Source organism: Nicotiana tabacum, chromosome 14 (assembly GCF_000715075.1).
Source record: "Nicotiana tabacum cultivar K326 chromosome 14, ASM71507v2, whole genome shotgun sequence".
Classification (NCBI taxonomy): Eukaryota; Viridiplantae; Streptophyta; class Magnoliopsida; order Solanales; family Solanaceae; genus Nicotiana; species Nicotiana tabacum.
The window spans coordinates 55,740,670-55,812,758 of NC_134093.1; the positions used below are offsets into that span (position 1 = coordinate 55,740,670).

Below are 72,089 nucleotides of genomic sequence, written 5' to 3' on the forward strand. Positions count from 1 at the left end.
GTCTTGTACTCAGTCACAGTCTTACTTGTGTGTTATATCTCTGTTTCCTCTCATTTCTTGTTGATACTTGTTGTATTCTCTGTTGGGCTGATTATTATGATATTCTGTGAGCCCGAGGGGCTGGAGAGGTTAGTGAATGAGATAGGGCCTGAGTGCCGAGCTGTGAACTATGTGAGGGTATATGCGGCGTGACAAGGCGGGATATATATATATATATATATATATATATATATATATATATATATATATATATATATATATATAATTGGATCGGGTTGCATGCCGCAACAATATTATGATCCGGTTGCATGCCACAACAATATTAGATCGGGCTGCGTGCCGCAGTAATATAGCGCTTGGGCTGAAAGAGCCCCTCCGGAGTCTGTACACCCCCAGTGAGCGCAGGTACCTATTGAGAGTGTGTATTGAAGGCTGAGAGCTGAGAGTATGAGTAGTTGAGATGAGTTGAGTGACTGCTGCCTTGAGAGGCTGTACTTGCTTTTATTTATTGTTGCACTTAGTTGCTATCTAATGTTGTTGCGAAATTTCTGGAAGATTCATATCTCTTTTACTTGAGCTTAAACTGATTTGACTTATACCACCGGATTTGAAAGCATGTTCACTCTTTACTGAAAACTTCTGAAATGATCTGTATTATTATAGTTCGTCACTGCTTCTCAGTTCCTTATTTAATTCCATTACTTGCTGAGTTGGTTGTACTTATGCTACACCTTGCACTTCATGTGCAGATCCAGGTGTGTACGATTCTGGCGGTCGCTGATCAAGTTCGTGCGCGAGCTGATTATCGAAGACTTACGAGGTAGCTGCAGGCGTCCGCGGTCCTTGTTTCTCCTTTCTTATTATCTTTTCTCTATTGTATTGGCATTTGGCACAGACTGTAGTAGACTCTGTTTCTAGATTGGTTATTAGATGGTCATGACTTAGTGACACCCCGATGTCGGGCTATCATTCCGCACTTGTGTTTTGGGTTTTTACCCCGTTATTATATAAACCTTCAGTTAGTTTAATTGCTTTAGCTCACTTCTGTTATATATTGAAAGCATATTGAGAATGTCGGCTTGCCTAGTTCCACGATAGGCGCCATCACGACTGGTTGGGTATTTGGGTCGTGACACTTTTATTTTTTAATTCCAACTTTCTTTTATTTTTTATTTTTTAAATTTTCACATTTTTTTACTTTTATGTTTTTTAATTTTTCACTTTCGTTTAAATTTTTTTTTAACAATTTTCACTTACTTTTATTTTTACTTTTTAATTCCATACTTCTACTTTTCCTTTTTTTTTATTCCCATCCGAATTTTTTTAAAAAAATATTTAATTTTTTTCGGTTTTTTATTTTATTTTATTTTAAAATAAAGATAAAAATAAAAATAAAAATAATATTAATAGTAATAATTGACCTTTTAAATTATTTTTAATTTTTATCCTATATAAAAAAATATAACAAAGCTAAAACATTATATATTAAATTTCTAAAAATATTTACATAATAGAAGATGATAAAAATTTAAATATAGTCAAAAATTAGGTGCTCACACGGTGGAAAGGTTTTGACAGTTTTCTAATAGTAATTCATGAAAGATCAAATCATGTTTCAAAAGTTGTTTTAAATGGACTGTGTTTGGATTAAAAAAGCCAAGATTAAATGGCAAAAACTAAGTGGTGTCTGAGATCTGTTCTTGTTCGTAAATACTCGAAGACATAGCGCATGAAATACATGAGCTATACATTTCTTCAAGTTGTGAATAACCCAAAAAAATAAAATCAACTTGTGTCAGCACATGCTCTTTCCACATGATTTATCCATGATGCACGGCACACTCCTCGCTGCCACGTTCTCTCTTCTATGTATGTGACGAAAATGAATAAACAAAAAAACTTATCGCTCAATTCACATTTAGTTTCACACTTACACAGCCATTTCAATACTCAAGGGTATTTGCAAGCGGAGAAGCTTCAGTGAAAATACATTAATCTTATTATTATTGATTTCTCATCCTTAGTCGGTGTGTTTCTACAGGATATTGATGGCAACAAGATCTGTTCAACTTGTCTGCTTACTTATTTGCTCTCAGGCCATCATCAAAACTGCATCTGCAAAAGTAAATGAATCATTTAAACAAGAGAAAGGCATAGATCATGCATACTTTGTCGATAGAACAATTGTTCAGAATGCTTTGTCAAAAGGAGCAGGTTAATTACACTACTTATTATATGCAGAAATTAATAACTTAAATTAGACAAATAAATGTATGTATTAGCATAAAAGAGTTATATTAATCCTTTTCACTTGCAGTGTGCTTGGACGGATCACCTCCTGCATATCATCTTGACCGAGGATTCGGACATGGAGTTAGAAACTGGATTATTCTACTCTCAGTAAGTTCAACGTAGCACAAGTTTGATTCTACCGTTTTATCTAGACACAGGGCTGTTATTATTTGTTTTTTCCAGAAATTACTTATAACATTGATAGTGCAAATAATTTATACTATCAGGATAATTTAACATGTCATAATAAGTTGTTTGCTTTATTTTCAGCTTACTAAATACACTTGCTATGAGCAGTTAACTTAAGTTATCTTTTAGGACCTAGTAATGCAAATATTCTTTTATATATTACCGGTATATAGAAGTTAAACTTTTTTTCTTCACAACATTGAGAAAAGCTATGATCTCTAATTCTTATGAAATCATGATTTTTTGAATCTTTTTAAATATTCGAAAATTTTTACTTTGTTTATAGGGAGGAGCATGGTGCAGAAACATCACAGATTGCCTGAACCGTTCGAAGACTGATTTGGGTTCTTCAAAACATATGACGCCATTCATATTTCTAGGCATTTTCAGCAAGAGCAAAAGTGAAAATCCAGGTTCTCTTGAATTAGGATACCCAACATCTCGTTTTGAATTATAAATAAAAAATTATTTCTTGAAAACAACTTGATGAAATGAAAATAATGAAAAGTTTGAATGACAAAGTTGGCTTATTAGATGTTGCGGTGGTGCAAATTACTCTGTCCAATTGTTTGATCGTACGGTTATTTATTGTAAAACATGCAGATTTTTACAATTGGAACAAAGTCTTTGTTAGATACTGTGATGGTGGAGGGTTCACCGGAGATATCGAAAGCATTGATCCCGTATGTTCTCTTTTAAGTTTCTGTTTTAAAATCTGTCTATGTTCATCTATATTAAAAGTGGAAAGTCATTAAGTTAAACGTTAAATTATTGAAATAACCTTCTTATCACCCAAATATCCTATTCCATTTTTTCAATTTAAATGACACATTTTACTTATTAGTCCGTTTCAAAAATAATGACACATTTCTATATTTGAAAATAATTTAACTTTAAACTTTTTATTTTACCCACTTACCCTTAATTAATAAGAAATTTTTATATCCACAAAAATATCATGCCCCATAAAGCTTTTGCCCGTTAAGCTTTTAGGACCACATATTTCAAAATTAAAGTCTTTATTTTTTCTCAAACTCTGTGTCAAGTCAAAGTATATCATCTAAATTGAAACGGATAAACGGATGGAATAGTTAATATTAAAAATATTAACGCTCAAATCCTAAGAGAAGCCAACGCTTGATACGCTACAACAGCCCCAACGTAAACGTACGACTTAACGACAACTTGAAATGGTGGCTTTTTTTCTTGCACTTTCACGTTTATGTAATTCCTATTTTACAGTATGCTAAATTCCTGTTTTACTGAGTATGTTGTGTTCTCTCTGGGATGAATTATCAGCATTGGTTAAAATACACTATAATCAGAAGTCTACTACAGATTTTCGTTTGGTGTCACTAATCACTATTTGTATGTGAAGAAGTCATCATGCTTAAAAGCTCATTCAATATATATTGTTTTTGCCGTCGAATTCATCACATGCCTAATACACGGGTTTTGATTACAAAGAAAGGGAAAGAAATGGACAAGTATAATATGCACAATCAGATTGTTAGTTCTTGCCCGGGAAGAAGATGGTTTTACCCAAGTACTACGCTAATAATCTATGTACTTATATATCATACTTTATACATGTTATCTTGATTTAAGTGTATGTCAATTCTTTCGTGCCATAATACAGTGCATGCCCTTTTGGAAGATTTTTTGGTCAATGATATTATTAAAGAGAAGAAACTTAATGATACTTTCTTTTACTATATTGCAACATGCAAATTCTTCTGTCAAGTCATACTCCCTTATCCGTTGTGCCATATTTCATTTATGTCTGAACATCTTTCTGATTATTCTGTTGTTCTTCCTCCTGATGATGTGGGAAAGATTAATTACTTACATTTCCTCCACCGGTTAATACCCTTTGAAGGTCTGTCATGACAACCCATTAAGCTTGAAATAATTTTTCACATGTTGTGTTATTTGCTCTTAATGTATCATTAAGCAAAGGCTTACATCCTCCGGTCATCATTTTTTTAATATTGCGTAGTGTTTCGAAGTTATTTATTTAGGAGCACTATACTAATCTTTGAACTATCGATGAAGTATCTCTCTTGATGTTGAGACTTTGACATGCATGAATTGGCCGGCGTGTATTATTAGTATAGTCATGTATTATTGTTTTTAAAAAGAGAAAAATAGACCAGTCCTCTTCTTGCTATCAGACTTAGGTCCAGAAATGCCAGTTGATGGTCCAAATAATGCTTATTTATTTTAGGGAAAAGGTCCAGATTTATCCATGTACTATTAAAAATAGTTTATATGTATCCTCGTTTATACTTTTCGTCTAAATTTACACCTACCGTTAGCATAGTAAATAAATTTGCCCTTATTCCTAACGGATATCCACAGTGGCCATATGACGCAGCAAATAAAATCCTTAGGTGGAGTCTATGTCACCATCCTTTTTTACTAATATCTTACTTTTTACATTTATTAAATTAGAAAATTTAAAGAGAAATTGTCTCTCATTTAACCTAGTTTTGTTTTATAACTTACTCCCTCTCTCCTTTAGAAGTTATCGGCGACGGCGAGATCAACCGGCCTGTTAACCTCCAAATCAGATCTTTGTGTACTTAATTCTATCCCTTTGTTTCCACCCTCATCTCTCTCTCTCTCTCTCTCTCTCTCTCTCTCTCTCTCTCTCTCTCTCATACTGTATCCGCCTGCATGCAACCTACACGAAAACACGCACCAGCACCAGAAACCAAATTTGTCCGAACATCATCGGAAGCCACCAGACCCAAAAACTCTTCGACCATGATTTACCTTTCTTGCTTACCCAAATTCAGATCCTAGTCGAAAAAAAAGAAACGTCGGTAAGTAGCATTGGCGTAAAAAATGGCAAGTCGGGGAAATACGCACAAACATAGATCTGTACAAAAATAAGAAAAAGGGGTAGAAGCAGCTCCACCACCTGTATTTTGTCGAAAATTGATTCGGCGTCTATCGCCGTTAGTAGCAACGTCTGACATTGCTGAAATCTACGTGATTTGCCATTGAAGAATGAGCAGTAAACTCGATGCTACTCTTTTGGAATTACAGAGCATGTGAGTGAATGGGCTAAAGAGAGGAATATCTTGAAATGATAACTGTTATTGGTATTCATTTACAATACAAGATATATACATGTGATATAGCTAGCTAACTCCAGTAATGCTTAGCTAACTAACAGGCTGGATCCGTTAATTTACAGTTGGCAACTAACTGTATAAATGCCTAACTAACATAACTACCTAACTAACAGTACTAACTAACAGTGTCACTTCATAATAGACATTTTCTTTCCCACTATTTTGCTGGTTTATTTCACCAAGCTTGCCTAAGAGGTGATTGTGTTGAGCCTGACTTAGTCCTTTGGTAAGCAGGTCAGCCAGCTGATCCTTAGTGTTCACATAGATTGTCTGCACAATTCCATCTTTAATATTGTCTCTAATAAAGTGGCAATCTATCTCGATATGCTTAGTAGATTCATGAAAAATAGGATTAGCTGCAATCTGCATAGCCGACTTGTTGTCACTCATAACTGCAACAGGTGTCTTAACATCCACTCCAAGCTCTTTAAACATGCCTAGCAACCAAGTAACCTCTGCTACAGCTGAAGCCATGCTTCTATACTCAGCTTCTGCTGAACTCCTAGACACTGTATGTTATTTTTTTTTATTTCCATGAGATTAAGGATTCACCAAATTTGATCACATAACTAGTGACAAATCTTCTTGTGTTAGGACAGACTGCCCAGTCTGAATCACACCAATAAGTTAACTCTGTAGTAGGGGCTTCTAATCTCAACCAAATACCTTGGCCAGGAGAGCCTTTCAGATACCTTACTACCCTTGGTGCAGCCTCCCAATGAGACCTTTTTGGCTGCTGCATAAATTTACTTAGTGTTTGGATGGCATAACTAATGTCTGGTCTGGTGGTAGTGACATACATCAGTTTGCCAATCAGTCTTTGATACAGACCAACATCGTGCAAAACTACATCACCTTTAACTCCAGTTGTAGCATCAAATTGCACTGTGGTGAGCTTTAGGTTTGTTTCTAAAGGAGTTACAGCTGTCTTGGCTGCACTGAGCCCCATACTGGATATGAGTTCTAGGACATACTTCCTTTGATTTAGGATCACTCCTTTATTGGACCTTAGTACTTCAATCACTAAGAAATACTTAAGCTCACCTAGGTACTTCAGCTTGAATCTTTGATGAAGAACATGTTTTGCCTCAGCTATCAGTGCCTCATCATTACCAGTTATAAGTAGATCATCAACATAAACCAGGATAATCACCAAACCTGCACCCTTTCTCAAAGTAAACAAGGAGTAATCATGGTTACTCTGCACAAAACCTCCCTCTGTTAAAGCATCAGATAGTTTGACATTCCATTGTCTTGAAGCTTGTTTAAGCCCATATAAGGACTTGAGTAGCTTGCATACCTTTGCTCCCCCTGTCTTCTGAAGTCTTCAGGCATATCCATATATACTTCTTCACAAAAATCACCTTGTAAAAAGGCATTATAAACATCCATTTGATATAGGTTCCAACCATCGGAAACTGCCAAGGCTATTACTGATCTGACTGTGACCATTTTCACTACTAGTAAAAATGTATCATGGTAATCAAGTCCTTTTTGTTGACTGTATCCTTTTGCAACAAGTCTAGCCTTGAACCTTTCAACATCACCATTAGCTTTATACTTAATTTTATACACTCACTTGGACCAAAGTATGTTTACCATGTGGTAAGTCAACTACTTCCCATGTTCCGTTATCTTCTAGTGCTTTGACCTCTTGTTTTATAGCTTCTACCCATCTTGTATCCTTCACAGCCTGCCTGAAGTTTTGAGGCTCTACCAGACTGAAAAAGTTTGCTAGGTAGGATTAATATGTAGGAGTAGTTCTTTCATACGACAAACAATTGGCTATAGGATATTTTCTGCTTGACTTCCCATGTGTTATGTAGTCCTTTATCTAGATGGGATCTCTAGATTCTCTAGTTGACTTTCTGATAGGAAGCTGAGGTCCTTCTGCTTGCATGCTCTCAAATTGTGGGTGAATCAGTTATAGTGGTCATGGGATTTGATATTGGAGCGGTTGGTTGAGACATCATATTCTCTTCTTCTGTGGCTATTTCCTGTGCACCTGCATTCCGATTTTGTTCCTCATTGGTATGATTAACCTCTGAGGTAGAAACATCATAGTTAGGTTGTTCCAAGAAACTATGATCCTCTGAATCAGATTTAACAGTATCTTGAGCAAAAGGAAACTCTGATTCCTTGAAGACCACATCTCTATTGACAAAGAATTATTTTATAGCTAGTTCTATTAGGATATATCCCTTTTGTCTCTTAGAATATCCCATGAGCACAACTACCTTTGCTCTTTCTGCAAATTTATCCCCTTTTGGAATGACTGTTGCATAGCATAGACATCCTATAACTCTTAGATGTGTTAGTGATAGTGGTTTGGTATGCATTACTTCATATGGACTCTTTCCTTGAAGTGCTGCTGAATGCAGCCTGTTTGTCAAGTATACATAAGCTATAACACACATGCCCCAGGACTTAATAGGCATTTTTGACTGAAACCTTATGGCCCTTGCCACATCCAGAATATGTCTGTGTTTTCTCTCCACAACACCATTCTGTTGTGGAGTGTAAACACAACTACTCTGATGCAGAATTCCCAAACTCTGCAGTATATCCTTGCACTGAGAGTTAAAAAACTCTGTGCCATTGTCTGATCTCAAGATTTTTACCATCTTTCCAAAGTGGTTCTTTGCCATCAGCAAAAAATTCTTAATGGCAACTATAGTTTCAGACTTAAGTTGTAGCAGATAGATCCAGACATATCTACTAAAATCATCAACAACAGTTAGAAAATAATACTTTTAGTCAAAAGTAGGAGTCTTATAAGGTCCCCAAAGATCCATATGAACAAGAGAGAAAGGAGCTTCAGCTCTATATGTACTATTATAAAACATCAGTCTAGTTTGTTTGGCTAATGGACAGACTGGACAATTATTCAATGACTCACTATTTATATTCTTGCTCAGTAAGGTGATATTCTTCATGGCTGGAAGAGATGGATATCCAAGTCTTTGATGCCACAGCCTGCAATCTTCCTTTCTTTGGCTAATGGTTCTTTAAACTTGAATCCTGGAACATAAAGGACATCATGTATTTCTTCATTGCCAAATATAGCAGCCCAACCAGTAAGTGCAATAGGAATCTTATCTCCATTAGGTAAGTGAACCACATTACTAGAAGTCCTAATGGTCTTATTGTCATTCATCAGTATATCACTGGAAGTTACTATGTGATGACTGGCACCAGAATCTACAATCCTCTCATCTAAATAGTCCTTAGACAAGAACTTACTTGTTATACCTGCCATGTTGACTTGACAATCAGAAGCTGTATCTTTGTTTAGCAGCTCAAGGATTTGTTTGTATTGTTCCTCAGTGAAGTATGGTGCCTTCCTAGTTATTCCTCCTAGTACATCACCAGCTGATGAAGATCCTTGAGAATGAGCATTAGTGTTCCCAAGTATATTGTTGGCTGCAGTGAAATGTTGGTGAGATCCACTCCCAAAACCAAACTGAACCCCAATTCCAACAACCATATTGACCTCCAATGTTGTTACCAGACTTCCTTCTTGCCTTAAAGTCCTCAGGATACCCAAAAATCTTATAGCAGTTCTTCTTAGTGTGACCTTTTAGACCATAGTGTTCACATTGCATAAAGGGCTTCTTGCCTTTGTACCTTTGGCTTCTACCTACCTGCATAGCCATTGGATCTTTTTTTCTCATTTGTTGAACCTAGCCCAGGGGATTTTTGGGATACATCTTCTATCACCATGGCATAAGCCTGGTTCAAGGAGGGCTCATTAGTCTTCAAAAAGATTTGTCGTCTAGCTTGATCATATGAATAATTCAAACCGCTGAGAAATTGCAGAAGTCTTTGCTGTTGAAGATGCTCTTTGTATTCTCTCGAGTTTGACGTTGGTACCAATTCATCATATTCATTCCATAAACTCTTCAGCTTAGTAAAGTAACTTGAGACTGAATTAGTTCCTTGTGTCAAATTGGCAATGGCTTTGTGCAATTGAAAGATACGCATTCGATTCACCTTATTAAACCTTTCCCTCAGATCTTCCCAAACGAGGTGTGCATTCGAAGCATATGCAATTCCACTTAAAAGTTCAGTGGAAACTGTATTCATGAGCCATGATAAGACAATGGCATTACAAGTTTCCCACTGCTCATGTAATTCAGCTGTGAATGACTCCTTTGTACAAGTGACAGTCACAAACCATAACTTCCTCTTTCCTTGAAGGGCAATTTTCATCGTCCTGCTCCATAAACCGTAATTTTCTGATCCTGTAAGCTTAACAGGGATCAGAACAGCACCAGGAGTATTCGATGGCCCAAGGTACAAAGGATGAGTATAAGGAATTGCAGTTTCCGCCATTGATGAGTAGAAAAATAAAATCGATCTAATTGAGAAGAAAAAACAGATCACCTAGATAGAGATAGCCAACCTCAGTGATTGACGAGCATCGATGGCTCTAACACCATGCTGAAATCTATGTGATCTGCCATTGAAGAATGAGCAGTGAACTCGATGCAACTTTTATGGAGTTACAGAGCATGTGAGTGAATGGGCTAAAGAGTGGAATATCTGGAAATGATAACTGCTATTGGTATTCATTTACAGTACAAGATATATACATATGATATAGCTAGCTAACTCCAGTAATGCTTAGCTAACTAACAGGCTGGATCCGTTAATTTACAGTTGGCAACTAACTGTATAAATGCCTAACTAACATAACTACCTAACTAACAGTACTAACTAACAGTGTCACTTCATAATAGACATTTTCTTTCCCACTATTTTGCTGGTTTATTTCTTTATTGGATATAGTTAATTTGAATAATACTACACTGTTAATTAACCTTGGCCAAGAAAACAAGACCTTTTCTTTTTAAAAATTAGTGAATACCTCGATTTTAGGTGATCATATGTGATCGATACAACGATAATGAAAGTATCTAAAGCTTCTTCTAACTTCATCGACGGTGCCACCTGACATGGCTCTTTGTTAGGGTTCTAATAACTTTGCTTTGAGGACGAAATTTGTAGAAAAAAAATATGTTAAATTATAGAGAATTTTTTCCTAGGGTTTCTCTTTTTCGGGACGATTTCTGTTTAAATTTTCTAATTTAATAAATGTAAAAAATAAAATATTTTTTTAAAAATGGTGACATGGACTCAACCTTAGCATTTTATTTGTTGCATCAGATGCCACTGTGGATATATGTTAGGGATAAGGGCAAATTTGTTTACTATGCTAGCGGTAGGTGTAAATTTAGACGAAAAAAGTAAAACGGATGGTACATATAAACTATTTTTAATAGTATAGGAATAAATGTGGACCTTTTCCCTTTATTTTATGCTACCCTTACTTCATAGTCTCAGTCTGTTGGGTGGTGTAGGTAGCTCATTATACTTTTTTTATAGTAATAAAGTAAGCTATGTCTACGTTGGTTAAAAATAAGAATAGAAAGGGAAAGAAGTGTAAGATCGAGTTTGGTCATGGATAGGCAGTATAAAACTTTTTTAATTGTATTGGATCTTATATCTATCCAAGAAGGTAAACAAAGTATAAAGTAAGATTGTGCAAGCTATACATTGACCATCATATTAGGAGATTTGATGGATATCTCTTCTTTCACGATCTAAAATCTCACATCAAAGTCGTAATGGCGCCTAACCAAACTTGTTAAGCAAGTCAACTTGAAGATAACAAATAAAGTCCATTTTTATTATTTAACAGAGATATATGACAATAAAAGTTGGAAATAGTCTCAAAAATAATGATAATATCTGCTAAAACCACAAGCAAGTTCTAAACAGGACCAATACAATACGCCCCCCAAAACTAGGTGGCATAAGTACACGAGCAAACTATGAAAATGAAATCTAGTTTGTATACATGTCATCAGACTGTCTGAAGTACAAATATACATAAATATAATAAGGGACAAGGACTCAGAAACTGCAAAGTAGATCCATGAAGTGCAACTCATCCCAAGTCTCTGTATGATCTCCTAGCCCAATCAAAAAGCTCTGCTTGGACCAACCTAAGGATCTGCACAAAAAATGTGCAGAAACATAGTATGTGTACACCACAGTCGGTACCAAGTAAGTAATCTAACCTCGAAGAAGTAGTGACGAGGCTAGATGCTTCCATATACTTACCACACAAGTAAAATAACAGAATTAAGAACTGGAGCAATAGGTAATATCATGAATAATAAGTGTCACAGATATCAACGGATAAGCATGATTTTCTAGCACAGAAATAATCCTATCGCTGCTCAGATATAATAATAAAAGATAACATGCTCAAATTACAAAGCCGGGACTCCCGATTAGCACATAAGGATGTCAAGTAACAATTTTCAATGAAATAAATACTTCAAAACGAGTCAATAATAAGAATGCATGCTCAACCGGTACAAAGTCCATGTACCTCGATACACAATCCATGTATCACATAATACAGAATTCATGTATTGTTACGGTACAAAATCCATGTACCGACCACACTCACTGGGCCTAAAGTAATATGGGTTATTACCTGACTTTGGAGGGACAGATCCAAATTCAAGCGCAAGAGGGGTATAATAGCATCCCTCATAAATCAATATTTGATCATCATGTCCAATGTGCCATAACTGTATTTTACCCGCATGCTTACCCTTCATACCAAACCTTACTCTAAATCACATATCCATTATTAAAAATATATGTATATGCTCAAGAATTATTGGTAGAGGGTGCACAAGGATATAATAAATATTAATACAGATATGTACTCATGAAATCTCTATGACTGCAGATGATTATGCAAATTTCACATATCCATAATACATTCTCATGCCTTCACATTTAATAATAAGCTTGGGCATGATTTCTAACATGAATAACAAAGCAAACGTAATCACATAAGCCAAATAAATCATGAATCAAACGAGCACATAGTCAAACAAAGCATGAAATATTTCAATTTCTATCCCTGGTCATGATATAAACAAAGCGAATACATATACGCTACCCACCACGTATATACACTACCACCAATACCTCAAACACATAGCAAACAAGTCAGATCCTAGGGGTTTCCCTCTAACAAGGTTAGCCAAGAGACTTACCTCCACCCGGTAGCCTCTAATATCCCAAAATAGCCTTTCCTCTCAAATCAACCTCTGAGCCAGCCGAATCTAGCCAAATACAACTCAATAGCGACAAACAAGGCCATAGAAATCGAAAACAAACAATAAAGATTGAGTCTTTATTCAATTATACAAAGTCAACCAAAAAGTCAACTCAGATTCGCCTCCCAGAACCCAATAAAATTTACAAATCTCGAACACCCATTCTAATACAAGTCCAAATACATAAGTTTCATCCAAAATCGACTCCAAATCGGGGTTCAAATCTCAGTAATTCGTTTTTCAAAAATTTCTTACAAAAATCCCAATTTCATTCTTAGATTTCTTCAACCAAAGGCCAAAATCAAAGATAGAATCATGAAATAAATTCAAATCTAAGTCAAGAACACTTACCCTAATCCAAGTGATGAAATCACCTAAAAAATCGCTCCAATCCGAGTTCCCAATCTCAAAATATGATAAAATAAGTTAAACCATCGAGAAATATACTCTAACCAGCTATTTTGCTTTTGCAGACAAAAAGCACGCATCTGCAACACCGCATCTGCAAAAAGTACCTCGCAGATACAAAAACCCATTAAGTTCTGCCCTTCCGCTTTTGTGGTCCAAGGAGCGCACCTGCGCATTCTCTTATGCTATCAAGCCTTTGGATCTGCGGACTCCTGCTGCCCGAGCCTTCCTCCACACCTGCGACCTTATTGTCCGCATCCGCGGACTCACATCTGTGGACCCAACTTCGCAAGTGCAAAAACACCATAACAGAAATGCCTATAAGGCACCAATCAATCTGAAACACATTCGAGGCCCTGGGATCCCGTCCAATTATACCTACCAGTCCAAAACATAACACGGATCTACTCGAGGTCCCAAAGCACACAAAATAACACCCACACCATATATCACATCTCAATCCAAGCCTAATGAACTAACCGAACTTCCAACCTTCAAAAGTCATGCTGAATGCCGCCTAACCAACTCGAAATCACCTTAAATTTTGCACACAAGTTTCGAATGATATAACGAATCTATTCCAACTCTCGGAACAACAATCCAAACCCGATAATACCAAAGTCAACTCTCGGTCAAACCTATGAACCTTCCAAACCTTCAAATTTTCAACTTTCGCCAAATAGAGCAAATAAACCTAAGAACCTCCAAAATTAAATTTGGACGTGCGTCTAAGTCCAAAATCACCATACAAACCCATTAGAACTATCAAAACACCACTCCGGGGTCGTTTACAAAAAAGTCAAACATCGGTCAACTCGTATAACTTAAGCTTCCATAAATGACACTAAGTGGATTGAAGTTGTGGCTTTTCTCCGACTCGTAAGTTCCTTGCCGTAATTAATCACTACAATCACTTTGTAAGATTTTGGTAGTAACGGACGGGCAAGACAATTTTATCTATGTTTGGCCTTCTCTCTCCTTTTTGTGGATTTTTTAGATGGAGGTATCGAGATATTAGAAATTTCATATAATTGAATTGTGGTAACTCGTAATTAGAGCCAAATTTTCAAAACGCACTCTAGGTAAGTGATTACATTTTCTTTAATTTGACATCGAGTTTCTTAAAGAAAAAAATACAATTTTTTTATTCTTTTAATCCAATTTTATATTGTTGGGTTATAGGTTTTTAAATATTTTAATTTATGTGTATCCTTTTATGATTCAATCGTTATGTTACTTCTTAAATTTTGGCTTTCCTTTTGTTTTAATACTATTTATATAAGTGGATTCTCTAAAGTGCTAATTTAAATATTTAATGAATGTGTTTACTTTCTCTTCTTCCATGAATTATTCCTCCATAATGTTGGCTTATTTCGACTTGAATTGTTTACGTTGTTTGATAACCTTTATGAATCGATCATCTTATGTCGGACTAGAATGAAAATGAAATTGATTTTTAATAGTAGGCTTGCATTTGGAACATGTAGAAGAACTATCACGACAAAATAAATGTGTGAAATGTATTGCTACTTCTACTGTTTGAATTTGTATCACTTTTATAAGTAAAATATTTTCTCTACGTGTGACGTTGCTTAGTACTTCTAATTTATTAAAGTGATATAGCATTAGGCGCAACTGAAGCGCACATTTTAGTGAAGAAAGGCACATTAATGGGAAAATAAAACTTAGAATATGTGAAGTTCAAAATAAAGCCAAAATAACAACTGAATAGACAAAAAAATATTTAAAAAATTACAAATAGGTAAAATATTAAATCTAGCTTTTTTTAGTGTTAGTACATGGGCTATTGATTGTTTGTCGTATATTACATGACTCAGGATACACGATGCAACGCACGTGCCGAAAAACTAGTTTACACATAAATGTGAATATTGAGTTTGAGACATTTCTTTATTGGTGAAAACAACATGGAACTCTACTCACTTCCTACATTGTTTAGGCTACCAATCTTTATTTCAGAGGTGCAAGGATATTTGATGCAGTAATTGAGGATTTGTTAGCAAAAGGATTAAAGGATGCAAAGAATGTATGTAAATCTAAATTATAACTGAAATTTTATTTTCAGTATATTAGGTTTCATACTGAAATTATGCAATATTATTTAGTAATTGATTCATCTCACATACTGAGAGAGATTAATAATGCAGGCCATTCTTTCTGGTGGTTCTGCTAATGGATATCCAGCCGTGCTATACTGTGATCGCTTCCACAATTTATTGCATAAAGCTCATAGAGTGAAATGTTTGGTTGATGCTGGTTACTTTATCCATGTGTAAGATATATAAGGATTTTAAATTTCCTATATAGAAAATGACTGTAAATGCTATCTAACTTTGAGCATCTTATTTTTAATAGGAAAAATCCACGTCTAGCAAATGTGTTTGAGTCACTCTTTAGAGATGTGGTTACTTTACATGTATATTAATCCTATATCTCTTCTTATTGATTTTTGTTTTTACCACTATATATCTGTTGATTTAAGGTTAGATCTGATATCTAAACCTATTTACTTGAGTTGCAGGGATCTACCAAAGTGTTACCAAAATCATGCACTTCAAAAATGAAACCAGAATTGGTACGTCCTGCTAGCTTCCTAGCTTGATTCAATTGTCATTTATGTGTCCTTTTTTGCCCTTGGAATAATTATACAAACTACCAATACACTGCAGTGTTTCTTCCCAGAAAACATACAACAAGATATCAAGACGCCTTTTTTTACCGTGATGTCAGCATTTGATAGTTATCAGGTAGTTAGACAGTTATGCATTTGTTTCCAGTTAGTAGTTACTTTTTCCTCCACCATGTATGGTTTTGAAGGTCACTGGAATGATTTGAAAATGTGCACATACTAGGTGTAAGTTTAATCGTTAATTAATGAGCTGCTCTCGAATTACTCATAGGCCACCTAATTTAATAGAATAGTAAGTTATTTAAACTAGTTTGGATTTACTTTATATGCTAATTTTCTTTTACACATGAGTACTTTTTGGGAAAACGGGTGAAACACAATTTGTTTATTAGATACAGAAAGAAGTACTTCTCAAAAATTGATCAAATCCAACCGCTTCTATCGTAAATTACTTAGGTGAAACACTACTTCTACTTCTCAAAATAAATAGTTTTTAGAAGTTTGACCAAATATACTCTCAGTGTATTTAAGCTTTAGTTTTTCCAGGTTATAATTTATCTCACTTTTAATGGACGGTCATGTCCTATTGTATTAGGTGACTAAGGCTTCTTTTAAAGTATCAATGGATATTAAACTCAATTATTTTTCCATGCGTTTACCGAGAGACATAGTTATCTGCTAGCCTTCCTTTTTCCATTTAAAGTTTCAAAATGAAATGTTTTTCAGGTGGACAATATTATAGGCTCAAATATAGGCGACTGCATTCGAGCCCGAAACTGCACTGAAAGTCAGAACAATGACTTCAAAGGTCTGTATATGTACCTGGGTTAAATAGTTATAATTCTAGTTCGTTTGTTATTCAACGGACCTGCAGGGTCGAAGTTTCACTACTACTGAAACAGAAATATTCGTTTTATGAGTTGGTGAATGTGACAAACATTTTTCAATGGAAAATTTCATAAAACAACGGAAATTTATGTTTGGTTTGGGAAAAAGGTTAAGGGTTGCAACAAAGGGAATGAAATAGGAAGGGTAAGAGCATTCTTCATGTTTAATTTTATCAAGTAGAAATACATAAAGGGAGATGCAATTGAAACATATATTTAAGGAAAGTTGCCTCCTAAAACTTGTCTCGAAAAGTCATTTACATATTTTAACTTTAAGAGTGACCTATCTAAAAGTACAAGAGGGGATGAATTGTAATCCCTTTTGACATATGTGTCCTTTAGTTAGCTACTTTACCCGTATAGTCGACTATGGTATTAATAATACCTATGAGTGTGATGCAGAATGATAAATTGCAGAAAATAAATTGCACAACGATATTTTATGCTGGTTCGGATTCAATATGAATCCTAGTCTAGTCCCCTTGGGTTGCATGAGGGTTCTCTATGATTGCTCCTTATCAAACTTTGTTACAAGAGGGTTTTGTGACTTCTTCACACTTCACTATCCTTTCTCTCTCAGATTTTGATACAATGCTTCACCTATTTCTCTCTCTCTCTCTCTCTCTCTCTCTCTCTCTCTCTCTCTCTCTCTCTCTCTCTCTCTCTCTCTCTCTCTCTCTCTCTCTCTCTCTCTCTCTCCTTCTTTACCCAGTATATCAATGAAATTACAATGCTTGCTAAGAGAAGAACAAAGAGCTTGATATTTGGAAAAGGAAGACGGTGGATCATACGGAAAGAGATTGAAATTACAATGATTGTTAGCCTCATGCGATCCTGCAATTTTACAAGTGATGCCATCATTAAAATAAGGCTAACAATCTCCCTTTTTTTTATGATAATAATTTGAACATTAATTAAGGATCAACATATGGCACTTCCCTGACAGGAGCGTGTGGATCTTCTCCCCCTGAGTATGTGCTCCCCCTGAATTGATGTTTCTCCTGATGTAATTCTTCTCCCTCTTTTGCATCAGCAAAAAGAAAAGTACAAAAGAGATAATGATATATGCAGATAAGTAGTCGACTTAACCATGGAAGTAGTCGACTTAAGTAATTATCTAAGAGCATACAAAACATAAGTCTAAGCAGCATGTAGTCAACTAGGCTACTGTGTCTAGAACATCCACAAAACATACCAAAAAATATAAATTGTTAAAACAACTATACAAAATCAACAAAAGAAGTAAGTGAGGGTGTTGTAGAACACATCTTTCAGCCTGTTGAAGTTTGCTGTCATGGTGATTGAGATTCCATCAATCCTGTCATGCACTTCCCTTAATGCACCAACTGTCTCTTGTGCCATTCATTCCAACTTGACTCGAATTTTTGAGGCATCAGATTCTGTTTCCTTTTATGTTTCTGTGATGTCTTCCACCACTGTCTCGTAGCAGCAATAAGTTCCTTGACAACTTTAAAAATTTTATCTGTCCACCAATCTTGCAGCAAGTTCTAGATCAAATGAGTGAGAGGTTGATGCTTCTGCCTTGGAGTGGGTTGGTATGGCCTTGCCTTCGTTCTCATGCTTCTTCACCCATATTCCTTCTGTAGATATGTACCCCATGTTAGTAATGTCTATAGAGATATAACACTTAGACATGGGAACGAGCAGAAGGGTTTGAGAGAGGGATATGATGTGCTTCCAACATATGGGTGATGATCATGCAGTATGGGAGACGAGTTGGGTCATCGACACTTTCGAGCATAAAGTAAATCACCCAAGACAAGAGTTTGACCTTGTGTTTAGTAAGTAAGAAGTAGGCTAGGAATGTATCTCGCTGAGACGGAGTAGAAAAGGAACTTGTTTTGGGAAGAATAGTGGTAGCAACAATCTTAGCAAGAATTAATGGTTATATTGCCGGGCCTACTTGATTTCGAAGAGGTTCAGTTGATGCTTCAGCAATGCATTTCTTTGCTTGTTCAATCGAAACTTCAAAATCATCTGGCCAAGAGTTCTTAAACAGAGTGGCATATCCGGAGCACTTGGTCAACTCTTCCAACTTAAAGCTTCCAAATTAAAAATTATTCTTCCAAATCAAATCCCGAACCACTCGAAAACAAGAACCGATTGCACACGCAAGTCATAATATATCATATGAAGCTACTCAAGACCCCAAACCATTGAAAGAAAATTCTAATGCTCAAAACGACCGATCGAGTTGTTAAATTCACCCCCACTTAAACATATGTTCGTCCTCGAACGTTCCAAGAGTCATTTCAAAGCCATTAGATCACTGTGTAAACTCACCATACACATACCCATGGGTGATCCCACGCCACCCTAATCCATATAAGCCTGACAACACAACCTAACTGAAGTTCCTTACTTCAACCTTAGTCCATAAAGCTTAGAACCCAATCTCCAGCATCCGGAACTGTATAGGTCTGCACAAGCTGTATCAAGCCATAACCATATACCATGATATAATCACATGATATACCACAAAACTCAGATACTCATAGTAACACCTTCTGACCAAAATAGCTGCTCATTACTACACCCGGTACTAGCGACATACCTCATATCAAATAAAATCTTGTTCTAAACCTTAGTACACTGCCAAGGATGAAAGAAACATGTAGAAACTCATAACCACTCGTCAGATCAACAAGTCTTGGAGCTCTATCGCCTGTCAAGAACCATAGTCAAATTCTTAGTTGACTAGTGACCTTACTCTTCCAAACATACTTTAACAAAATCTAATGGCACAAATTCCAAGTCCAAAAATCTCATTTGCACATTGCAAGTAGCTTACTTGCACTGACAGGCCACACCAATGACACCTAGAGCCACATACGATGCAATCTGTGCGCCCTCAAGCAATGACTCAAATATAACAAAAGATGGAAGGAGAACGAAATGAGAGAACTGTACGACAAGTCCAACAGGTACAACCCCAACGACACCATACTATGAATCCATCCCACATGGGAGAAACAAAACACACAAAATAACCATGAAGAATTTCATCCTAAAATAACCCCGTTGCGGCACACAGTCCGCTCCAAACTTTCCAATCCACATAGAACACCCATCGAGCTACAATGCTCACAATCGACAACTACACGTGTATCAACAGTAAACACACGAAGCGCATGACCATAACCATGACGAAACGAATAGCACCATATACCATAAACAGGAAAAACACGACAACGTGTAATAAGCAACTCGACATCTTAAGAGATGCCTCGCTCAAACTTCGCCACAAATCCCAAGCAAAATCACATTATGTGTGTAAATATCAACAGTCTCACACCCCATCGTAGCATAAGAGAGTAACACATGAAGCATAATAGGACATGAATAAGATCAACTCTAGATGATGACACACCCTAACAATAGCTGTGCTGAGTAAACAAACATGATCCAATATAGAAAACAAATTCTAATTAGGCCTCCCAATGGCCCCTAAATAAATTTCGATCCTCCTGAAATACGTAAATAACCTTCAAAAAATCCATAGTAACCTATCGCACCGCATGTGTTTCAACCCCAAAATCTTATACCATCTCATGCGTATCAATATCAAAACGTATCACAAATCGCACCTCAATTGCCCAATATCATAATTTTCCAAAGAAATCAACAATAACAGTGTTTTCACAATAAATATCACATGGCTCAACCACAATGTGCACCGGAGTCTCAACAATAACAACCGGAAGTAAATAACTCAACAAGAGTAGTATTTCACAACTTCACAACTTTACAACTTTGCCTCAATGCGAATCACGACCTTTATAACTCAAAACCTGTTTCAACAACAAGGTGTTCCAAGACTAACAACTTCAACTAAAGAACTCAACAGTTAAAAAAATGAATAAGGAATAGAAGAAACACTAACTTCAACTAATCATGTAAATACAATTAACAAGTAAGAGATAAGACAAGTAGAGCATGTGAAGATAGAATAATGATGATGCATATAACATGTTAAGGTAACTCAATTAAGCCATGAAAGGAATCTACATAGCTAAACCGGTCAATTTTCACATTTAGCCCGTGTACACACTCTTCACCTTGTGTACACGGCTTTCACATATCATAATTAACAAAAACCAACACCAATCTTAAGGGGTAATTCCCCTACACAAAGTTAGGCAAGACACTTACCTCAAAATATGTTAACTCAATCCACTAGTAGGCCTTTTCCTCAATTATCCAACTCTAAATGGCTCGAATCTAGCCAAAACAACTTTATACCATAAATATAAACTATAGGAAACTATTTCGAACAGTAAATTACAAAGAAACAAAAAGTCAACTCAAAACGTCAACTGGGGACCGCGTCTCGGAATTCGACCAATATTACAAAATCTAAACACCCATTCAATAATGAGTCCAACCATACAAGAATTACTCAAATTCGACCTCAAATCGCCTTTCAAATCCCCAAATTTTAACCTAAGAAGTTTTCACAATTTTTTGACAAATTTCCAACTCAAATCACTAATTAAATGATGAAAATAGCAATGGATTCGTGTAATATAGCCAACACCGAGTAAGAATCTCTTTCCTCGATGAATTTCTTGAAAATCTCTTGAAATATCGCCACAAACAGAGCTCTCTAAGTCCGAAAATGGATAATGAAATCAAACCCTTGAACTTAGGCCTTTTCTGCTCAGTGGTTCCGCATCTGCAGTCACACAGTCACAATTGCGATGCCGAACCTATGGAAAAACCATCGCAGGTGCGGTTCCCACTTAGGTCCTGAGATTCCTCTTCGGAGAAAACGACCGCTCATGCGGTCCTGCACAAGGCCTCTCCCCAAATTCCGCTTCTACAAAGGCAAGATCCGCTCTTGCGGAGGCGCACCTGCGCCCAGGTGTTTGCACCTGCGAGCCCAGACCTGGGATGCCCCTATATGCTTCTATGCTTCACCACTCGCACCCGTAAGTCCGCACCTGCGGCAAATCCCTCCGCAAGTGCGATGACACCAGAAGGCTAAAACTTCAGCTAAGAGACTAAGTTCATATTTGTTCCGGATTCAATTCGAATCAGACCTGGGGCCCCCGGGACCCCGTCCGAATATACCAACAAGTTCCAAAACACATAACGGACCTACTCGAGGCCAAAAATCACATCAAACAACATCGATTATATGATGAATTCAACTCTCGGTCAAACTTTCCAACCTTCCAAACCTTCAACTTTCTGACTTTTGCCAATTTAAGACGAAACGACCTACGGACCTCTGAATCAACATCTGGACACACTCCTAAATCCAAAATAACCATACAGAGCTATTGGAATAGTCAAAACTCCATTACGGAGTCGTCTACACAAAAGTCAAACTATGGTCAATTCTTTGAACTTAAACCTCCAAATTAGAGACTTTGTGTCCCATTTCACTCCGGAACTCACCCGAAACCAAAACCAAACTCCCCACCAAGTCATATAACCACAATATAATATAGAGGAGGCAATAAATATGGGGATCAAGGCTAAAATACTCAAAACGACCGGCCGGGTCGTTACATCCTTCCACTCTTAAAACAAACGTTCGTCCTCGAATGAGTATAGAGACATATCTGAAGTGGTGAAAAGATAAGGATAACGGCTACGCATATCATGCTCGATCTCCCAAGTCGCCTCCTCGACTGGTTGACCCCTCCACTGAACCTTCACTGAAGCAATGCTCTTCGACCTCAACTTTTGGACATGATTGTCCAAAATGGCCACTGGCTCCTCAACATAAAACAAATACTTGTCCAACTGGACTGAGCTGAAATCCAACACATGAGACAGATCATCGTGATACTTCCAGAGCATAGAAACGTGAAATACAGGATGAACTGTAGCTAGACTAGGTGGTAGTTCAAGCTTGTAGGTCACCTCTCCAATCCTTTCAAGAATCTCAAAAGGTCAGATATACCTAGGGCTCAACTTGCCCTTCTTCCCGAACCTCATAACACCCTTCATGGGCGAAACTTGGAGCAAGACCCGCTCCCCAACCATGAATGCAACGTCGCGAACCTTCCGATCCGCATAACTCTTCTGTCTAGATTGGGCTATGCGAAGCCGACCTTGAATCAATTTAACCTTTTCCAAAGCATCCTGAACCAAGTCTGTACCCAATAGCCTAGCCTTACCAGGCTCAAACCAAACCACCGGAGACTGACAGCACCTCCCATACAAGGCCTCATACGGAGCCATCTGAATGCTCGACTGGTAGCTGTTGTTGTAGGAAAACTCCGCAAGCGGCAAGAACTGATCCCAAGAACCCTCGTACTCCATCACACATGTACGAAGCATATCCTCTAATATCTGAATAGTGCATTCGGACTGTCCATCCGTCTGAGGGTGGAATGTTGTACTTAACTCAACCCGTGTGCCCAACTCACGCTGTATGGTCTTCCAAAATCGCGATGTAAACTGCCTACATCGGTCAGAGATGATGGATACTAGCACGCCACGAAGTCGGACAATCTCGCGAATATAGACCTGAGCCAGCTGATCTGAAGAATAAGTAGTCACCACTGGAATGAAATGAGTTGACTTGGTCAACCTATCCATAATCACCCATACTGCATCAAACTTCTTCTGAGTCTGTGGGAGCCCAATAACAAAATCCATAATAACCCACTCCCATTTTCACTCTGGAATCTCTAGCCTCTGAAGAAATCCACCTGGCCGTTGATGCTCAAACTTCACCTGCTGACAATTTAGGCACCGAGCTACATACTCCACTATGTCTTTCTTCATTCTCCTCCACCAATAGTGTTGTCTCAAATCTTGATACATCTTGGCAGCACCCGGATGAATGGAGTATTGTGAACTGTGGGCCTCCTGAAGAATCAACTCACGCAAACCATCTACCTTGGGCACACTCAGACGGTCCTACATCCGTAACACACCGCCATACCCAATAATAACCTCTCTGGCATCACCGTGCTGAACCGTGTCCTTGAGGACAAACGAATTTGGGTCGTCATACTGATGCTCTCTCAAACAATCATATAGGGAAGACCAAGAAATGACACAAGCCAAAACTCCACTCGGCTTCGAAATATCCAATCTAATAAACTGGTTGGCCAAGGACTGAACATCCCATGCTAATGGCCTCTCCGCTACCGGTAGATATGCTAAGATGCACAAGCTCTTCGACTTACGACTCAAGGCATCAACTATAACATTGGCCTTTCCGGGATGATATAAAATAGTGATATCATAGTCCTTTAGCAATTCTAACCATCTCCACTGCCGCAAGTTATGATCCTTCTATTTGACCAGATATTGTAGACTCCGGTGGTTGGTATCGAACTCACAAGGGAAACCGTACAAATAGTTCCGCCAAATCTTCAAGGCATGAACAATAGCTGCTAACTCAAGGTCGTGAACAAAATTCTACTCATGTACCATCAACTGTCTAAACGCGTAGGCAATTACCCTACCGTCTTGAATCAACATTGCGCTGAGGCCAACACGCGACACATCACAGTACACACTGTCATACCTCAAACCCGTAGGCAACACTAACACTGGGGTTGTAGTCAAAGAAGTCTTGAGATTTTGAAAGCTCTCCTCACACTCTTCGGTCCACCTGAACGGAGCACCCTTCTGAGTCAATCTGGTCATAGGTGTTGCAATAGATGAGAAACCCTCTACGAAACGACGATAATACCCTACCAACCCAAGAAAACTCTGGATCTCAGTAGCTGAAGAAGGTCTGGACCAACTGTGCACTACCTCAATCTTCTTCGGATCTACCTTGATCCCCTCACTCGACAGTACGTATCCCAAAAACGCCGCCGAATCAAGCCAGAATTCACAGTTTGAAAATTTTGCATACAACTTCTTTTCTCTCATGGTCTGGAACACAATCCTCAAATGCTGCTCATGATCCTCCCAGCTACGGAAGTACAACAAGATGTTATCAATAAACACAATGATGAATTTGTCGAGGTGGGGATGGAATACACTGTTTATCAAGTGCATGAATGTTGTTGGGGCGTTGGTCTGCCCAAATGGCATCACAAGGAACTCCTAATGACCATACCGAGTCCTGAAGGTAGTCTTTGTAATATCCGGGTCCCGAATCTTCAATTGATGATAGCCTGACCGCAAATCAATCTTTGAGAACACTCTGGCATCCTGTAGCTGATCAAATAGGTCATCAATGCGTGGCAATGGATACCTGTTCTTCACTGTAACCCTGTTCAAGTGTCTATAATTAATACACATGCACATAGAACCATTCTTCTTCTTTATAAACAAGACTGGAGCACCCCAAGGTGACACACTAGGATGAATGAAGCCCTTATCAAGCAACTCTTAAAACTGCTCCTTTAACTCCTTCAGCTCTGCTGGGGCCATACGATATGGTGGAATAGAAATGACTTGAGTGCCCGACAATAAATCAATACCAAAATTGATATCCCTATCGGGCGGCATGCCGGGAAGCTCCACCAAAAATATATCTGGATAGTCTCTCACTGCCGGAACTAACCCAACGGTAGGAGTATCAATACTGACATCTCTCACAAAGGCTAGATATGCCTCACACCCCTTCCCAACCATCCGTTGTGCCTTAAGGAAAGACACCACCCTGTTAGGAACATAATCCAAAGTACCACTCCACTCCAACCGCGACAAACCTGGGATAGCCAACATCACCGTCTTGGCGTGACAATTAAGAAATATCATGATAGGGCGACAAGCAGCCCATGCCCAAGATAACATCAAAATCTACCATACTGAGCAATAATAGATCAACTAAACACGACCGATACAAATGGTCAATAAGAATGGAATCTCCCACAGGCATGGACACATACACAGGAGAACTCAAAGAATCACAGGATATACCCAAATATAGAGCAAAGTGAGATATACATAGGAAAAAGTGGATCCTGGATCAAATAAGACTGATGCATATCTATGATAAACCGGAACAATACCTGTGATAACTGAGTCAGATGCAACCGCCTCCATCCTAATCGGAAGAGTATAACATCTGGCCTGGCCTCCCCCTCTAGGGCGACCACTACCTGCCCATCCTCCACCTCTAGCTGGCTGTGCAGGTGGAGTGGTAACTGCTGTGGTAACCACGGCTTGAGAAGCCTGAGGACCCTGTGGAATGCGTGGAGCCTGAGTAGTCTATAAAGGTGAACCCCTCCTTAGTTTGGGGCAGTCCCTCACCATATGACGAATGTTGCCACACTCAAAATAAGCTCTAGGATGACGTGGATGCTGGAGCTGGCTCGGGCCTAGTCGTCTGGACTGATCGCTGAAAACACCCATTGTAGGAGGTGCACTAGATAGTGGTGGTGCATTATGGGCAACTTGAGACCTGGGAATGACCGGAATACCACTGGAACTTAGAAGTGCTGAATGAACAGGACAACTAACATAGCCTCTATCATGGCGGGCTGCAACTGGGGCACAGGCACCACTATATGTGCCAGAATCTCGAGGCCTCTTAGCCTCCTTCTCCTCTCTCTCCCGGCCCTACATGCCCTTCAATATCTGAGCGATCTCCACCGCCTATTGGTTTGGGTATCACTCTCTAACTCTCGAGCCATGCTATATCTAATACTGTGGTTCATCCCTTCGATAAATCGACGGACTCGCTCTCTAACCATGGAGACTAAAGCTGGTGCATGTCGGGAAAACTCGCTGAACCTGACATCATACTCCGACACGGTCATAACACCCTGGTGCAGCAGCTCAAACTCCGCGTGCCATGTATCAAGAAGGTTATGGGGAACAAACTAACTTAGGAACATCTCTGAAAACAGAGCCCAAGTGAGTGAAGCTGCCTCGGCTGGGCTACCCAACTCATACGCTCGACACCACTCATAAGCCGCTCCCTTAACCTGGAACATAGTGAAAGCAATCCCACTCGACTCCACAATACCCATAGTACGGAGGACACCGTTGCACTCCTTAAGAAAACCTTGTGCGTCCTCTGAAGCTAAACCGCTAAAGGTAGGAGGGTGGTACTTCTTGTACCTCTCGAGACGGATCTGCTCTCCCTCAGATGCTGCTGCCCTAACCTCGAGTTGAACTAGGACAACCGACTACACTGGTATGACCTCTGGGACCTGGTCAACCTAGACCCACTGTGCTGGGGTATGGGCTGCAGGAGTCTATGATCCTCCCCAGGCCTGAGATGTGGCAGGAGCAAGTGGAATCAGCCTCGCCTCAGCTGGAGTGACAAACATGCTCAAAAACTGAGGGAACATCTCCTGAAGTGCAGAGGTAGTAACAGCCGTCTCAGGTGCCTGCCCTCCAACTAGAGCTACTGGTGGCTCCTCTATAACAACTCGGGCAGGTGCTTTGGCTGCGCCCGTACTCGGCCTCTTCCCCGGCCCGGACCTCTCTGTTCTAGCAGGGAGCGCGAGTGTCTGATCATCATATTCAGTTGTGTGTGTCCTCACCATCTGTGAGGAAATAGAAAGAAAAAGATTTAGAATTTCGAAGTCAACAAATTCACACGAAAAGGAATCAAAGAAATGAAGCTTTTACTAATAGTTCCATAGCCTCCCGAAGATAAGTATAGACGTCTCCGTACCGATCTGCGACACACTACTAAACCTGCTTGTGACTCAAAACACCTATGAACCTAGAGCTTTGATACCAACTTGTGACGACCCCAATTTTTCTCCGTAGGATATCGTGATGGAACCTAGTCTCTAAGACTAGGTAAACCTAACATGCATGCGGAATATAATTGAAATAACAAATAAATTCTCAATTACTCAACAACTATTATAAGGAAAACTCCGCAACTCAGCATACACAACTTCCCAAAACCCGGCGAATATAAGTCACAAGCTATATAATATTGTACTGAACATCCCTATACATTTGTGTCTATAAAAGGAATAGGAAAATGAAATAGACTAAATAGAGGGGGACTCTGAGACCTGCGGACGCGTGTAGGTATACCTTGAAATATCCGAACTGAGCTCGCCTCACTGGTGCCTGCACTGGTAGGAGTTACCTAGATCTGTACAAAAGATGTGCAAAAGCATAATATGAGTACACCATAATGGTACTCAGTAAGTGCCAAGCCTAACATCAGTAAAGTAGTGACGAGGTCAGGTCAAGGCTCTACTGGAATAAATAAGAAAGTGAACAAGTGTTTAACAGTGAAATAATGATAACAATAGAAATGAGACAATAAAGAAATACACCGATATTAGCTACACTGAACTAAGGCAAATAATGCATCACAGAAGAAAAACAAGGAATGCTATGACACGGAACAAAGCAACAAACACAAGTGAAGTAATGAAAAATTTTCATCAAGGATCATTACCGAGGTACTGTCTCATAGTCTCAAATCACAAAACATTTCACAATCTTTTCTTATATCACCTCGGGAGCCTTGCATTTAGTTTTGAAAATCATTTTCCCGAAATAACTTCCCGTGTTTTAGCCCAACACCACCTAATATTAGCACATGCGTATCAATATCATAACGTATCAAGCTCACCTTATCGCACCGCATGCGTTTCAACCCCAAAACCTAATACTACCGCATGCATATCAATATCACAATATATCACAAATTGTACCTTAAGTGCCTAATATCACAATTTGCCAATGAAATCAACAATAATGGTGTTTTCACAATAGATAGCACATGGCTCAACCACAATGTACACCAAAGTCTCAACAATAACAACCGAAGTAAAATAACTCAACAAGAATAGTATTTCACAACTTTGCCTCAATGCGAATCACAACCTTTATAACTCAAATCCAATTTCAACAAGATATTCCAAGAATAACAATTTCAAGTAAAGAACTCAACATTTAAAAAAATGAATAAGGAATTGAGGAAACACTAACTTCAACTACTCATGTAAAGCCAATTAACAAGTAAGAGATAAGACAAGTAGAGCATGTGAAGATAGACTAATGATGATGAATATAACATGTTAAGGTAACTCAATTAAGGCATAAAAGGAATCTACATAGCTAAAACCGATCAATTTTAACATTTAGCCCGTCTACACACGCGTCACATATCACAATTAACAAAAACCAACACCAATCCTAAGGGGTAATTCCCCCATGCAAAGTTAGGCTAGACACTTATCTCAAAACACGCTAACTCAATCCACTAGTGGGCCTTTCCCTCGATTATCCAACTTGGAACGGCTCGAATCTAGCCAAAACAACTTCATACCATAAATATAAACTATAGAAAACTATTTCGAACAATAAAGTTACAATCTTTACAAAGAAACAAAAAGTCAACTCAAATATCAATCCGGGCCAGCGTCTCGGAATCCAACAAAAATTACAAAGAATACCCATTCAATAATGAGTCCAACCATACAAGAATTACTCAAATCCAACCTCAAATCGCGTTTCAAATCCCCAAATTTTAGCCTAAGAAGTTTTCACAATTTTTCGGCAAATTTTCAACTCAAATCACTAATTAAATGATGAAAATAATAATGGATTCATGTAATATAGCCAAAATCAAGTTAGAATCTCTTACCTTGATGAATTTCCTGAAAATCTCTCGAAACATCGTCACAAACCGAGCTTTCTAAGTCCAAAAATGGATAATGAAATTAAACCCTCGAACTTAGGCCTTTTCTGCTCAGTGGTTCCGCATTTGCGGTCACACAGTTGCATTTGTGATGTCGCACCTACGGAAAAACTATCGCAGGTGTGGTGCCCACTTAGGTTCTGAGAATCCACTCCTGCTGACCACTATCTCGCACCTTCGAGCTCGTTTCTGCAGATAAAATGACCGCACCTGCGGTCCTGCCCAAGGCCTCTCCCCAAATTCCGCTTCTGCGAAGGCAAGGTCTGCTCTTGCGAAGGCGTACCTGCGCCTAGGTGTTCGCACCTACGAGCCCAGACCTGGGTTGCCCATCTCCGCTTCTGCGCTTCACCACTCACACCTGCATCCAATCCCTCCGTAGGTGCGATGACATCAGAAGGCTGGAACTTTAGCAAAGAGTCTAAGTCCAAATGTGTTCCGGATTCAAGTCGAATCGCACCCGGGCCCCCCCGAGAACCCGTCCGAATATACCAACAAGTTTCAAAACACATAACGGACCTACTCGAGGCAAAATATCATATCAAACAATATCGATTCTACGAATCACAGCCCATTTCATGCCTATGATAATTATGAACTTTCGAATTCCAAAACTAATGCCGATTCATACCAAAACAACTCTGATTGGCTTCAAACTTTGCACACAAGTCATAAAATTACATGACAGACCTATTCCAACTTCCGACATCGAAATTCAACCTTGATATCAATAAAGTCAACTCCGGGTCAAACTTTTCAACCTTCAACTTTCGCCAATTCCAGCCGAAACGACTGACAGACCTCCGAATCAACATCAAGACACGCTCCTAAGTCCACAATTACCATACAAAGCTATTGGAACCGTTAAAACTCCATTCCGGAGTTGTCTACAAAAATGTAAAACTACGATCAACTCTTTCAACTTAAACCTCCAAAGTAGGGACTATGTGTCCCATTTCACTCCGGAACTCACCCGAAACCAAAACCAAACTCCCCGGCAAGTCACATAACCACAACATAACATAGATGAGGCAATAAATAGGGGTATCGGGGCTAAAATACTCAAAACGACCAGCTGAGTCATTACAAAGTGGATGGAAAGAATCAAAGATATATGCTTCAAGAAGAATCAATGCCGCATGATAAGTAAAGAAAGATGGAAAGTTTTTCCTAGATGTCCTGTAGCCTTTTAAAGATAGGTATGGACGTCATCATACCGATCCGCAAGACTCTACTAGACACTTGCTCATGACTTATAGAACCTATAAACCTAAAGCACTTATATCAACTTGTCACGACCCAAAATCCACCTGGTCGTGATGGCACCTATACCAACCCGCTAGGTAAGCCAAACAATAGTCAACACAACACTAATGAAAATAATAAGAAATTAATAAGTGAAATAACCAAATTTCTATATAATAACCCAATGATTGGTAGTATAAGTCATGAGCCACTAAGATTTAGATTGACAAAGCTGGTATGAAAGTAATTACAACATCTGTTTGAAATGTATACAAACAGAGTAATTAAAACTACCAAGATTAATTGGTAGCTATATCCGAAAAGCAGGTACATCTTCAATGCCAACCCCCGTCATCCATAGCATCTTAGCTCCAAGCACCTGCACGCAATGTGCAATGTATTATGAGTACAATTGGGCGATTAAAGTGACATGCTAAGGTGTATGCATGTGCGAAGTGTGCTACCAAAGCTTTGATTAGGCGATTGCGCCACAAAATAGCAATTAACAAGTTTGAACAAGAGATTATCCTAAACATGATCTCTAACGTAATTCAAGTAGCTCACAAAGGTTTACAAACACATGAAGCATGATAACATGAAGCTTAACACTCAATTCAAGGTATAACATAGCCTAGACACTATCCCGAGCATGGATAAAACTCGGTGCATGCACACGTGCTCATTCCCTACATGTGCATCACCCCAACACGTAGCCATCATAGTTCTCGTCCCATACTCAAGTCTGACTTCGATCATCGTCTCCCGTCTGCGCAAGATGGATTTGGCTTCGGTGATTCACCATTTGAAAGACGAGAGAACACTATCGGCACAGAACCAACAAAGATCAATAATTCGAGTAACTACTACCTCAAACCAAGTTTAGGCAAGATACTTACCTCAAACAAGCTAAATCAATATTCTATAAAGGCGTTCCCACGCGAATCGACCTCAGAAGGACTCAAATCTAGTAAAAGTTAACTCAAAAATATCACATAATGCCATAGGAAACAACCCCAAACAATAAAGCTTCGATCTTTATATAAACACGCAAAGTCAACCAAAAATTTAATCCGGGCCCGTATCCCGGAACCCGACCAAACTCACAAATCTCGGTTACTCATTCTAATATGGGTCCAAATATACGAGTTTCCTCCAAATCCTACCTCAAATTGGCCCTCGAATCTCCAATTTTCGCTCTCCAAAACCATAGAAAAACCCTCCAAATTTCTCTTTCAAATCACATAATCTATTTATATAATATCAAAATCAAGTAGAAATCACTTACTCTATTGCCTTGTACGAAAATCCCCTTAAAAATCGTCCCTCTCCAAGTCTAGGCCTCAAAATATAAAATAATGAGTCAAAGTCCCGAAATTGCATTACTTATACTTCAGTCTAGTGGTACCCTTCGGGAACGCGACCACTGCCTCGCTTCGCGAAGTAAGAAAATCACACTGCCCAAAATAACTCTTCGCATTCTCGGTCGATCCCTCGCGACCGCAATGCACACATTGCCTCCTTCTTCGTGAATGCGTCCAAGCCCTCGCGAACGCGAACGCCAACTTCCCCAACTCCCAACTCTCTTCGTGAAAGTGACCCATAAGGCGCGAACACGAAGAAGAAAAACTGCCCAGCTCAAATAACACTTTGCAAATACGATAGCTCTGTTGTGAACGCGATGAGGACTTGACACCAGTGAAAGTTTCTGCAACATAAGAATGCTCTGGGTGGTCCAGAAACCCACCTGAGCCCCTAGAGCTCCCAGAACCCCATTCAATTACACCAACAAGTCCTAATATCTTCCGCAAACCTATCCAAAGGTTCGGAACACTGAAATTAATATCAAAACCACGAATCGATAATCAAAATACAAGTTAAGCTTCTCTTGAGTTGATTAACTTCTAAACTTCAAACCAAGCGTCCAATTCAAGCTTAACCAATTCGGATTAATCCCAAACTTTGCACACTTGTTCCAAATAACAAAACGAACCTATTTCAACTTTGAAACCAAAATCCGAATCCGATAACATCAAAGTTATCCTCCGGTGAAACTTATGAACTTTTCAAATCTTCAAATTGCCAACTTTCGACATTTAGGGTAAAATCAACCTAGGAACCTTCAAATCCAAATCCAAACAGACGTCTATGTCCAAAATTACCCTACAAACCTATTGAAACCATCAAAATATGAATATGAGATTTTTTACACAAAAGTCAAACTTTGGTCAACTCTTACAATTTAAGCTTCCAACCATGAAACTAAGTGTTCCAATTTACTTCAAAACCTTCCCAAAACTAAACCAACTATCCCCATAAGTCACATAGCAACATATACATATACGGAAAGCATCAATAGGAGAACTGAGCTAAAATATACAAAACGACCAACCGGATCGTTACAGTATTTGTATATAATTTATTTTCTTCATTTACACCGAATGAAATTATCGACACTAAAGGGGGAAGCACATGTTTCCTACTACACATATGAAACCCCCTTCCCTTCCATGAATCACGTATATGAAGTTATATTTCAAAGATTTTTGGTTTGTTATTTCAGAATTGAGGTCGGAATTCTTAAGTGCTTTGCCTAAACCAAATGATCCTAAACAAAGAGGAGCTTTCATAGACTCTTTTAATCGTCATACCCAGCTTGAACTTTGGTGGAATAAAGTCAACGCCACTCCGATAAGTAATCTGGTAAGAGTCTATTTATTATATATTCTTGGTAATGCGCTCTTTTTCCAACTCTTCGTATGTGTATCGTTTAAGAAGTTACTTTAATATCGGAAACTTTCCTCTTAATCAGCTTTCAGTTTATTTTACATGCATAAAGCTTGAGTTTGGTGGCCTATTAAATCAGAAAAGAAAAAAAATACAAATTTTATGTTTTTAGGCCTAATTGGAATTGGTGGGGAATCATATAAATTCAGTGGAATAATGAAGTAGTAGTAACATTTTTGTATTATACAATGCACCAGACCCAAGTATACACATAATGCTCTTCTAAACAACTGATATTTTCGTATTGGTTGCTCAGTATGAATTCCAGCTCTTTTAATTTCAGTGTTTTGAATATATATTCTTGCGTTTTGGTTGACTACACTAGTAAAATTATAAGGAGAAGCCTTTTTTTTTTTTTTTTTTTTTTTTTTTTTACATACAATTCTTTCATTTTCTAAAGTGTGTAGTTTTGTGGGTGAAAACTGTTATTGGCCGTATTAAGAAGAATCTAATTCCAATATCATACGATTTTAAGGATTGTGTTGCGGAAGCTCATAGGTTAAGCAGCACACAATCACACAAAGTAAATAGAGAAAAAAGAAATAACATAAGGATTTAATGAGATTCAGCTAGCAGAGAGAGTTTTCTACTATGAATGAGATGAAAAATACAATACAATCTATAGAATCCCCAACTACAACTCCTATATATAGATCCCTATAGTCTCAAACCTATAAGAGAAAGGTATTTCCAATCCAACAAAGACAATAAGTTTTTCTTTCCAAATCTATTAGAATAATGGGTTTCCCAAACCTATAGGGATTATGGATTTTCTAAAAATACAAGAAAATATTTCAAGCCACAATAAATCTTCCCATTGGCTTGAATTCTCTTCATCAACAGAAACAACGTCTCTCTCCCTTGCCCTCAGCACTCGCAAGGGCTCTACTCATTGCCGCACACATCAATCAAGTCTAGGCAACACCTAAACTTGCTAAGAGATCCAATCTCTTTAGCTGTAGCACAAATCCGTTGATTTGGTTACGTACTAAAAATAGCTTATGGATAGCTATTATACTGAAGTTCATCAACGGTCTCTGCAACTGCCAAAGCAAATTCCACAAGATTTGTATATCCAACAAGATTCCTATCAACTACATTTGCAAATCTTTGCGGTCAGTTAATTACTCTCTTCTCTCTGCTTGTTGCAATGTTATATAGTTATTGTTGTGCAGGTGCATCAACATTATCATCTTGATAAATATTTTGCATCGTATCCACTTTCTCTACTTTAGAACTACAGGACTGAGCTAGTGGAGATTCAATTCTTAGCTCTATGTGATCACTGACACCACGATCTGTTTCTTCTATTGCCTTCTCTCTCTAACTGTCCAGTGAGGCAGATCTATTGAATGTCACATCCGTACTAATAACTAAACCTGGAATCTTTTGATCTGTACACCACAACCTATAACCTTTCACTCCAGTTGCATGCCCTAGAAACATATACTTCTTTATCATCAGCTCAAGCTTTCCATCACTCACATGAGCATAAGCAGGACAACCAAATATTCTCAAATTTGAATAATCAGCTGGTGAAACGAACCACACCTCAAAAGGAGTTTTGAACTAAATAGTTGTGGATGGAGATCCGTTAAGAAGATAACAAGATATATTGATTGCTTCAACCCAAAAATTCCTTGCTAACATACGAGTGTGAAAGCATGTTTCGTGCCCTATCATAAAGTATTATGTTCATAAGTTCTACAACACCATTCTGTTATGGTATTCCGACACAAGTATGGTGTCTTACTATGCCCTCTCTGCTATAGAAATTATTGAACTCTGAATTGCAAAATTTCAACCCATTATCCATCCAAAGACGCTTAGCTTTTCTTTCTGTCTGCCTCTCAACCATCGTCTTCCATTTTACAAATATTGGAAATGCTACATATTTTGTTTCAGAAAATACGCACACACCATTCTTGATCAATCGTCAATAAAAGTCATAAAATACATGGCACTAATCTTTCCTATATAGCAACGTATCAGCAAAAGTATCGTAAGAGGGTGGTAAAAAATATAACACAGTCAAGGCCTGATTCTCACTCTGAATTTTAATATTTGTGTTCTTTAGGTCCATTATAATTGAATAAAACTCATCAAGGTGAGTTTTAACATGTGTACCTTCTTTCATACGAAAATTGAATAACCTCTTTTTCAGGTAGAGGCAATTTATCAACGATTTCTTAGAATACAGATCTTTCAGCTTCTTCCATGTCGTTGATGTAAAAGATTTTTAAGCAATTTCCCAAACAACGCTATCTGTAACGCTTATGAAGATCACACTCAAAACCCTCTCCTCCAGGTCTTCCTTCTCTGTCTCTTTCATCTCTTTAGGAAAATCCTCATCAATTGCCTTCCATAAACTTTGTAACATAAGGACGATTTAATTCTTTCCATAGACTGAAACTAGAACCCCCATCAAATTTCTCTACTTCGTACTTTGTTGAAGATAATAAAGAAATCTAATCCCTAGATTATATGTAGAAACTCGAACTTATCTCTGATAGCAATTATTGCAGAAAAGCCTGGCTTAACTGGCACATAATCATACGAAGCAAATAGAGAAAATAAATAACACAAGGATTTAACGAGGTTCACCTGAGCATAATTCTCACGACAGAAGTAGAGAGAGTTTTTCACTATGAATGAGAAGAAAAACACAATACAATCTATAAAATCCCTAACTACAACATCTATATATAGATCCCAAATAGTCCTAATCCTATAAGAGAAAGATTTTTCCAATTCGACAAGGATAATAAATTTTCTTTTCCCAAATCAACTAGAACAACGAGTTTTCCAAACCTATTGGGATTATGAGTTTCCTAAAAATATAAGAAAATAATTCTATATTAGGTAAAATTTACTGCTTATAAGTGTGCATATCTCGAGCAGACACGTGACAGTGATGATAGAGTAGAGATGAGTCAGCAGATAATTAATACCAGATACTAGCACATAACCAGTATTGTGTAAATTCCAAGGAAGTAGAGATCGGGGAAGAGAATTTAAAAGAGTTACCGGCTGGAAAGAGCAGCATTAAAGGTGCAGCCGTTATAGAAAATCATAGAATTTATTCCCAACGTTATGTAGCCATCGAAGAGGAAATTTTATTCATTTTTAAGAGGGCGTGATTTGGGGATCTTGTCTCCTCATATTTAACTATAAATAACAATATTTGTACTCAATGTAGGGACATGAAATACTAGAACTAGAAAGCCAATCTTTCTTTCTCTCATTTTCCTAAACTTTATAAGATTGTTATCAAGCTTTTTCAGTTATTCTTAGTTCTGGTGGGATTAACCTGAAGTCCAGGCTTGTGCATTATTTAATTATTTTTATTTTATTTCCTTTATTCTTTATTTTTTTATCAATCAGATCAATTTAATCCACGTGTTTATAAACCATGTTTACAAATTCAACTGTATCTCTTTTGCAAGTAAATAGTTTGGCGCCCACTGTAGGACATAGACAATTGTGATGTTATTTTGATCTGCTTATCTTATACTAACGTGCTTTAAAGTTTTTCTATTTTAAACATACTAGAGTTATGGCACACAATGATATCAACAACTTGCTTAATATTGGTGTGAACAACAACAATGAGCCTGTGGACAATTTACATAATGGGACTCAACAAGAAAATTCAACTAGTGAAACCCATATTAATGGGAATGAATCAACTACAAGTAGGATGGAAAGAAATACTCAATGTGTGAGGAGTCGTACTCCTAATGATTTGGATGCCGAGCCCGTGGCCGATACCATTAAAGTTTTGAGGGAACAACAATGAAAAATGATGAACCATCTCTCAAGACAGGATCGGATAATGACTGAGCTTCAACAAGCATTACAGGTGGCTTCAAATAATTCAAATGGTGGTGTTCGAGCCCCTCATGGCATTCCTATAAATCAAATGGCGCCAAGAACCGGTGACATTGATTCTAGAGGGGAGTTTAGATCGAACAACAACCAGGTAGAGTAGGTAGCAGATCTGAAAATGAAAACAAAGCAGACGATACTTTCAAGACCAAACACATGAGGTGAATCAGAGAAACAAAATCTCAAACATATCAGAATGCTATGAAATTTCACGCTCTGATGGATCAAATCTCGGGGGCACCTACGATCTTAAAGGGCCTGGACTCGAAGAAGTCCAATTTTCATTCAAACCTAGTGTGGATCTGGAGTGGATCCCAAAGAGAATCAAAATGTTATATATTCCAAAATACGATGGAACATCGTATCCATATGAATACATTACAACTTACAAAACAACTGTGAAGGAAAACGATTTGGCTCCACATGAGATCAAATCAGTCTTGATAAAGAAATTTGGCAAAACCCTAACGAAATGGGTTTTAACATGGTGTTCACTTTTACCTGAACACTCAATTGATTCTTTAGAAATGCTTGCCGATTCTTTCATCAAAGATCACATTAGAGCGAGACGTTCAAGCTAGGAAAGTAGATATTTTCAGAATCGTTCAAGGAGACTCAAAGTTTTTGCTAGAGTTAGTGATCAGGTTTCAAAAAGAGAGAATGTTATTGCCAGCAATACCAGATGAATGAGCAGCGGAAGAATTTACCAAGGGTCTCAATCCTTTAAGCTCCAATGCCTCAAGGAAGATAAAGAGATTTTATTGGAATTTCAAGTAACCACATGGGATGATGTTCATAACCGCTATGAATAAAAAATTAGAGTTAAAGGCAATAAATTGGGTTCTCCAATATATTTCAAAGTTTGTAACCATTATTGGAATCTATAAAGGTCTAAGAATGAGCTCAATGCAGATTGGAGGCCATCTAGGAGTCATTTTCAATCGTATGTGTCAAACGAACGGACACATTCACAAATAAGACAATGACGCATAGTTTATCAGTCGTTGGAAAGTCTTGGACCGGATAAGAGGACTGATCATAGACGAAGTAGAACAATTTTGCATAATAAAGAGCCATCGAGGTTTCGAGATTCAATCTATCCCCGATTATCGGATTACAATTCAATATCTGCTTGGTGGAGTTGGTTTCTTCCATGAGAAACATAAAGGAATGAAGATTCCCAAAACCAATTCGATCAGACCCGAGTTAGAGAGAACCTAGTTTTGCTCTGAATTCCATGGTACACATGGTCATAAGACTGGGGACTGCAGACATCTTCGTGAAGAGGTAGCAATGTTACTGAAAAATGTTAATCTTAAAGATTTCTTAAGTGATCGGTCTAAGAGTAATTACGATAAATGTCGTGATACAATAGAATCGACAAAGCCAGCATGATCTCCTCGTCTCACAATAAATATGATTTTTGGAGGAGTTGAAGTGAATGGGGTAACATTTTCAACTGCAAAAAAGATGATCCGGGAAGTACTAGAGGATGATGAAATTACTTTCAGTGAGGAATATATAGATGACCTAACTTTACCATTTAATGATGCCTTGGTAATATTTTTAAATGTTTTAAATTTTAAAATTAAATGTGTGTAGGTTGATCCAGGTAGTTCGACCAATATTATAGAGTCCTAGAGCAAGAAAAGCTCACCGGTAACATAGTTTTGGCAACAAAGATTTTAGCTGGATTCAACTTAACAAGTATGACGACCCGAGGAGAGTTCGTGTTGCCTACATACGCTGAGGGGGTGATGAAATATATATTATTTGGAGTTGTGGATAGTGATGTGGAGTATAATGTGATTCTCGGTAGACCGTGGATCCATGATATAAAAGTTCTTCCATCAACTTATCATCAATTGCTAAAGTTCCCAACACTGAATGAAATTAAGCAGATTAGAGTTGATAAGCCCGCTGCAAGGGAACTGGATGCAGTTACTTTGTCTAGTAATAAGGCGGATGGAGTCAATAAATTGTAATTACATGGACCAGTGTAAAATTCCAATTCAGTCCCGGCGACAATGACGGTAGTGATGAGGAGACATCAAATATTTATCAGGTACCCAGATCTTTTCAAGAAGCAGAAGAAACGAATGAAACAAAGTCAACCGCAGAAGAGATCGAACAAGTCACTTTGTTCATTGAGTTCTCAGAAAGAAAGGTTTACTTAGGAATGGGGCTGCGCCCTAAATTCAGACATAAAATTATTAAATTTTTTAAGGCTAACGCTGATTGATTTGCGTGGTCTCGCTTATATATAATAGGTATCCCACTTGAAGTGGCAGTTCACAAGCTAAGGTTGGACCCCAATTTACCTATAGTAAATAGAAAAAGCGGCCAATTGCCTAGGTCAGACACAAGTTTGTAAAGGAGGAAGTAACCAGATTACTTAATATAGATACAATACATGCAGTTGAATATCCTAATTGGTTAGATAATAAAGTTGTAGTACCAAAAAAGAATAATAAGTTTAGAATGTGTATTGATTTTAATAATTTGAATAAGGCTTTCCCTAAAGACTCTTTCCCGTTGCCAAATGTTGATCAAATAGCCGATACCACGACTGTGCATGAGTTGATGAGTTTCCTTGATAGTACTCCAGGTATAATCAAATAAGGATGCACCCAGAGGATCAAGAAAAAACATAAGTTATTACTAATTTTGGTCCTTATCGTTATAATATGATGCCTTTTGGGCTCAAAGATGTCGGAGCCACCTATCATCAGCTCGTGAATAAGATATTTGAAAGTCAAATTGGTAAAACTATAGAATTTTATATTGACGGTATGTTGGTTAAGTCTCTTAGTGCAAGGAACTATTTGACTCATCAACAAGAAATATTTGACATCTTAAGGAAGTATAATATGAAGTTTAACCCAGAGGAATGTGCTTTTTGAGTTGGTGTGCAGAACATTTCTCGGTTTCTTGGTTTCATAACGAGGAATTGAAGTAAATCCAGACAATATCAAAGCCATAGAAGATATTCGTGATCATATGAATAGCGCAAAAGAGGTGCAAAGGTTGACAAGATTGGCAGCCCTTAGTAGGTTTATATCAAGATCCTTAGAAAAGTGTCACTGGTTCTTTGCATTATTAATAAAGAAGAATGACTTCTCATGGACACCAGAATTCCAATAAGCATTAAAGAATTTGAAGAAATACTTATATAGTCCACCTTTAATATCCAAACCAAAGGATGAAGATTAAAAGTTAGTGTATTTGGCGGTGTCAGATGTTGCAGTAAGTGTAGTTCTGTTCTGGGAAGAAGAAGGTACACAATACCTGATTTACTATGTAAGTACAATACTATCAGTTGCAAAAACTTGATAACCGCACTTGGAAAAGTTGACTCTAGCTCTCGTAGATGCCTCTCAAAAGCCCAGGCCCTACTTTCAGTGTCACCCTATAGCCGTTGTGATAATTTCCCCCCTAAGGAACGTCCTCCATAAACCTGAGTAATCGGGTCGTTTGGTTAAATGGGTGGTTGTAATTAGTGAATTTGATACAAACCGCATACTGAAATTAAATCACAAGTTTTAGTCGACTTTGTGGCTGACTTTAGTTTGGGGATGATGCCTTTAGCTGCAAAAGAAGCAATTTTGGTATCGGGAACTGTGTCCGGAGTTTGGACTTTGTTTACGGATGGGGCATCCAATGTGAAATGGTCTAGTATTGGGATAGTATTAATTACTCCTTCAAGAGAAATCCTAAGGCAGGCCATACGAACTGTTCTTTTAACTAACAGTAATTCCTGATATAAAGCTATGGTTGTAGGACTCGAATTAGCCCCGGGACTAGACTCTGAAGTGATTGAAGTAAAGTGTATTTCTTAGCTAGTGGTTAATCAAATATATGGAGTTTTTGATGCTAAATATATGGAGTTTTCTTAGCCGGGTCTTAAATAGAGTTGAAGGGCACTGATTCCAGTTCTGTTGTACAGTTGCTGCATTCAGTCCTAGATGTGGATGGTTATTGCAAAGTAAATTCAACAAATCTCGTATGTGATTGGAGAAATGATTTTATTGAATATCTAAGACATGGAAAATTGCTTGAGGATTACAAAGCCTCCCGAGCACTTTGAACAAAAGTTGTTCGGTATTGTCCTTTTGATGGACAACTATACCAGAGAAAGATGTTTGTACAAAAAATATAATAAATGTCATTGTTATGCTCAGTTAATATACTAGTCGGCTGAACTTTTGCATTTAGTTATGTCGCCATGGCCGTTAATGAAATGAGGAACGAATATAGTTAGAACTTTGCCTCAGGGACCCGACCGGGTAAAATTTCTTTTGATTATTTTATTAAATGGGTTGAAGTAGGTACTTTCAAGAAGGTTGGAGAACGAGAGGTGATAGATTTTATTTGGGATTACATTATTTGTCGATTTGGAGCGCCAAAAGAAATTGCATGTGACAATGGGTCACAATTCATAAGCTCCAAAGTCACAAAATATTTTGAAGGATTGAAAATAAAAGGACTACGTCAACTTTGTATCATCCGAGCGATAATGGACAAGCAGAGTCAATAAACAAGGTGATAATTCAAAGCCTCAAAAAGAAGTTAAGGATGCAAAAGGTAGGTGTCCTGAGGATTTACTAAGAGTACTATGGGCATTCCAAACCATGGCAAAATCGAGCACAGGATAAATATATTTCTCCCTTGTATATGGAGCGGAAGCTCTAATTTCGGTGGAGATAAGTGAACCAACTATGCGTTTTCCCGGAGAAGCGAGTAGAAAAATGCTGAAGCTATGTCGGTTAGGCAGGATTTGCTTGATGAGTATCAAGATTTGGCATATGTGAGGATGATTACACATAAGCAAAGAATGGAAAGGTATTATAATCGTAGAGGAAATCTCCGTTAATTTAAAGTAAGAGACTTGGTCTCCGGAAAGTGACTTATAATACCCGAGAAGTCAATGCTGAAAAATTGGGATCAAATTGGGAAAGACCTTACCGGATTTCAGTTGTAACCAGAAAATGCTCATATCAGTTGGAAAATAAAGATGGAGTTAAATTACTAAGCAACTGGAATATGAGTCATCTCAAAAGATACCAGTGTTGAAGATTGATGATTATACTGAAAGTACGCTCTACACTCTTTTTTTCTTCGATTAGTTTTTGCCCCTAATGGATTTTTCTGGGAAGGTATTTAACGAGGCAGCAACGTAAAGTGTATTACGAATGCAAGTTGCTGATGACAATTGGAAATTCAGTATTCGAACCTTATACTTTGAATTTGAACACCAGGGAGGGGGGGGGAGCTATTGCTACTGGTGTCAGTTCATGATAAAAAACACTAAAAGTGTATGTGCTACCTTCAAAAAAACAAGTGTAATATCTGGTAACACAGCAATACCGGGGACTGCTAAAATCGGGGAACATATTGACATGTTTTGAACTTAGAAGTTCAGTTGTTATGAATAACCTCAAGTCAGGACCGGGGACTGTACATCCAGCCTTGTAGAAATAAGAAGAAGAAATTAGCCAAATGTATTGGAAGTTCGTTTATTCAGAAATAGTTTCTTTCTTGACTAAATATACTTTTGAAAATAGAATAAATAAATAAAAGTTCTTTTATTTATTTCTCTTATTTCTTGCCCAAGAGACGTGGTGTTCCCTTTATTTGAATGTTGTTTAAATATCAAACATAAGTGTCGGAATAAATAGGAGATGTCTTCTTCAAGAGCACCGTAAACGTAAGGGTCCTCTCTTGTAAAACTTTTCTACTTAAAGATTAAAAAATGATAGTATAAATACCCGATAATAAAGTTAATCGGAGGCAAAAATTCCCGAACTATATTAATAGAAAAGCATAGATCAAAAATGTATTTTTTCTAACTAAACACCCTGGGAGGTTAAGTAAGAAAGGGATCTTTCATTTTAAAATTCCGGGCCAAAAAGTGAGTCAGGAATAGTTACACGAGTTATAGTTACAAGAATTATTTTTAAAAAAAAATAACTTTGTAAAATATATTAATCCGCGTTATTAGCAGAGGTTGAAGGTTGACAAGCTTCTTCTCCATTTTTTGGATTTAAAGGTTGCTCATTTTCGAGCTCAACGTCTTCACCTTCCTCTTGAAATTTTGAGGATTTGGAGAAAGTGTTTGAAGAGCTTGAAGCAGTGGGCCGGACAAGAATGTTTTCAAAGGAGATTGTTTCTAAACCAAGAGCTTCGACAATGCAGTCGTCTATATTTGCAATACCATTTTAGCATCCTCCAAAGTATTGCTTTTTATAGTGTAAACAACATGAGTTTTCTCGAGCAAGAAAGAATCCTCTTGACTCAGAATCTGGCTCGGAGTTCTTGGATTTTCGACTGCACCCGCTCATTGTCAAATTTACAATGTTGTAATCCCCTGGGAGATCATAATTGGTTTTGGTGTGCTCAAGATTTTGTTCTATGACCTTTCAGAGCCTATCCTCCATTTTGGCCCTCTTATCTTCGGCTGTAGTAGCTTCCTTGGTCTTTGAGCATAAATTAGCTTCCAAGTTGCTGATTTGTTCCAAGGAAGCAAACTCACACTCTACAGCCCAAGTAACAACATCCTGCCACTCTACCCATTTAATCTTCAACGCATCAAGATCGACATATTGTTGAGTAGCTTCTTGATTATGAGCCATTTTTTCTTGCTCCATTTACCCCAATTTGGCTTCGAGTTCGCCCAATTGAGCAAGTTTTGCCTCTAGGATCGAAAGGCATTCAACAAGTTGATCCTGCCCAGTTTGAAGCGCTTCCTTATAAAGTATCATCCTTTACAATCCCTGAGAAACAAGAAGGTTTGCCTGTAAGGTTAATTTTAAAATAATCGACCATGGTGAAAAATAAGTGTGAAGAACAAGAGGGGAAAAATAATGGTACCGGAGTAGAAAGACGCATGATGTTGTTGATTAAACCTTCGGCGAAAAGAGCATCTATTTTCATCCAATCTTTTCCGTAGCCAGAGGTTTCAAGTAATTGGCTACAACAACCGGTTTGGCGAGTAAGTGGAATTCATCCAGAAAAGTAAAGGTAACACTTCGTTTACCATTAGGGTTTCAGATGGAAGCCACAAAGATATTTTCTATGTTCCCTTGATCATGTGACCGGGGGTAACATGCACCTTGCTCTCGATCGATGGTGATTGGGGGAAGAACAATAGCCGGTGGTGGAGCAGAAGTTGGGGCAGCACCTGGAGCAGAACCCTTCTGGTCGGTGAGAACAACAGGAGTCCAAAAAGGAGAGTCAGTCATTTAAGCCAATTTAGACTCTCTAAAGAGTTCCTCCACGTCCTCCGGTTGAACTATAGATGTTCTCCTTTTACTTCTTCTTTGAAGAGAAATCGTTTCAGTGTCGTTATCGGTTTCTTCTTCATCAAGGACCATAGTGTTCGATCCTCCTAGATTCTCCTTTATAACCGGGGGCTTCTCTTTAGCCTCAGTCTTAGAGGAATGCTTTCTTTTTGGTTTCTTCCTCTTAGTCCAGGGACTGATTGATTATGTGCCTTCACCGGAAGCGAGAGATACATCACGAGCCTTTTTCGGTCAAGGGCCTCTTGAAATCATTGTTGGGCCACCTTCAGGTCGAGTAAAACCTCAACAACCGGAAAAACGGATGACTCCTTTGGAAGGCCTGAGGTTGGAGCATGATAAGTTAGCAATCTATTACCGAATGAAGGCACATGTCAACAAGAAGAGAAATATGAAGATGTTCTTACTGTGATTTTTGCACTTTCAATGTTTCTTTATTTAAATTTTCTTCCACAAGCGGAGTTCCGACGTGGAAGTATCCAAATATTTTTGAACTTATTGGGTTAGGTTCTCTACTACTGGGGAAAACCAGAGAGTGGCTAAAATAGAAGGAAGAAAAGTTTAGGAATTAGTGAGAACACTTTTAAAATGAAAAAGATAGAGATATTTGAGAAGACTTACGTGTATAGTTCCAAGCTTTAGGAATTTGGAAAGTTGATGCTGGTAAAATATCTTCGGGAGGTCGCTAACCTCTCCATCTAACCACGATCATCATCATCATCTACACTAGTGATGATAACATTGTGACCACGTTTGCTGAGTTTGATCACGACTCCTCAGAAGATCTTGGGAGCATAAAGGCGGATTAAATGTGTAAGAGTAAGATTTTCTTGTGTCCGGGAATACAGTTACCAGAGACAAGATACCGCATGCCATATCGTCGGACCACTTGAGCCAAACAGACTTGATAATTCCGGCAAAATTTAAGAATGATCGGATCTATTTTCTTTTTAAGTCTGAGGGTAAAAGGGTATGTATAAACGAAAACATACCCTGGTTTGCTGAAAGTTACCCTCTCCACTTCGAGTCGGGTCAAAACTTCATTATTCTTCAATTCACAATCCTCCTTTACAATGGGGATACTGGCCGGGCAAATAGAAGAAGGATATTCATCAATCGCTCTATTTTTGTCGTCATCAGAGTTGGAGTAAGTATTTTGGACCTGGAGATCCTTTTAAAAGACCATTTAGAAGGGATGATTGTATTTGTTGTGAGAGGTTCAGTGTTAGAGTTCTTGGGTTCGCTATTCTTGGATGGTCCGTCAGGATATAAGTCCTAGCCTTGGTGGATGGAGAAAGAGATGAACTCATAGTAATATAGTGTTGTTTGGTGGCAGAAGATGAGTTGCCGAAGAAGAAAATAACAGAAGACACGGTGACTAAAAAAGTGAAATTTGATATTCAAACTCGAAAGTTTTGCTGAGAAAAGGGAATTGCAAACATTTCTAAGAGATTTGTTGAAGAGGTGCGGGATGTTAAGCCCATTAAATGCGAAGAGACTTGCGTTATTTCAAGTGTCAGACGTCGTTCAAGAACTTTTCCTTCAAGAAAAGAGAAGGTCTTATCTACTTCCCGGTCACATCAAGTTGATTCACTGAAATGTAGGGGACTATCTGTATTATATAAAATATATAGCTTACAGGTGTACATTTCTCGAGCAGACACGTGGTAGTGATGATAGAGTGGAGATGAGTTAGTAGATAATTAATACCGTATAGTAGCACATAACCAGTATTGTATAAATTCTGAAGAAGTAGAGATCGGGGAAGAGAATTTGAGAGTGAGTTACCAGTTAGAAAGAGCAACATTAAAGGAGCAGCCATTACTGAAAATCATAGAATTTATTCCCAACACTATGCAGCCATCAAAGAGGGAATTTTATTCATCTTTAAGCGGGTATGATTTGGAGATCTTGTCTCCTCAGATTTAACTATAAATAACAACATTTGTACTCAATGTAGGGACACGAAATACTAGAACTACAAAGGCTATCATTCTTTCTCTCATTTTCCTAAACTTTATAAGATTGTTATCAAGAGTTTTCAGTTATTCTTAATTCCGGTGGGATTAACCTGAAGTCCACGCTTGTTTTTCTTTAATTATCCTTATTTTATTTCCTTTATTCTTCGTTATTTTATTAATCAGATCAATTTAATATATGTGTCTATAAATCATGTTTACAAATTCAACTGTACCTCTTTTGCGGTTAAACAAATTCAAGCCACAAATAATAGACTGCGAGCGAATCCAGGTTTTAAATCTTATGGGTTCAACTTTTAATGTTTTTAGTATTGAACCCATTATATTTTTAAAATTATGAGTTCATATCTACTATTTTTATAATTTTAATAAATATTTACACATAAATTTTTACTTCACGTAAAAAATTATGGGTTCAATTGAACCCGGTGATACTACGCTACATCGGCCGTAAAAGTCGATATGCCTTGTAAAAGAGAACTCTGCTTTTCCTTTACGGGTTCAAGTTAAAAGCTGAAAATAAAGAAATTTCTAAAAGTAATTGAGTTGATTTTAATTGGATTGGTTTTGCGTACTGATGCGATGATTGGATACTAACTTATACGAGTAGTCGCGTATTAGATACTTAGAATTTAAAAATAACAGTTAAGTTGCACAAATTAGTCACGTCCTTCTAGGCTTGCTACCAGGTTTCTCCATGATCGGATCATACTAAGGGATAGTTAGCAATTTACTTAGCTGACTAGTGCATTTCTTTTCCCCGCAATTCACTGAAATTTAGTTGCTAATGGCTGGATCAATTTGCTGTCAAAGTTCATTTGGACTTCAGTCAGATTTGGTAACTTTCCCATTTGGACTTTCGTCTTCATGTGACCCAAAACAATTGTCCATTTGATCAGCTGACGTATGTTTATGACTTTGAACTTTGTTGTAGACTTTTTTTTTTCCTCGGGATAATCTATTTTCTTTTGTTATGTTTTTTATGTAAAAATTAAAATCCTCGATATTTATATGTACCCTCATTACTTTATGCACTAAATGTTTACACTAACATCTTTTGTATTATTGGGTACTTCAAAAAATCGATTCAATGATGTATTATGTTTATTGGTAATTAACTGTGAAAACTTTCGCAATTTTAGGAAAAGCAGAAAGAAAAAGAAGCATTTCTTTCATTTTGTTAATTAAATGGAGTGTTTATATATGCAGACTACGATTGAGGTATTTGGCGATTGGTACTACGATCGGAAATACTCCTATGTGATCGATGATCATGACTTGCCACTCCCTGTTTATTTATACATCAACGGTACTCTCAAATCAAGAGGATAATTTTGTTATTAATGTTTATTTATGTGATATTGCATTTCACTGTATGAAATTGTTGCCAATTTGTAAGAATTGTTGACAAGTGTATCACTTTAATCAGCAACTTTTAAACTCATACTGCTACCACCGTATAAAACTAAGTTTGACTATTGAGTTCATGTTTCATTTCATATGATACTATTAACTATTTTTTAAGAGACTGTTGCCCAAAAAAAAAAGGGTAGCTTCTATATCTAAAACAAATTTAACTTTAAACTTGAGCTCATGTTACTCTTAATGACATATTTCTATAGCCACAAAAATTACTTGGTAATTTTAAGATAATAAGTTTTAATATTTTTAAACCTATATACACTACTATAAATTCGGTAAAAATCGACCAAGGTCGACCGACCAACTTTGGTCGGTAAAAAAACCGACCAAAGTTGGTCGGTTTTTCAAAATATTTTTTTTTAATTATTTTTTTTACGAAACCGACCAACTTTGGTCAGTTTTCTTTGGCCCAAAAATACGGAAAACTATTTTTGAGTCCCGCGAATTTTATGTTTCAAGAAACCGACCAATTTTGGTCGGTTTTTCAATTAATATAAATAAAAATTAATATTAAAAAAACCGACCAAAATTGGTCGGTTAATTCGGCGGGTCATTTAAAAAAACCGACCAACTTTGGTCGGTTATTTTCGTGCAAAAATACAATTAAAGAGTATAAATCAAATAAAAAACAGTCTTAAAACAAAATGTACCAATGATCTAGTGGTAGAATAGTATCCTGCCACAGTACAGACCCCGGTTCGATTCCCAGATGGTGAATTTTTTTTTACATAATTAAAATACCGACCAACTTTGGTCGGTTTTTTTTGCAATATTTTTTTTTTGAATTTAATTGACCGACCAAAGTTGGTCGGTAATTTCCGACCAACTTTGGTCGGTATTCCTTTCCGACCACAAAAATACCGTCCACACGTAAATGGTCGCGTTTTGGTCGGTTTTTGGCCATTACTGACCAACGTTGGTCGGTTTTTACCGGATTTCTAGTAGTGATATTCAATCAAACACGACCACATCATCATATTATATTAAAAGTATGAACACTTAAACTGAAATATAAAACGAAAAATATCTTTTTAATTGATAATGGACGGTTATACCCTTTAAAGCTAAAGCACTTCTTCAAGCCACTTCTTTTACGTTACCAGCAATACATAAATGGAGGAGTTACAATTAATCACTATACAAAACAAATTCATCTTTAATGGAAATTGTATTTAATGGTCATTCTTTATAGAAGTACTTAATAGTGAACGAAAATTACTAGTATCTCAACAACGGAAGCATTTAAATTAGATGAATACAATTATAAATTAGTGAATGCCACTTCTGATTCTTGAATAGCTGCGGAGTATAAGATTTTACTATAATTACGGATCTCTTAATATTCTCCCTTTCTGTAACGATATTCCAAAATAATTCTACCACATTACCAAAAGGCGGATATCTTACATTACTGTCACGATCCAAATCTCACATGTCGTGATGACGCCTATCGCAATACTAGACAAACCGACAATCCCAATAAATCACGCATCTTTAAACTTGAAAACATAGTAAAATAAGCTCAAGAGTAAAAGTCTCATAAATACTGATGAGAAAATACCGCAACTCAATATAATATCCCCAAAAATCCGGATGTCACTGAGTACATGAGCATCTAAATGAAAATATAATCTGACTGCTAAAAACACTGTCTAGAAAGATAGAACAATACAGATAAATGAAAAGAAGGAGAGTCAAGGTTTGCGGACGCCAAGGCAGCTACCTCGATAGTCTCAAACAGATAAAAGCTCCAAAGCTAGCAGCCGACGTACAAGGAAGTACCTGAATCTACACACGAAGTGCAGCGTGTAGTATAAGTACAACCGACCCAATATACTAAATAAGTAATAAGACTAACCTTGGTCTGAAAGCAGTGACGAGCTCAACAGGTACAATCCAAATACATAATTTAACAGTACAAAAATATAGATATGCTTTCAAGTTCAACATTTTAAGCTCAAAACACATAAAATATGCCAAGTGTGACTGAAATGAGGAATAATACATCACTATATCTACATTTCAATTATGCATGCCAACTGTAATACAACACATCGATAAAATCATATGCATACTCTCGGAGTATGAATTTAGTGAGTCCTCTCATTCACTCAATCCTCACGGTCACTCAGTCCTCCCAATCACTCGACACTCACACTCTACAATCGCACTCTACACACGCGCTCGACACTTAGTAGGTACCTACGCTCACTGCTATTAAGCCAGACTCCGGAGGGGCGGATCCTATCCAAGTGCTAAAATAAGCCAATCATGGCATGAATTAATAAAGAATCTTTACCATGCTTAGTTCAACAATCTTCCTACACCCCTTGATATCACATGCATGTAAAATAATCAACTCTCATGCCCAAAAATTATCTTGCTAATTACCCATTTTCAGAGGATTTCGAAATTAGGGTTAGGGTGTAGAATCTTACCTCTAGAATGAAGACCTAGTCAGATTGCCTTGTTAATCTTCCAAAACTTGAGCAAGAATTGAAGAATAATTATTGAAAAATACCTTCTCACTCTAGGGCACTCTCTCTCACTCTAAAATGGTAGATTATATCTCAAAAATGGCCCAAAATGTGTATTTAACGAAGTAGGGTCGGATTTTAAAAATCTAAAAATGAAGCTCCGGAACAGGTTTTGCGGTCGAATATGCGACTGCATAATGGTTATGCGGACCGCATATCGGTCGCATAATTGGTGTCCAAAATGACCAAAAATCTGCTTGAGTCTGCGGTCACTATGCGGTCCGCATAACTGTTCTGCGGTCGCATAGTGCATCGCATAACAGTTATGCGGATGCATAGTCGATCGCAAATTAACATCCAAACTGGCCCTCTTCTGCCTCACTTTTACGGCCATTATGCGGTCGCATAATGGACCGCAGAAATGCACTTTTCCGCCAAATATTTTTTTTTACTTTCCGATGTATTGTTCAACCCAAAATGTCCGAGACCCAACACGTAAAACCAATTCGGCACAACGAAACATTACTTTCTTTTGCAAAATTTTACGTGGTTTTACACTTAAGTACTTCAAAATTTTCCGGGGTGTTACATTCTCCCCCGCTTAGGAATATTCGTCCTCGAATGAGGGTAAAAATCCGCCATTAGCGTCTTATGCAACTTAGTTTGTTCTATACGACAAACTAGTAGTCCCAATTTTGACTAACTCCCTAAATTTTCAAAAATTTTGCCAGAGTTTCCTTTGTAATTTGGCCTATCCACCTGTCAGAGAGCCCCAGAAACATATTCTAACAGCATATACATAATCCAATGGTGTAACATAATATAAAACAACATCAACTGTGGCCTCATAAGCAATATATATTTCCAGAACGGAACACCCTTAACATCAAATGTACAAATCATATATAATTCATAGAAAGTAAGTCTTATAATTTTCCTAGATCACAACTTTATAAATACATGGTCATTCAAACAAATAAGGATACTTTTTCTTCATTTCTTCCTCGGCCTCCCAAGTAGCCTCTTCAACCTGTTGGTTTCGCCATAACACTTTCACGGAGGTAATTTCTTTATTTCTCAATTTTCGGACTTGGCGATCAATAATAGAAATCGGAATTTCTTCGTAAGTCAATTTCTCATGTACCTCAATTGTCTCAACCAGAACAATGAGTGTCGGATCTCCAACTACTTTCTTCAATATAGACACATGAAACACTGGGTGTACTAATGACATCTCGGGTGGTAGTTCAAGCTTGTATGCCACTTCACCAATCCTCGGAATGATATTCTACGGTCCGACATACCTCAGACTCCATTTCCCTTTCTTACCAAATGGCATTACACCCTTCATGGGGAAAACTTTTAAGAATACCCAATCATCTTTTTTTGAACTCCAAATCCCTACGACGAATATCCGAATAGGATTTCTGACGACTCTGAGCAGTCTTTAACCGCTCCTTAATGATTTTAACTTTTTTCATAGCCTGATGCACGAGGTCTGGCCCTATCAACTCTGCTTCCCCAATTTTGAACCACCCAATAGGAGATCTACATCTCCCACGATATAAAGCCTCGAACGGTTCCATTTGAATGATAACATGATAGCTATTGTTGTATGCAAATTCTATGAGTGGTAAATGATCATCCCATCTACCTTTGAAGTCTAGAACACAAGCATGCAACATATCCTCAAGTGTCTGAATAGTCCGCTCTGCCTGCCTGTCAGTCTGCAAGTGAAAGGTTGTACTAAGATTCACCTAAGTACCCAAACCTTGCTGGAATTTCTTCCAAAAGTTAGCAGTGAATTGTGCTCCCCAGTCAGAAATGATGGAAACTTGGGTGCCATGCAACCTGACTATTTCTTTGATATACAATTGAGCATACTGCTCTACTGTGTCGGTAGACTTAACCGGTAAAAAGTGTGTTGATTTGGTGAGTCAATCCACAATCACTCAAATCGAGTCAAACTTACGAGGAGTACGAGGATATCCTACCACAAAGTCCATATTAATCATTTCCCACTTCCACATTGGAATTTCTATATTCTGTGCCAACCCACCAGGCTTCTGGTGTTCGGCCTTCACCTGCTGACAATTTGGACATCTCGCCACAAATTCCGCTACATCTCTCTTCATATTGTTCCACCAATAGACCTCCTTAAGATCATGATACATTTTCGTAGAAACCGAGTGCACGGAATACTTAGAAGTGTGAGCCTTATTAATGATTCTTTCCCAAAGACCATCCACATTTGGAACACATAACCACCCTTGGTACCTTAGTGTACCATCATCCAAGCCGAGAGAAAAAGACATAGTCTTATGTTCATGAATACCCTCTTTCAATTGTGCCAACAATGGATCGTTGTATTGCTTCTCTTTGACTTTCACAACAAGCGATGATTCAACCCTATTTTTCACAATTACCCCTCCTTCACTAGAGTCCACAAGACAAACTCCTAAACTAGCCAATCGGTGAACTTCCTTGGCCAATAACCTTTGGTATGCCTCCAAGTGTGCTAAGCTACCCATAGATTTCTGGGTAAGAGCATCTGCCACAACATTGGCTTCCCCGGATGCTATAGAATATTGATATCGTAATCATTACGTAACTCATGACATCTTCTCTACCTTAGATTCAATTTATTCTATTTGCAAATATATTGAAGGATCTTTTGGTCCGTGAATATGTCCACCTGGACCTCATACAATTAATGACGCCAAACCTTTAATGTATAAATCACAACCGCAAGTCCTAAGTCATGTGTTGGAGTGTTCTTCTCATGATTCTTGAGTTGCCTAAAGGTATAAATGATCATCTTGGCATATTTCATTATTAGTGGAACATCTATATCAGATTTCTATTTCATATGACCTCCTAGAAATTGAGTTCTACAAAAATTTCCTTGATACGGTTACGATCTTATTAGTACTTGCAACTTATTTTTCCAAATTTCTCAATAAAAGACATTATTAGGCTAGTTTTCTTATGGGACCATCTGTTTCAAACGAATAACATCTACTAGCTTGCGCGCACACCCTAATAACATCAATCTTCATGGCATTGCCTCAATATGTGAAGTAACAATGTGCTCATACCTTTCTTAGCCATCATTTTTCCTCATTATAAGTCTTATAGGATTTTAAGAAACCATTATACTTCCATGGTGACCATTCTCATGATTTCTCTTTACTGCTAAACACTTCCCAAAACACATATCGATACCTTTCATATATATATATATTTAACCCGAATAAGGCCTTTCCTGAAACTCGAGATCCTCCTAAATTCTTCAACGACGACTTCTTGTTTTCCTTATAAGTGTAGGACTTGGTCCAGCTGATTCCATCTTCGATGAGTAACTCACCTTATTCCCCGTATTATAGTTACCAATAGTGTTTCCTGGTATTGCAGCCTAAGATCATGTTAAACATGGTTGGTTCGTAACAAGTGTTCAATCTCTCTTAATCTGTTTCAAACATTTCCCCTTTGGTCTAGACAATATGTTGATACTATATTTCCTTTGTGACTAGAGCATTCACTCCCATGAACTCGTAGTATCATTGTGTCTCATTTGTTGAGTTTATCACACCACCACTTCATCACCAGTAGTCTCACTTTCCAATGTAATATGTAGACATGAACACCCTTTATATCTTTTAGTTGATATTCGGCGTCACTCAAGTCGGTTGCATTACAGTTGATCCATTATATCTTCTATTAACACTTGTGCTCTAGGCGAGTCCACCATTCTGATACGAACTATTTTGCGATAACCATGAACATCTCAATTTATAGATTTTCTTCCAATTTTGCTCGCCTTATTCTCCCTAGTTATTGAATAGCTATGCGCCCTTCCATACGTTACGTGGTCTTTCCCTTAGTTGGGAATTCATCCTGCTCGCCTCTCAACACTTGTTGGGATATCCGTGGGAAAGTGTATTCATCCGTGTATTACTTAACACTTCCTTGCTTGTAAGATTCTTAAGAGACTCTCCATCAAGTACCGATGCACTCTTGGGTTATTATAACATCACATTTATCTTTCCCACTCGTTCTGTCTTTCTTAAAGCCTTAGAGGTTTAGCTAAATAGCAAATCTGTCATTAACTCATTCTAAAAACTCGCAACCTTTCACATTTGACCTATATTACTTCCTTGGGTTCCATTGTTCCTGACCCCCTAACAAGTATAAAATCCCTTTGTAAACATACTTTTAGTTTCTAGGATCGTTGATCCTATTATTCACATTGCCATGTATAAAGAATTTACCTTCCTTAACCTTCCACTTTTTTGGGGTACTAGTGGTCTATCATTAGCATATCCTTTCAGAGAATCATGCTACCCATTATCTCTTTTCTAGACTACAATTGTCTTCAACAAAATATTCAAACATCATAGCTACATGGTCTTATTCTTGTTTCATTGTATTTAAGTGGCTTCTCTATGGCCCTTCCTCCCCCACTTGGGTGAATTATTCACATTTTGACACAAGTCTTGAATTTAGCAACTTCAGGGACATATGTCTCATGTCTCTATCCCTCATATATATGTTCGACTATTAGGGAGATTTAAGTCACCATGGTATTAACCTCATACGTTCTCTACTCTTATTCATCCACATAGGCTTGGAATCCAACTCCCTCATGTCAATATCCTTTTTGGAGCGTAAAACCACTTCGCATATTCCTAGGATTCTTATAACGTTCATAGTGCTAGGGTCTTCTCATTGTGGGTTCAATCAACTCTCCTTTCATAACTTCTTGTCTCCCGTGAGAGACCTACACATCTATCATTACTCTCCAGGCCATGCCTTTCATATATCACGTGCCTATGTAACATGTTTACATCTTAGAATCATATACATTGTTCCCACACTATCCACATGTACTAGTTAGGCTTATGTCTCATTTATCACGTCACTGCCTCTTTCGAGGTGGGTAATCACTTCTAGAACTCTTCTCATATAAAGTATGCTCATGGTACGATATACTTGTCTCATATGTCATACTATTCATTCAACATGATACACGTGCCATCTGTTTAATATTCAAGCCTTTACCCATTCGTCATGTCACATGACAACATTACTTGGAATAAACCAAAAGAGCATTTAAAATTACCTTGAACCTCAATGCACGAGTTGGAGGAAGAATAGTTTCACAACCAGTTTCATCACACGATTCAGAATATCAAAGAAGGATAAAATTCCTAAATGCCCATGTAGCATCATAATTATAGATGTGGTCGACAACACACCGATAATAAGGACTCTACTAGACACGGCTCCGAGACATCCTAGGACACTTTAAACCCTTAGGCTCTGATACCAAGTTTTTCACGCCCCAAAATCGAGGAGCGCGACCGGCGCTCAACCGAGTGAACCCGACTGAGCAAGCCTGTTAGATTCCTTCTACCCAAACTCATTCATGAATAAAGAGAATATATGTTTTCCTTAATTAAGCAATAAAGTGGTCATATCTGCAATTACCAATTTCTTACCATAAGTTTCACCATTTTTAAAGTCTCAAATGGACAAGTAATACAACCATAACATAGCATAATTTTTCTTTCCCAGCACCAATACACAACCCACACTATGTCTACGGAGCCTCTATAGATAAAGAAGGGTGCAATGATAATGCTGGCAACAAGGCCCTGACTATACCTCAAACAGAATACACAAAGTACAAAAGGTTCACAACCCCGGAATGAAGTGTGGCTCACCAAGTCAGCTGGGAAGAAGGTGCACTGCTATCACTGATCAATATCTCCTGCTGTGGAACCACCTGCATCCATTGAAAGATGCAGCTCCCACGTTAAAAGGGACGTTAGTACTGTCGAATAGCACTAGTATGTATAACTAAACACCCTCTCAATAGAATGATAAATAATACAAACAAGATTATCATAATATCAAAGGAAGCTTTAATCAATGCCAAACCTCAATTTAGGATCAAGAGAGTGTTCAAATTAATTTTCATATCTCACATTGGGAGATTTTTAGTATCGATATGCCATTGTCCACAATATCAATCCATTATTCGCCATACCAATACCTCTATTCACAATACCATTATTCACAAAACTAGTACCACTGTACTCTTAGCACGGAGTCCCATTACGACTCGATCGGCTAGGCATAGCTCAATAGAGATATCAACCACAATTTCTCTCAATATCAATACCACCATCTTTAACACGGAGTCCGGTCATGACCCGATCAGCTAGGCTATCCATTAGGGACATCGACCACAATCACAATTTCAATTACAATTTCCAGCACAATCACCATCATGTGTGCGACATGGGGTCCGATCACGACACGACCGGCTAGGCTGTCTTATTTGAGACATCAACCTTTTTATATAAATCATCTCATTTCATAATACTTTCACATCCTTTCATTTCATTGGCACTAATTGCCATAATCATAAGGTCATTCTTGGCATGTTGGCCATATTCAGTATTTCATGCTCACCTTATCAATTTTAAATATCATTATCATCATCAACAACAAATACAACTCAAATCAAGGTGTATAGTACACATGTGAGCAATTTAGAGTCTAAGGCACATAGAGATATTTCACAAGATTTGGCATAATAGCCTTCATTTGAACTTGACTTAAAGTCGAAACATTATTAATGAACAACCCGTATTTTAACACATCCTCAATTGGTAACATAACATGAATAAATCATTTAGGATGCTTGTTGGAATATATATCTTTCAACCCAATCTTACTCGGAATGGCCAGTCTCATAATGAATCACTCGAGACTTACATAATTTACATGAATATCGTGGGATTCAATTCTAAGAGAAGGGTTTAGCCAACATACCTCAATTGATCTTCCTTAAACTCGAAAACATTCCGGAATTCTTAGCAACTTCAATCTATTTTTTAAATATAACAAATTGAATCAAAATTAGGAAGATGATCATGGTTCTAGCTCATTTGAGCATTTTATCAAACTAGGTGTGCACAAGGTTTCAAGGTCTTTTTATGGAGGATTCCATCATCCCACAACCCAATATTTACCATGCTTAGTTCAACATTCTTCCTACACCCCTTGATATTACATGCATGTAGAATAATCAACTCTCATGGCCATAAATTATCTTGCTAATTACCCATTTTCAGATGATTTCGAAATTAGGGTTTAGGGTGTAGAATCTTACCTCTAGGATGAAGACCTAGTCAACTTGCTTTCTTAATCTTCCAAAACTTGAGCAAGAATTGAAGAACAATTATTGAAGAACACCTTCTCACTCTAGGGCACTCTCTCTCACTCTAAAATGTTAGATTATATCTCAAAATGGTTCAAAACGTGTATATAACGAAGTAGGATCGGGTTTTAAAAACCCAAAAATGAAACTCGGGAACAGGTTCTGCAGTCGCATATGCGATCGCATAATGGTTATGCGGACCGCATATCGGTCGCATAATTGGTGTCCAAAATGACCAAATATCTACCTGAGTTTGCGGTCCGCATAATTGTTCTGTGTCGCATAGTGCACCGCATAGCAGTTATGCGGTCGCATAGTCTACCGCATAATTGCTTCCAACTGACCCCATTAACTGCCTCACTCTGCGGCCAATATGCGGTCCGCAGAGTGATTCTACGGTCGCATAATGGACCGCAGAAATGCACTTTTCTGCCAAATATTTTCCTTTACGTTCTGGTGCATTGTTCAACCCAAAATGTCCTATTTCTTTTGCAACGTTTTACGGGGCTTTACACTTATGTACTTCAAAATTTTTCGGGGTGTTACAACTAATTAAATGATAAAAACAATGATAGATTCATGTATATTAACCAAATCCGAGTTAGAATCACTTACCCCTATCACTTCCTTGAAAATCCCTCCAAGAATTGCCTAAATCCGAGCTCCAAAAATTAAATAATGAAATATAACTCTAACCCTCATTTTTGAATCTTATATTCTGTCCAGGTGCTCTTCCTTGCGATCGCGAAACACAAGTTCACAAGCTGCCAAAATTACTCTCCGTGAATGCGGAACTCCACACGCGAATACGACCCACAAAATCTTCAACCTACGTGATCGCGCCACCCTTCACGCGATCGCGAAGAACAAGTCGCGTGGACTCCCAGCCTCCTCCTTTCTTCTTCGCGAACATGACATGACACACGTGTTCGTGTAGTACTACCTTCACAAACTTCACGATCGCATACAACTTTTCGCGAATCCATAGCACAATCCCCCACCAGTCGCCAAATACTCTTCGCAATCGGGATCCTCCACTCGCGATCGCATATAAGGAAACAAGCAACAATAGAAATCAGCAGTCTTCAAAGTTTTGAAATGCGCCGAACATGATCCGAATCACTTACGAACCTACAAATCAATATCCGGCTCCAATGTCCAAAATGACCATACAGAGTCATTTATACATAAGTCAACACCCGGTGAACTCTTTCAACGTAGGCTTCCAACTTTGGGACTAATTGTCCCAACTAATTTCGAGACATCTTCGGAACAAAACCAACCACCCCGACAAATAACATAACAACAAACAAACACAAAATAGGAAACAAATGGGTGAAAGGGGCTATAACACTCAAAATGACCGGCCGGGTCGTTACGTCCTCCCACTCTTAAACAAACTTTCATCCTCAAACGGGTCTAGAATCATACATGGAGTCTCAAATAGGCGTGGATAGTTTCTTCGCATCTCCCGCTCGATCTCCAAGTAGCCTCCTCGACTGGATGACCTCTCCACTACACCTTTACTGAAGCTATATTCTTTGACCTCAACTTTCGAACCTGCCGATCCAAAATGGCCACCGACTCCACATCATAAGTCAAATCACAATCCAACTGAACCGTGCTAAAGTCCAAAACATGAGATGGATTGCCGACATACTTTTGGGGCATAGAAACGTGAAACACACGGTTGACACTTGACAGAATAGGCGGCAATACAAGCTTGTAAGCCATCTCTCCAATCCTCTCAAGCACCTCAAAAGGCCCAATATACCGAGGGCTCAACTTGCCCTTCTTCCTGAATCTCATAACACCCTTCATGGGTGAAACTTTGAGTAGTACCTTCTCTCCTACCATGTAAGCAATATAAAGAACCGTCCGATCGGTGTAGCTCTTCTGTCTAGACTGCATCATGCAAAGCCGATCCTATACCAACTTAACCTTGTCCAAAGCATCCCGAACTAAGTCAATACCCAATAGCCTAGCTTCACCCGGCTCAAACCAACCCACCGGAGACCGACACCGTCTCCCATACAAAGCCTCATAGGGAGCCATCTGAATGCTCAATTGGTAGCTGTTATTGTAGGAAAACTCTGCAAGCGTTAAGAACTAATCCTAAGAACCCCCGAAATCCATGGCAAAAGAGCGTAGCATATCCTCCAGTATCCGAATAGTCCACTCGGACTGTTCGTCCATCTGAGGGTGGAATGCTATACTCAACTCAACCCGCGTGCCTAACTCTCGTTGCACTGCTCTACAAAAATGCGATCTAAATTGTGTGCCCCGATCTAAAATGATGGTCAACGACACAACGTGAAAGAGAACAATCTCGCGAATGTAGATCTCAGCCAACCACTTCGAAGAATATGTAGTCCTAATTGGAATGAAATGCGCGGGCTTGGTCAGCCAATCCACAATCATCCAAATAGCATCAAACCCCCTCCAGGTCTGTGTGGGGCCCAATTACGAAGTCCATGGTGATACGCTCCCATTTCGCCCGGTCTCTAATGCTCGTACTTCACCTGCTGATAATTTAGGCACCGAGCTACAAACCCCACTATATCTTTCTTCATCCTCCTCCACCAATAGTGCGGCCTCAAGTCCTGATACATCTTTACGGCACCTGGATGAATGGAATACCGCAAACTGTGGGCCTTTTCAAGAATCAACTCACGTAGCCCATCCAAAATGGGCACAGAAATCCAATCTTGCATCTGCAACACCCCATTATCCCCACATTGGGGTCATCATATTGACGCTCTCTGATGCGATCATACAAGGAAGACCGAGAAACCACACAAACTAGAACTCGACTAGGATCCGAAACATCTAACCTCACAAACTGATTGGCCAAGGCCTAGACATCTGATGCAAGTGGTCTCTCACCTACCGTAATAAATGCAAGTCTACCCATACTCACCGCCTTTCTACTCAAGGAATCGACCACCACATTGGCCTTCCCGGGATAATACAAAATGGTAATATCATAGTCCTTTAACAGCTATAACTATTTCCCCTACCTCAAATTTAGATAGTTTTGTTTGAACAAGTTTTGGATACTCCGATGATTCGTAAATACCTCACAAGACACACCGTAGAGATAATGCTTCCAAAATTTCAATGCATGAACGATGGCTACCAACTCCAAATCATGAACATGGTAGTTCTTCTCATGGGGCTTCAACTGGCGTGAAGCATAAGCAATCACTCTACCCTCCTGTATCAAGACACTCCAATACCAATCCGAGAAGCATCATAATACACTACATAGGAACCCGATGCTGAAGGCAAAACTAAAACTAGAGTTGTCGTCAATGCAGTCTTGAGCTTCTAAAAGCTCTCTTCACACTCATCGGACCACCTGAATGGAGCACCTTTCTGGGTCAATCTGGTCATAGGCGCTGAAATGGACGAGAAACCCTCCATGAAGCGATGATAATATCCGACCAAGCCGAGAAAACTCTGAATATCAGTAGCTGAAGACGGTCTAGGCCAACTCTGAACCGCCTCTATCTTCTTTGGATCCATCTTAATTCAGTCACTGGACACCACGTGCCCCAAGAACTCCACCAAACTAAACCAAAAATCACACTTGGAGAACTTGGCATAAAGCTTCTTCTCCCTCAACCTTTGTAGTACAATCCTTAAATGCTGGGCATGCTCCTCCAGGCTGTGTGAGTACACAAGAATTTCATCATTAAATTATATGACAAACGAATCAAGATATGGCTAGAATATACTGTTCATCAGATGCATGAATGTTGCTGGGGTGTTGGTCAGCCCAAAAGATATCACAAGGAGCTCATAGTGACCATAGCGGGTCTTGAATGCCATCTTCAGAATATTCGAGTGCCGAATCTTCAACTTGTGATACCCAGACCTCAAATCAATCTTATAGAGCACCCTCGCTCCCTAAAGCTGGTCAAATAAATCATCAATGCGTGGAAAAGGATACTTGTTCTTGATTATAACTTTGTTCAACTACCTATAGTTGATTTACATCCGCATAGTACCATCCTTCTTCTTCACAAACAGAACCGGTGCACCCCAAGCCGACACTAGGCCTAATAAATCCATTATCAAGAAGCTCCTGAAGCTGCTCTTTTAATTCCTTCAACTCTACTGGTGCCATACGATACTGAGGAATAGATATAGGCTGAGTACCTGGAACCAAGTCAATACCAAAATCAATATCCCTATTGGGTGGCATGTATGACAGGTCTGCAGGAAACACATCCGGAAAGTCTCGCACTACCGGAACAGAATCAATCATAGGAGTATCAGCACCAACATCCCTCACAAAAGCCAAATATGACAAACACCCCTTCCCAACCATCCGTTGGGCCTTCAGATAAGAAAAGACCCTGCTGGGAACGTAATCTAGAGAACCTCTCCACTCGATCCTTGGCAACCCCGACATCACCAATGTCACGGTCTTAGCGTGACAATCAAGAATAGTATGGCATGGAGACAATCAATCCATACCAAAAATCACATCGAAATCAACTATACTAAGTAATAAAAGATCAACTATATTCTCTAACCCTCCAATGGTCACCACACACGATCGATATATACAGTCTATAACAATGGTATCGCCAACCGACGTAGATACATGAACTAGTGAAACTAAGGACTCATGGGACATATCCAAATAATTAGTAAAATAGGATGATACATAGGAATAAGTATAACCAAGGTCAATTAATATGGAAGCATATTTGTGGCACACTGAAACAATACCTATGATCACTACATCTGAAGCAACGACATCTGGCTTGGCAGGAATAACATAGAATCGAGCTTGACCACCACCTGATCGGCCTTCCCCTCTAGGGAAACCTCTAGCTGCCTGAGCCCCACCCCAAGTTGGCTGCACGGGTGGTAAAGTAACTGGTGCGGAAGTGACCGCCTAACCCATCTGCTGAACTAGACCTCCCAAGCGGCAGTGATACTGTATCCACACATGCCCAAACTCCCCGCACTCGAAGTAACTCCCCGCTGGTGGTGGGGACTAAATTGGGCCCCAAGAACCAGAATAATTGCTAAAAGGACCTGGCATAAAAGAACCCTGAACCGATGGAGCACAGTATAAACTCTCAGACGATCACTGTATGCACCATGGCTAGCTGATGCACCATGATGAACCGGACGAGCCATCTGAGCGGGCCTATAAGGACGACCCCTGTTGTGGTGGGACTGTCCCCCAGATGAGGCACTACTGTTTAAACTACTCAAACCACGAGGCCTCTTGGCCTCCCTCTCCTCATGCTCCTAACTACAGACCAGCTCTAGCCGCCGATCAATATCAACCACCTCGTCGAACCTAGTACATGATGCATTCTCCCGAGTCATAACAAAACGCAACCCATAACTGAGGCCATCAAAGAACCTCCTAATCCTCTCCCCTCTTTGTGGGAACCAACTAGATCGCGTGACGAGCCAACTCTGAAAATCTCATCTCGTACTGGGTCACAGACATACCCTCATAGCATAGCTGCTCATACTGCCTACGCAACTCCTCCCGGCGGGTCGCTGGCACAAACTTCTCCAAGAAGAGAACACAGAACTCCTGCCATAAAAGTGGTACAACATTCGCTGTCCTACTCCGCTGATAGGCCTCCCACTATCTGAAGGCTGCCCCCGTGAGCTAAAAAGTAGTAAATGAGACCCCACTAGTCTCTAGAATACCCGTCATGTGAAGAATCCACTGGCACCTATCCAAGAAGTCCTGGGCATCGTCTGACTCAGCCCTACTCAATGATGAAGGCTTGAGCCTCCCAAACCTCTCTAGTCTCTTCTACTTCTCATCACTCATAATGGGACCCACCTGGGCCAGAGCAATTGTAACTGGCTAGTAGTACCCCCGGTGTCTAAAGTCCCTATATCACTTGCTCTAGAGTACGGGTGGCGGGAGTCTGAGCACCTCCCCGGCCTGAGAAGTGGCTGGCGCGGCCGAATTTGAAACCGTCTGAGAAAGGCTAGTGCAAACAGTCAATATCTGGGCCAAAACCCCCTGAAGGCTTGGAATCACAAAGGGCACAATGGGTGCCTGAGATGGTCCCACCGGCTCAACCACATCTTGAATCTGCTCCTAAGCTGGAGCAATTGGTGGGTCTACACATGCTGCTCTAGCTACTGCACGAGCTACACCCCGGCCTCTACCGCAACCTTCGCCTCTCGTGGCCCTAGCTGGTGGTACTGGTGGTCGTCCGCCCGATATGGTAGCACGTGTATTCACCATCTGTAAGAGAATAGAATAACATAGGTTTAGTTTACGGAATTAAAAAATTTGCACGATAAGAATACAAGAAAGTGAAGTTTTCCTAATGGTACTGCAGCCTCTCGAAGATAAGTACAAACGTCTCTGTACCGATCCGCAAGACTGTAATAAACCTGCTCATGACTCGTCAGACCTATGTAACCTAGGCTCTGATACCAACTTGTGAGGACCCAAATCTCACATGTCGTGATGGCGACTATTTCAATACTAGGCAAGCCGACAATCCCAATAAACCATGCATATTTCTTTAAGTTTGGAAACATAGTAAAATAAGCTCTAGAGTAAAAATCTCATAAATACTGATAAGAAAATACCGTAACTCAATACAATATTCCCCAAAATCTGGGTATCACTGAGTGTATGAGCATCTAAATGACAACATAGTATGACTCCTAAAAACATTGTCCAGAAAGATAGAACAGTACATATAAATTAAAAGGAGAGTCAAGGTCTGCGGACACCAAGGCAGCTACCTCGATAGACTCCAATAGATAAAACCTCAAAAGCTAGCAGCCGCCGTAATTGGAAGTACTTGGATTTGCACACAAAGTGCAGAGTATAGTATGAGTACAATCGACCCAATGTACTCAATAAGTAACAAGACTAACCTTGGGCTGAAAGCAGTGACAAGCTCAATAGGTACAATCCAAATGCATAATTTAACAGTACAGAAATGTAGACATGCTTTCAAGTTCAACTGTTTAAGCTCAAAACAAATAAAATATGCCAAGTGTGATTGAAATGAGGAATTATACATCACAATATCGACATGTCACTTATGCATCCCAACTGTAATGCAACACAGTGATAAAATATATCAATTCACTTAGTCTTCTCATTCACCCAATCCTCACAGTCACTCAGTCCTCCCAATCACTCGTGCTCGGCACTTGCACTCGACAATCGTACTCTACACTTACACTCGCACTCAATAGGTACCTGCGCTCACTACTGGTAAGTCAGACTCTGGAAGGGAGGATTCTTCCCAAGCGCTAAAATAAACCAATCATGGCACGAATCAATAAAGCCTACTCCAGCATGCAACCCGATCCCATAAACATCCTCAAAATTAGGCACCGGGCCTCACTCAGTCATCAATCTCTCTAGTCTCTCGGGCTCACGAATATCACGACAATTAGCCCAAAAAATGATGATATGATGTATCAATATATGACAACAAATACTGAGATAAGATATGCAAATGATAGATGTGACTGAGTACATAATTGCAAATTAAGCAAGTAATTCAAAAGTAAACAACCTCTGTGGGTCCCAACAATACCAGCATATAGCCTAAGCATGATTTCTTACACGAGTTACAACTCAATTTCTCTAACACATAGAATATATGGATAATAACAAGATTATTTTTCTACACAGTTCCATGGAATCGACCGAGTCACAATTCCTATGGTGCACGCCCACACGTCCGTCACCTAGTAGGTGTGTTACCTCAACACCAACCACATAACACATAATTCAAGGATTCATACCCTCAGAACCAAGTTTAGAAGTGTTACTTATATCAAATTGTACAAATCTCTTCGCCAACAAGCCCTTGCCTCGCAATTCGTCCTCCAAACGCCTCGAGTCTAGCAACAAACAACTCGATATAATTAACACAAGCTATAGGAATCTTTTCCATATGAGAAAGCTAAGCTCTTTAGCAAAAGTCAAAATGTTAACTAGAAAAGTCAACCCCGCATCCACGTCTTAGAATCCAACAAAATTAACAAAATCCGAACTCCCATTCCACCATGAGTCCAATCATACCAAAATTACTCAATTCTGATCACCACTCGGCCTTCAAATCCTCAAATAAAAGCTTATGACGTTTCTACAATTTTCCCCAATATTTCCAACCCAAAACACTAATTAAATGATAAAATAATGATAGATTCATGTATATTAACCAAATTCGAGTTAGATTTCATGTATATTAACCAAATTCGAGTTAGAATCACTTACCTGAATCACTTCCTCGAAAATCCCTCCAAGAATCGCCTAAGTCCGAGCACCCAAAATCAAATTTTGAAATATAACTCTAACCCTCATTTTGGAATCTTATAGTCTTCCCAGGTGCTCTTCTTCGCGATCACAAAGCATAAGTTCACAAGCTGCCAAAATCACTCTCCCCGAATGCGAAACTCCACACGGGAATGCGACCCACAAAATTTTCAACCTATGCGCCCCATTCACGTGATCACGAAGAACAATGCACCGAACATGATCTTAAGAACACCCGAGGCCCTCGGGACCTCAACCAAAACATGTCAACAAGTCCTATAACATCATATGAACTCGCTCGAAGCGTCTACATCAAACAACACTAAAACCACGAATCGCACATCGATTCAAGCCTAATGAACTTATGAACTTCTAACTTCCAAAACTAATGCCGAAACATACCAAACCAACTCCTATTAATCTCAAATTTTGCACACAAGTCATAAATGACACAACAGACCTATTTTAACTTTTGGAACCAAAATCTGTGCCCAGTAACTACAAAGTCAACTCTCGATCAAATTTTTCAACTCTCCAAACTTTCATTTTTCCATCTTTCGCCATTTCAAGCCAAAATCAACTACGGACCTCCAAATCATTATCTTGACACACTCCTAAGTCCAAAATCACCATACAGAGCTATCAGAACCATCAAAACTCCATTTTTGAGTCATTTACACATAAGTCGACATCTGATCAACTCTTTCAACTTAAGCTTCCAGCCTTGGGACTAAGTGTCCCAACTCATTCCTAAATATCATCAGAACCAAACCAACTACCCCGAAAATTTACATAACAACAAACAAACATATAATATGCAACAAATAGGGGAATGAGGCTACAACACTCAAAACAACCAGTGAGTCGTTACAATTGTTGAATTGTCCTTTCATCCCCTCGGTCCGACCATATCTTTTAATTGAGTTTGTTCTTAATATCTCTCATATTTATGGATCCTTCTTCCATAGATAGTTTACCCGAAAATGATGAAGTTGAATTTGTTACGCGGTTTATAGACAAGCAAACTGATTTGATACAAAAAATGGTAAATAAACAAGATTAAAAATAAAGACTTAGCGATTAAGAGAAAATGACAAGACTGGCTCCGAGAACAGCACCTTCAAGGATAAAAATGAGGGTAATATAAAAGAGCAAACAAACTTGTTTAATTGAGAGTGAAAGTAGAATACAACATATGTTTTCCAAGAATTTTGTGCCTTACAATGGCTACTGAGCCTGTTATTTATAGCTATACCTAGGGAAACAAGATCCTAGGATCAAGCCCCACTTAAGTGACAATAAAGGAGCAATTAATGAATATGTAATGGCAGGCTATGAATGCAAATATTCTCTACAACGGCTATCCATTTAATGATGGAGAATATTCTTCATTGAATGCTACCCGACGACAAACATTTAAACTGCTCTTATTGAACAGGCTCTCTTCGGGGTTTATCTGATACCAATTGCAGTTGTTGTTCCAAATACTAGTAGTTACTTTATTTTCCTTTTACTTGTCTTCGGTTCCCCGTGGCATGCTATCATTCGACCATTTATTGCAGACCAATTCTACCCTATACAGATAGTCCACATGCTTTCCGGTGACATATCTTTGTGTCACCTGAAAGTTGGTGAAGACCCCTTTCTTGGCAGGAAATCTTCTGAACAGTCTCTGACACTTGAAAGGATGCACGTCTTCTCGCAATTAATACCCCAAACACGTATTACCGCTCGATTCAGCAATATTTTTGCAGGTTCTCAAGGTAATCATGACCACGAGTTTTGAAGTCTATATCTTTACTTATACCCATCATATTATCTCTTTCACTTCCAAAAGCTTCATAAGTTCATGATCTTCTCTGCACTTAACCTCCTCCTCCTTAGAAAACTTTTATATTTTTTTTTGACGTTTTCTAAAAAACTTTACTACTTTTATGCTATCATGGCCTCTTTTTACTGAATCTTTTAGAAATTCTGGTCTTCTCTTCGGTGGAGGTCAGAAGAGAAATAAAGATAAAGAAGATGATGTTGACGCTTATCCTCCCATCGCAAAACACCATCATACCCAAACACCTGAGTATCATCAATGACTTCAAAGAGAAGTTTACATCCGCGTCCCCACCGACTTGGTCCATTAGCAAGTACCTTTCTTTTACGTATGTGTATACGTATCCCTTCACATTAGGTCCATTTTCTTTGGGGAAGAGTGTAGTGCTCGACCTTATGATCTTGGAGTTTTGCCACCGGTACCAGGTTTTCTTGGCGCAAGTAGGCCCATATTTATGGCAAACGGTGGCCTGCCTATGCCAGTTGTGCACAGAGACTAGAAAAACCCTAACCATGGCACACATGATGAATCTCTACTCCCCCAAGATCTTTCATGGAGGAGTAATAAATTTCAGCAAATGTGGCCACCATGCCCTTCTCACCAGCGTGGATGATGATAACGATCATGGGTGGACGGAGCATCTTGTCATCATTACTACCAGGGATATCATCCCAGCCATAACTCCATCATTTACTGAATCATGGAATCGTTCTCGTAAGTTTGAAATTTATTCACGTCTTTCCTTCGTAAAAAGACCATTTTCCATCATTGTTGACCTATTTGTTTCTGTTGTTTCAGCTACCCGGTGGGAACCACCATTGGTTCATGGCCTGGACCAGTAGGTTCAGAAGATTCTCGATATTACAATACCAGAAACCTGCCGATGTAAGGAAATGGCCCCCAAATATGGGTGGAATGCTAAGAAACATGGTTAACTGAGTCCTTCTTACATTTACTTGTGTATAAACATAGGTAAGTTTTCTAATTGTTTCGCTTGATTCAGCACTCCCGCATGGCTCTGTCACCTTTCCCAAGGTGGATATTTTGGCTGACCCCACGGAGGCCCCGAGGGCGCTACAAAGTTCCCTTGCCAAAGTGGTGCCCTTAGATCTTCTCCCAATGGTGGTGCTTCCTCTCGGAGTCCCCAACCAGAGAAAAAGAAACCCAAAATGCAGTGTTCTACCTCAGCTGGGGATAAAAATAAGAAAATAAATATCACAACAATCGAGCCGACCATAGTGGTTGATGTGGAAGATGGGGAAGCCAATGATGAAGTGGCTCCCCTCCACAGAAGAAGAATAACTTCATCAGTTCAACCGGATGCTCCGCCGGGAGAGCTTCAAAACCTGATTGTAGAAGAGGTCCTAGCGTTTTGGGGCAAGATGGCTCTAGTAGATAATGCCAATTCCTATTATCCTGTCCCCGTTGTTGTTTCTGGTCCAAGGAGCTCAAATCTTGTGCCTCTTATGCCTTCAGACATTGAGCAACCAACAATCAGCGTCGCTCCTGCCGCGACTTCTTCTTAACCATCAACGCCAATAACTTCATGTCCATCAATGCCAAATGTACCTTCTCCACTAGCATCCACTGCATCTCCTCCACCGGTAATAGACGTTTGAGAGGAGGGTGCTTTACCTCTCTGGTTTCCCGATCAAGGGAATTTAGGGCACAATTACTCACCCCTTCTCCATATCTCTGAGGGATGAGGAGTGCCACTCTTTTGAAGGGGTTGCATCTGTTGTCCAGGCCGGTAGAGCTTGCCAACTACCTGAAGCCACTGGCTTCGTAGAAGGATAAGAATAAAATACACTCCCTTTCGGGATAGTGTCTGTTGAATAATGTAATGCATAATGCGATAGCTGTATCGTACTTGCTCTCTTATTGCTTGTTTCCTATTTATGTGTTGTAACGAGGTTTCTAACCTCGATATACTTTTCACAGGCAAACTTCCTTGCTTCTAAGGGAATTCAGAGATTAACTCATAATAAACAAGGGCTTGCCTAAGAACGGGATCAACTGTTGGCCGAAAGGAATCAACTTGTTATGCGCCTCTCGGTGTTAGAGGCAAAAGTTGCTGAGGCGGGTGATCTTGAGGCCCGTTTGCAGAAAAGTGAGCAAGAAGTGATGGACCACAGCCAAGAAGCCACTTAATTACATGCACAACTTCTAGATGCTAAGGCTAAGTGGGCTGAGCTTGAAGATGTTGTTCTTGTTACTTCTGAGCACGAGTCAACCTTTGAGGAACAAGTGAATAGCTTAAAGGTGGCCTTGAACTCCAAAACCAAGGAGGCCGATGACACCGAGGAGAAGAGGGCCAGAATGGAGGATAGATTCAAGAAGATCATGGAGAAAAACCAGCTTCACCTATCTACAATCTGTGATCTTGATTCTAGCCTTGACGCCACATGATCCGAGAGGGATGGCCTTCAGGCCAAAGATGACAGTATTAAGGAAAAGCTCCAACACCAAGGGGATTCCCTCGTATTTGAAAAGATGTATGCTATGTATCATATTAAGAGAAAAATCTTGGAAGAGGAAAATGCGGGCATCATTGATTTTGATGATTACATCGCCAAGGCCTGAGCACTAGAGTTAATCACTCGAGAACTTCTCCTTGCTCAGTCTGCCGCAATTGACTTTTCGAGCATCGGTTCTGAGTATTCGGGAATTGAGGCTGAAATTGAAAAGAATGCTGATAAAGGCCCAGGCCCCGAACCAACGGCTGATCCGCCTACTTCCATCGGGGGCGAGGGACATAGATAGCTTTCTACCCCCGGGCTCCAGCGGCAATAATGCTTAAATTTTTTCCTTTCATCGTTTTTCCCCTTTCCTTTGTTTTTGTACTCTTATAATTATGCCAAGCATTTCATTGTGTTTGACACTTTTAACAAATAAATAAGAATTTTGCTTAAGTGTTGTGCAAGATAAATTAGTTAAAGCTTCGGGCACAGTTTTATCTGATAGCCTCTTATTCCGGACATAAATTCTTCCAGAATAAATCCTTTACTATGAGGGTTTCATACGAGAGGGTCCTTTTATATTTATGGTGCTTTTAAAGAGGACGTCTCCTGTTCATTCAGGCACAAGCATTTGAAGTTTTTTGTCAACTTTCAAATGATAAAATCAACTCATCATTTGGACAAGAAACAAGATAAAAATAAAAGGACTTAATTTTATTCTTTCTATTTTCAAAAGTACATAAGCAGTAGTTTGCTAAAAAAAAAATACTGCCAATACATGTGGCTAACTTGTACAACTTATTTCTATGGGGCTGGCCATGCAGTCCCCGGTCCCAATGAGACATTATTATTTCAGGTTCTCGCAATCTTCGGTTTTTGTGTCCTTCTTGTTGCCTTATCTAATACTATTACCCAGTGTTCAAATGTGAAGTATGCGAATTAGAACACTGGAAGTCTTGCTTCGTCGGTGGAAACAACTCGTGAACTTTTAAATAGTCTTTAGTTCGATGGCAAGTTTTGTTTCCCTTAAGAACTTGCCATCGAGCCAAAGATTATTTAATCATACCATAGTGGCTTATGATTTCAATGGCTTGTCATTTAAAGGACTTAACCTTGCCGATGATGCCCTCTTGTAGTATGTTTTCCGTTACTGCCTCGTTAAAAACCTTGCCAGAAAAACCCGATTGGTATAAAAACTGATTGAAGGGAATAAGAGTACAGCACATTTTTTTAGTATTGGCAGGAACCATAAGCAATAGTACATTTTGAGGTGAGTCACGTTCCAATTGCTAGGTAATTTGACTCCATCTTGATTTTTCAGCTCGTATGATCCTTTACCGGTGGTGGCTGAAACTCGGTAGGGACCTTCCCATGTTGGTCCCAGCTGTATTCTGAGCCACCTTTCTCAAAACCAAGTCTCCCACTTTGAAGTAATGGAGATTGACCCTCCTATTATAGTATCTCTCCATCCTCTACTTCTGAGCCACGATCCTCACGTATGCCAAGTCCCTACATTCATCTAGCATATCCAATTTCACCAATAGTGCCTCATTATTTGCTTCTTCGTTTGTTCGGGAAAACCATAACGTTAATTCCCCTACTTTCACCAGGATCAGAGCTTTCGTGCCATATATGAGAGAGAAAGGTAACTCTCCCGTGCTTGACTTTGCAGTCGTCCGGAACGCCCATAGCATGCCAGGTAACTCTTCGGGCCACTTTGTTTAGCAGATTCTAACCTCTTTTTGAGGTTTTGGATAATCACCTTATTGGTTGACTCCGCCTGTTCATTAGAGCTCGGATGGTATGGTGAGGATGTAATCCTCTTTATTTTCAAATCTTCGAGAAATTTGTGACTTTGGAGCCTATGAACTGTGGTCAGCTGTCGCAGGCAATTTCCTTC

At 38.8% G+C, this 72,089-nt stretch overlaps 1 protein-coding gene across 1 annotated transcript; it reads left to right on the forward strand.

Annotated features, from left to right (window-relative positions):
• The first annotated feature begins 1,828 nt into the window (after nt 1-1,828).
• On the forward strand, nt 1,829-47,936 carry LOC107783981 (pectin acetylesterase 8). Its single transcript, XM_016605017.2, has 13 exons — nt 1,829-1,956; nt 2,042-2,214; nt 2,318-2,400; nt 2,768-2,894; nt 3,085-3,164; nt 15,141-15,227; nt 15,349-15,473; nt 15,557-15,617; nt 15,723-15,776; nt 15,871-15,948; nt 16,557-16,638; nt 33,094-33,233; nt 47,692-47,936. Exons 1-13 carry the CDS (start codon nt 1,868-1,870, stop codon nt 47,812-47,814), a joined length of 1,302 nt encoding a protein of 433 aa, XP_016460503.1. The 5' UTR covers nt 1,829-1,867; the 3' UTR covers nt 47,815-47,936.
• The last annotated feature ends 24,153 nt before the right edge of the window (nt 47,937-72,089 follow it).

Bases quoted from the DNA above. Each gene is read 5' to 3' on its own strand.
- LOC107783981 (XM_016605017.2), top strand. From the start codon at position 1,868: ATGTATGTGACGAAAATGAATAAACAAAAAAACTTATCGCTCAATTCA. The intron at 1,957-2,041 runs GTATTTGCAAGC...GTGTTTCTACAG, and splicing joins AGCCATTTCAATACTCAAGG to GATATTGATGGCAACAAGAT. The intron at 2,895-3,084 runs GTTCTCTTGAAT...TAAAACATGCAG, and splicing joins GAGCAAAAGTGAAAATCCAG to ATTTTTACAATTGGAACAAA.